The 71,364-nt window shown below is 47.4% G+C and overlaps 1 protein-coding gene across 2 annotated transcripts; it reads left to right on the forward strand.

Moving 5' to 3' along the window:
* Positions 1–1,512: 1,512 nt before the first annotated feature.
* On the forward strand, positions 1,513–35,832 carry NT5M (5',3'-nucleotidase, mitochondrial). 2 transcript variants are annotated; one of them, XR_013762837.1, is made up of 6 exons: positions 1,513–1,962; positions 6,386–6,486; positions 18,833–18,893; positions 32,252–32,366; positions 33,334–33,464; positions 33,816–33,952. XR_013762837.1 is itself a non-coding variant. In XM_079133813.1 (5 exons), exons 1-5 carry the CDS (start codon positions 1,693–1,695, stop codon positions 33,956–33,958), a joined length of 690 nt encoding a protein of 229 aa, XP_078989939.1. In that variant the 5' UTR covers positions 1,513–1,692; the 3' UTR covers positions 33,959–35,832. The 2 variants fall into 2 exon arrangements, 1 of the variants encoding a protein (XP_078989939.1); XM_079133813.1 differs by lacking the exon at positions 33,334–33,464 and having other exon boundaries at positions 33,816–35,832.
* Positions 35,833–71,364: the final 35,532 nt, after the last annotated feature.

Raw genomic sequence — 71,364 nt, forward strand, 5'->3', positions numbered from 1 at the left:
CCCCTGTGTGCTCAATCCTCCTTACTGAGGATTTCTTGCACGCAAACTCCCACCCCGCTTCCCTCAGTGTGGTCTCAGTGTTTCTGAATAGAGTCTCAACACCCGCTTTTGGAGGGTTTTCTTGTACTCCTGTCTTAGTCATACAGTGCCTTTAGGATGCCATGACAACCAAGGAAGTACTTCTCCCCAGAGCTCAAGAATAGATTTTCCTACCTTGGTCCATGCCTGGAGTTACCTGGTCTCCCTTGGACCCTTTTCCCACTTTGCAGATCCACTTTTGATTTGGGGTCCATTGCCAGCCTCAAGGATCACAATTTCCTCTCCCCACTCTGAGGCCACTGCAAGAAGGTAATGGGAAATCTCCTCTAAGGAGGGAGAGCCTCATGACCCCTTGGCGAGGTATGGAGCCCCACACTTGGTGCCAAAATTGTTAGAAACACCTACATGCAGGAAGAAATCAAACCCAGGGCTGGGATTGTAGCTCAGTGGTAGAACGCTTGCCTGGCATGTGTGAGGTATTAGGTTCGAGTCTCAGCACCACATACAAATAAATAAAATAAAGGTCCAACAATTGAAAAATGAAAGAAAAATCAAACATACTCAGAGTGGGTGGGCAAGGCAAACTTTACTTCTGCCAGAAGAGCGTGCTAAAGAACCCACCTAGCAAGTGCACTTGGTCAGGGAGTTCCTCTGCTTTTACCTCTAATGCAATGCTTCCTCTTGCCCTGATTGGAGCAGGTTGGGTTACAATCTATGTTATGGGCTAATTTTAAAATTGGGGTGGGCAAAGGGAAGGGCTATAATTAAAATGGCTACAATTGGATCTTACAACCCAATCAAGGCTAAATACTATATTGTGAAAATGGACCACCAAACTTTCTATTTCTCACACAGCATCACCTCCTAAAAGCCTTCCCTGACCACGTTGCCTAACCCACACTTCTACATCACCCCATCATTGTGCTGTTTTCAAAGTTATTTGATTTTATAAAGAAAAAAATGCAACTTATAAGGAGGTACATACTATTTATTTATATGTTTATTTGAATATACTGGTTCCGCGAAGGTTGTTGACACAGTCTTCTAATGTCAATCTTTCCCCAGACATTCACCAAAAAGCAGTGAGGCTTCCAGGGAGAGCATCAGCCTGTTTTGGTTCTTTCACTCTGTCTCCCCTTCTACAGCCTAAGTTCCAGGATGGCTGGAACCTCGTCTGTTTGGTTCACAGTGTGACACAGCAAGTGCTCAATTAATGTCTAGGGATACAGGTCTGGTCCATCTGCATGCACGGCTCCTTCATCCTCTGCGGCTGCAGTGGGAAGAGCAAAGCTCAGGCCGCTGCTGAGATAAGATGCAAGCGGAGGGCCCAGGAATGTGGGCATCCCAGGGGCATCCAGCACCCAGGGGCATCCAGCACCCAGAGCTGTCCTCGAAGCCACGCCCCTCGGGCCCCGCCTCCGCCGGGCGCGCGGCCCTTAAGGGGGCGGGGCCTCGCTGCCTGTTGGGGCGCGCACCGAGGCCTCGCTTTGAGGCCGGAGTCTGCGCGCTCGCGCCCCGCGCCCCGCGCCCCAAGTGCCCTGTGTACCCAGCGCGCCCGGGGAGGCGGGGCTTCTCCGGGATGTCTAAGGGCCCTCATAGGCAGAGCGGTGCGGCTCGGGCACCGGCTCCCACGGCGGGCGGCCGCAAGGGGCCATGATCCGGCTGGGCGGCTGGTGTGCGCGGCGGCCCCGCGGCGCAGCGGGCCCTGCGGAACGGCGCCGGGCATCCAGCGGGCTGGCGGGCAGGGAAGGCGGCCGCGCCCTGCGGGTCCTGGTGGACATGGACGGCGTGCTGGCCGACTTCGAGGGCGGTTTCCTCAAGAAGTTCCGCGCGCGCTTCCCCGACCTGCCCTTCATCGCTCTGGAGGATCGGCGGGGCTTCTGGGTGTCGGAGCAGTACGGCCTCCTGCGGCCGGGACTGAGCGTGAGCATCTCCTGCCTCCGTCCCTTTTGGTGCCCTCCGCCCCCCGCCCCGGCCGCCCTTCCCGCCCCGGGGCCCCGCGCTCACCGCGGGCAGGGAAATTGAGGCTGCCTTCCCAGCCCTGGGAGTCCAGCAGCCCGAGTGACCTTGCGCGGGTCACCGCCCTAGCCTTGGAGTGGTCTTGTAAAATAAGGTTCTGGGGAGGATGAGGGTGCAGCGCTTGGCGCTGCCCTACGACCATTTATCGTTGGCTGTCATGGGGGCTTCTAACAATGATATATACCTAAACTCTCCATCTTCAGCTGAATTTTTCAATTTTTGGTATATTTGGCTTTAGGTCGTTTGTTAATTTAAAAAAAAAATCTTATAAATTTTACCCATTAATTTGACAGGTGTCTTTACCCTTCTTTTTTTGCCCTATTCCATGAAATCAGAGCTTCTATAATATTGGAGACTCAGAGAGGTTCATTGACTTTCCGAGTGTCACACAGGGAGTCCGGTGGTCAAGGTGGGGTGGAATCCACCTCTGGCTTGCCCCTTTCAATGTCACATACCTGTCTGCTGAATACCAGAGGCCTCCCCATCCCACTGTGTCCTGCCCCCTGAGTCCATCATGGATAGACAGAACTATCCAGACAGGGACCTTTGCAGAGAGCTTGATTTTTAAATTTAAACTGTTTTGTGAAAGGCACAGGGGATTTTGCCATGCACAAACTGAAAGAGGCTGGGAGTTTTATGGCATCCCTTGATTGGCTACTGTAGAGAGTGTGATGGTGATGATAAAGACCCCAAATTCACTCTTCTGTAGGGAAAAATTGTTTTCTCCATTTTGCTGAAATTTGACCAAGTCACCTGATAGGAAGAGACCCTGGCAGGATTCAAACTCCATTCTGTCTGCCTGCCAGGCACAATTAGCTCTTCTTACCCCAAAGTCCTGTTGCCTCTCCTGCTCTCTTTAAGTGACATTTCTCCTGACTTCAACAAGGTACAATAATGTGTTTTGTTCCATAGTAATTTGGGGAAAACAAGCACCAACTTAAGTGGCCAGAACTGCACTCCCCTCATGCTTGGGCCCTCTAGTTTTGGGGAGTAGTGGAAGCATTCCCACCTGCCAAGTATGGGCATCCTGAAAAGGGAAGGACCAAAGGTGGAACAGCACGCCTTCCCAGGATAGACCCAGAGCTAGATAGTGGACACCTTAACCATGGTGAAACACTGAAGGGGAAGCGCCTTCCTGAGGTCCAGGTGTCAAAGGAAGAACTCAATTACCGTTTCTCTTTATTCAAAATGTAGAGGGGTTGGAAGTGGACTTTCTAGAGGCAAGGAGACCTCTACTCATATCTTCCAGGTTCTTGGCATGTTGCAGAAAAGAATTTAAGGATGCATCAGGTTTTAGCAAAGAGCCATATTAGAAAGTGAAAGGTGAAGATATGCATTCTCAGAGTAGCATGTGGTCTGTTTTGTGTGAGAAGCACTTTTTTGAGTCACAGGTTTTCTTCTTTTTTGGTTGTAGAGAATGAACCCAGCAGCACTTTACCACTGAGCTACATTCCAGCCCTTTTTGTGTTTTATTTTAAGGTAGGCCCTCCTAAGTTGCCCAGACTGGCCTCTAACTCATGGTCCTCCTGCCTTAGCCTCTTGAGTCCAGCATTATAGGCATGCACCACTGTGCTTGGCTCACAGCCTCTTTTAAAGAAAACTTTGTGAGGGGTGGGCCTGGGAAAGTATGTAGAAACAACATCTGCCTGGTAATTATAAGATGTTTGAACTGGACTTATCTTCTTTAGAATACTCAGGATGACATCATCTTTTCTTTTGGATAACATTTGGAATGTGTCTATATTGTAGATTTCTTAAAGTACACCTCCTTTTTCTTTATCTAATTGAAAAATACATTATGTAAGCTAATAATACTTTTTAATTTTTTTTTTTTTTTTTGTGGTGCTGGGGATCGAACCAGGGCCTTGTGCTTGCAAGGCAAGCACTCTACCGACTGAGCTATCTCCCCAGCCCCAGCTAATAATACTTAAAAGCATTAAAATGAGGCAATTTTCACAGATGAGTGGACTTATGATAACTTTCAGATTTATAGATTTCTCGGGAATTTGAGGGAGATAGGCCAGGAAAAAGGACAGGAATGGGGAATAAGGTGTAAAGTCCTCTGATCATGGGCTTTTAGATTTAAAGTTGCAGTCTCTTTTTTCCTTCTCTTCTGTCTCCTTTCTGCCTATCTTTTATTTCTTTTCTATCTTACCTCAAAACCAGGACTTCAGAAGTATGCTGATCTCTCCTGGTACTGAGACCTAATTAAAAACTTCAACCCAAAGGACATACCCATGTTATTTCTTTAGCCTCAGTGATGTTGAATGTTCATTTGTACATAAGTGACCAGCATTGGAATTCAGGACACCTTATTTCCTCCTAAGAGTATATGATCAGATGAACTAAGTTTATCCCCAACTCCGAAAAGCACAGTGGTTTTCTGCCCTTTGCATAGAGTTCCAGGCTCTGGTCTAAGGAGACAAATTCCTGTTTTCCAAGTACTGGGTGAAGAAGCAGAGCTCATAAGCAAGTAGGAGGTGCTCTGGGAGGGAACTGTGTTATGGATGAGGCACTTCTACTTTATAAAATAAAGTCCCTTGGTATCCAGAATGGACTGTTCCAGGATCCTCCTTGGATATTGAAATCCACAGATGTTCAAGTCCCTTACATAAAATGGTGTAGTATTTACATGTAACCTATCCACTTTCCATATACTTTAAGTCCTATTTAGATGCCTTTGATGCAGTGTTTTGTTTTTTTTTTCCCAAATATTTTCTATCTGTGGTTGGTTGAATCTGTGTAGGCAGAACCTGTCTATATGGAGGGCTGATTGCACTGTGTTCCCTTTGAGCTTCACTTACTCAGGTAGGTAAGCAGGGCAGAGATGGAAAGAAAAGCTCATTTTAACTGACTTAGAATATTAGACTGTTAGGACAGATGCACTGAGTCCAGAGAGGGTGATCATGTTGACCAGTATTTCACAGCAAGTTAGTGTCAGGGGAGGGATACTGAGACACTATCATCACATGTGAAACTTGGGTGCTGAAGGCTATGTATGTATTTGTCACATCCTCATAAGGACCCTGTAAGAAAGGGATAGGCCCTTGTCTTCATTCTGTGGATAGGAGAGAGGCTCACTGAGTGGAGGTGGTCAACCCAGGTCACAGGGCAAGGGCCAGGGCTTTGGACTTCATCCATCTAGACTGCTTTCACATGAGTTCAAGTCCTGATAATGTCACCCCTGAGGGTCCTTAAACAAAACTCGCTTATTCGTAAATTAGGGATAGCAATCCTTGGTCCTTGGGGATTGTGAGGATCAGACAAGAGGACATATCTCAGCAATAAGTGCGCATTTGCTTAACCCTGTGTAGTTCACAAGAGTGTTGCTTATATGATCTCTTACAGGCAGAGGCACTTCTGAACTGCACACCTAGATTTAGGTTCTTGATTCTCAGAGGCTGAGATTTGTTACTTTCCCCTTGCCTAGCATCAGAAAGGGTGCTGTCTTTTGAAAATTGGGTTTCGGCCTTGCAGTGGAAAATTACTGACCTGGGAGTGAAGGGATGAGTGTCTATTCCCGGCTAGGTCACCGATTTGCTATGTGACATCAGGTAGATATTTTCCCCTTTCTGAGCCTTGGTTTTCTCATGTAAAATGAAGACCTGCATTTTTGCTTTTGAACTTTAAAAGCAGCAGAATATTTTTTTAAAAATTATTATCAAGAACTGAGGATATAACTCAGCTCGTAGAGTGCTTGCCTGTCAAGCACAAGGCCCTGAGTTCAATCCCCAACACTGAAAAAAAAAAAAAAAAAAAAAAAAAGAAAGAAAGAAAGAAAGAAAGGAAAAGAAAAGCTATTATTGGCACCTCAACACATAAAGAACACAAAAGTAGAATTGTTCTGGTTGGCACAAGGAACCTGGAGCTCTCCCAGTTGTCCTTTCACACTGCCTCCCCTCCTCTTGTCCCTCCTGGCTCAGCTTTGCACTTCAGGATCTCTGAGATTGTTCAGCTCTCAAATCTGTTGACTGTCCTGCCATGAGAAGGCCTGGTCCACCCTTCAGCCTCCACTGTGCTTCGGCCGTTCAAATCAAGTGTGTGGTTTGGGAAGGTTGACTGTAGGTCCCAGAAGGCACCAAGTACCTTCCCTAATAGCTAACATGGGAATCCATGGCCCTGACCCCTTAACTGGTACCTGCTGGATCCTAACAGAAGCCACATCCTCCCTGGAAAGGGGCCAGAGCTGAGCTACATCCCCTGTGCTTCCCCCAGAAAATATGTCCTTGGGGGTGTTTAGGGGCAAGGGGGAAGTGGAACCCTTCCCAGGCGAGGGCAGCAAGATGCGGAGTAGCCTCGAGGTAACCTGCTTCTCTTGACTTTTTAGGAAAAGGCCATCAGCATTTGGGAGTCTAAGAATTTCTTCTTTGAACTTGAGCCTCTGCCAGGGGCTGTGGAAGCTGTGAAGCAGATGGCCAGTCTACACAAGTAAGTTTATCTTCCCACCTGGTGGGACCCCACGGCTTGGTTCTGCTTCTCCCCAGCCCCATGCAGGGCCCTGCCGGTTTGCTGTTGCAGAACCTGGTAGAAAGTGTTCAGGGTGGATGCTGCCCGGCACCAGGGATCAATAACAGCAGAGCCTGGTCCTGGCCCTCCCAGGGCTTCTCTCCCAGTGAGAGCAGGTTGAGCACAGAATCACACAGGAAGATGACTGTCACTGTGCTGTGTGCCACAGGGAAAAGGTTAAAGAGGACCTCACTTGGAAAGAAAGGGTGGTTCAGGAAGAAGGAGAAATTCGTTTTATTCTAGTGAAATGAGAGGTTTTGTAGGCTGAAGCCTCACTCAGTAACCATCACACACGGTCCATTGAAACCTGTTAGCAACTACATAATGATGTGCTTCCCTGAGAACTTCTAAAAACACAACCTCATAGACATATAATTCACATCCCATAAACAATAGACCCATTTAAAGAGTTCAGTGGGTTTTAGTACATACACACTGTCACTGTCACTATCAATATCAGAACTTTTCCATCTCCCCCAAAGAGAAACCCTACGCCCATCACCAGTCATTACCCATTCCTGCTTTCCTCCTGCAGCCCCTGGCAACCACTAATTTATTTTCTGTCTTTGTAGATTCATCTGTTCTGTACATTTCATTTAAGTAGCATCATATAATGTGTGGTGTTTTGGGTCTGACTTCTTTCACCTGGCATGTTTTCAAGATACATCCGTGTTGTATCATATATTAATACTGATTAACTTTTATGACTGAGTAATATTTCATTGTATGGATAGATCACATTTTATTTATCCATTCATCAGTTCATGGATATTTGGGCTGTTTCCACCTTTTGGCTGTGGATTAGTGATGCTGAGAATATTCACATAAGAATTTGTGTGAAAAACTGTTTTCAATTCTTTTGGGAATATACCTAAGAGCAGAATTGTTGGGTTATAGGATAATTCTGTGGATTAACCACAGAATTTGAGGAACTGCCAAACTGTTTCAAAGCAGCTGTGCCTTTTGCATTTCCACTAGTAATGTAAAACGGTTCCAGTTTGTCCACTTCTGTAAGCATGTGTTATTGTCTTTTTTATTTTAGTCATCTCAGTAGGTGTGAAGTGATACTGTACTTTTGATTCGCATTTCCATGAAGGCTAATAATATTGAATATCTTCTCATGAGCTTATTGCCCATTTTTATATTTTCTTTGAAGAAATGTTTATTCATATCCTTTGCTCTTTATTTTCAATTGGGTAATTAGTCTTTTTGTGTGAGTGTGGTCCTGGGGATTGAACCCAGGTCCCTGCATGTGCAAGGCAAGCACCTACCTCTGAGCTATATCCCCAGACCCCTTTTTTTTGGTGGGGGTTTACTAGAGATTGAACTCTGTGGCATTCGACCACTGAGCCACATCCCCAGCCTTATTTTGTATTTTATTTAGAGACAGGGTCTCACTGAATTGTTTAGTGCCTTGCTTTTGCTGAGGCTGGCTTTGAACTCGTGATCCTCCTGCCTCAACTTCCTGAGCCACCGTGATTACAGGTGTGCGTCACCATACCCAGCTCCTCAGTCCTTTAGAAAACAATTTTTAAAAAAATTTTTGAAACAGGTTACCCAGACTGGCCTCAAACGTGCAGTCTTCCTTCGTCAGCCTCCCTAGTAGCTGTTTGTCACCACACCCAGCTTAATTACTCTCTTTTTTTATTGTTTCACTTGTAAGAGTTCTCTATATTCTAGATACAAGTCCCTTATAAGATATATGACTTACAGGTATATCCTCTTATTCTGTGGATTGTTGTTTAACTTTATTAACTGTGTCCTTTAAAACAGAAAGTTTTTCATTTCAAAGTGATCCGATTTATCAATTGGTTTTCTTGTCACTTGTGTCTTGGGGTCTTATCTCAGAAGCCATTGCCTAATCCAGGGTTACAAAGATTTGCCGCTATGTTTTCTTTAAGACTTTTAGTTTCTGCTCTTAAAGTTTTGGTTTGTGATCCATTTTAAGTTTTGTGTATGATATAAGGCAGAGATCCAGCTTCATTCTTTTCAGTGTGGATATCCAGTTGTCCCAGAATCATTTGTTGAAGACTATTATTTCAGTTATTTCAATGTCTTAAGGAAAAGCTATTGAGTTTTCTTGGCACCCTTGTTTAAAATTTGAGCTTGGGTTATAGCTCCATGGTAGAGCATTTACCTCTCATATGCAAGGCCCTGAGTTCATTTCCCAGAACTGCCCCCCTTCCATACACACACGAAAGAATAAAGAAAAAGAAAGAAAATCAATCGACCATAAGTGTAAAGATCTACTTCTAGACACAGATAATTTTTACTAGCCATAATTTTGTTTGGATTCAGCAACCTGAATGATGAATCAAACATGTGGTATGATTTAGCCTTCATTGTGCTAATACAAGTGCCTCCAGAAATTGCCAATTTAAAAAATTGTACTGTGATACACAGGCATTAGAGAACCACAAAGTTTTTAAAGTTTGAGTTGAATTGTAGACCTTATTTGTTCAGTAATTTATCTTTGGACTTAAGTCCAGATCCTGCAGAGTAGGTTATTTGATTGTGTTTTATAAGATGATTGGTTATAGTGGATCTGTGGCAAGAGCTTGGAAAAGCAAAGAATGCATATGCAGTTGGCTCTCCATATCTATGGGTTCATTGTTGCTAAACAGGTACTAGGCCTCTGTGTTAGCTTTGCATTACTTTAACAAATTACTTGAGGTAATCAGCTTAATAAGGGAAGAGGTTTATTTTGGTTCACAGTTTCAGAGGCTTTAGCCCATGATCAATTGGCCTTGTTGCTTTGGGCCTATGCTGGCTCAATACATGATGTTAGGAGCAGGTAGCAGAGGAGACATGTTCCACCTCTGGTCAGGAAGCAAAGAGAGAGACCAGAAGGGGCTGGGGTTCCAATATCCCCTTCAAGGACCTGCCCCCAATGAGCTTACTTCCTTTCACTTTCATAGTGTCAGGGGCTGGGGACGAAGCCTTTAATACATGGGCCTTTGGGGGACATTTAAGGTCTAAACTATAATACCTATGATGGTTGCGTCTGTTCTGAATATATACAGATTTTTTCTTTGTGTCGTTATTCTCTAAATAGTAACAACTATTTCTGTAGCATTTGCATTGTATTAGGTGTCAGAAGTGATCTAGAGATGATTGAAAGTATTTATAAAGATGTGCCTAAGTTACATGTAAATACTATGCCATTTTATATGAGAAACTTGAACATTCCTGGATTTTGGTACCTGCAGTGGACAGGGGCCTGGAACCAATCCCCTGCAGATGCTGAGGGATGACTATATTAGCACCTTATCTCTTCAAAACTCTCCTCATTGCCTGGATCTGTTGTGTCCTGGATACAGTCACACAGCTGTATTCTGGGGCACTGTGTAGCACAGAGTTTTAGAGCAAGGTACAGCAGCAGGATTGCCCAGATCCTGGCCTCTAGAGAATATCTCTCAGACATTGGGCAAGTTATTGGTGTTTCCTGGGTCTGTTTCTTCATCTGTAAAGTGAAGGCAGTGAGAAGTGCTCAGTGTAGTATGTGGTACTCAGTAGGTACTCAGGAAAAGTTAGTTGTTACTTTAATTATTCTGTGAGAATTAGTGGGTATGCCAATATGGTATTCTTGAGCCATTATGGTATGGGGAACAGTGGCTTGAGTAGGCTTCATGCTTCACCATAGAACTTTCCAGAGTGTTTAATTGCCCAGGTGCATGGCAGCACCACATTTGGACAGGCAATAACAACTTTTATCAAATGTAATGTAGTTTAGAATACTTTTTATCACAGCTTACCTATTTTCACTTTCACAGAAACTGGGAAATGCAAAACTAGACCATACCCAGTGAGTGGTCTTTCACCTCCATCTGGGCTCTTAAATTGATGGAAGAGTCCCATGGTCAGTCAGTGCCTACAGTGTAGACGGATTGAGGGGTCTGGTCAAAAACTGAGTGGGTCATGCTTGTCAGGTGCCAAAAGCAGGCACAGTGAAGAACAAGAGGTGTGTGAGGCCAAGGAACAGAGGCCAAGGTTTAACTGTAGACATTGTGGATATTTATCAAGCACTTGCCACGTGAGTGGCCTTGAACCAGGTGCTTCATATACACAAATAAATGAGCAAAATCTTGCCTTTGGAGGGTCACTGGTTAACAAGTTATTAGGAGGTAGATCTAAAAACCCAGTAATGGACATGTGAAAGGAGTGTAGGAGTATAGGCAGATCAGAGCTAGTGCTCACCAAGAGAAGTCATGACTTTGGAGCTGCTATCTTGAAGAATGAGAAGGGACCTGCCAGGTGAAGTCGTGGCAGGGAATTTATGATAGGAGGGACCATGAGAGACCTGACTTCCAACCTGAGAAGCTCCCGCAAAACAGCTTCCTTGGCATGTTGACTATTAATTATTCAGGAATCTGCAAGTCTAGTTTTGTTTTGTGGTTCTGGGAATAGAACCCAGGGCCTCTTGCCTACCGGGCTCTACCACTGAGTTACAGCCCTAGCCTAACACATGTCTTAAAAAAAGAACTCAGATAGTGTGGACATACAGGAAGTGCCCTTTTGCTCTCCCTCCCGACATACAGCCCTCTTGGTTCCACTGATTTTGTCCTAGTTAAGATTGTGGGGTGGGGGTACTGAATTGAACCCAGCATCTTGCACATGATAGGCAAGTGCTCTACTGCTGAGTTGCATCCCCAGCCCTTTCTGTTTTATTTTGAGACAGGTTCTTGCTAAATTGCCCAGGTTGGCCTCCAACTTGCAATCCTCCTGCCTCAGCCTCCATAGTTGCTGGAATTATAGGCATCTGCCATCACACACCGGCAATGATTTGGAGTGTACACTCCCAGGCCTTTTAAAATGCACCTATATACAAATTTGTATAGAGATGTATAAATTTATGTGGTCCACCAGCAGTCAGAGTGACCTGTTTTTTAAAACAAATTCTGGTGATTTAATTCCCAGCTGAAAACTCTGCTGGCTTCACATTGCACTAAAATCTAACCCCTTTAACCCCACCTCTGTCAGGCCAGGAGGCTCTTCTCCTCCGACCTCTGTTTTCATGTTTTCCAGTCATACTTGGTCTTTTCTGTCCCTCAAATGTGCTATGCTGCAGCCTCCTGGAATGTGTCCCTCTAGTTCTTTGCATAGCCAAATCCTTCAGCTCTGAGCACCTTGAATGTCACCTCTTCAAAGATGCCTTTCCCAACCACTGTGGCTGGGGAGCTACCCTCCCCTTCTGGTCATTCTATCCCTTTACCCTGGGGACACACTCCAGTCTGAAACAGTTATGTTATGTCTGTGTTTGTCCCTTCCTCTTCCTGGTGACAGCTCCTCGAGGTCAGGTCTTATCTTGGTTCTAGCTCTAGTCTTAGTCCACAGAATATCCGGCACTTAGCATGTACCCAAATGTTAACTCTAGTGTACATATTCACAAAGTTCTTAGACTTTTTTAGAAAAACACTGATGGAGGGGCTATACTTGGCATGTGTAAGGCCCTGGGTTCAATTCCTAGCACCAGTAATATGAAATAAATATAGATGGAACTGGGCATGGTAGTGTATGCGTGTAGTCCCAGCTACTTGGGAGACTGAGGCAGGAGGATTGCTTGAGCTTAGGGGTTGTGACCCAGACTCAACAACATAGTGAGGCCCTATTTAAAAAAAAAGTGGATAAGGACTCATTTCTGTAAGCTTTCTCCTTTTTAGTTAACAATGTCTTAGAAATGTTTTCATGTCATATTATATAGAACTAGCTTATTTTTTTTAAGTTTCTTTTTCCTTTTTCTTTTTAATAGAGACAGGGGTCTCACTATGTTGCCCAGGCGGCCTCAGATTCCTGGGCTAAAATAATCCTCTTGCCTCAGTCTTCTGAGTAGCTGGGACTACAGGTGTGTGCCACTGCACACAGGATCTTGATTCTCTATGACTGCCATCTGGTATTCTACAGAATAGGTGTAACATAATTTATGTAATGGTTACCATGTGGATGTTTCTCATTCATTCATTCATTCATCAGGGCTGCAGTGAGTCTGGTGTACACATGCAAGTGTTTCTCTGTGGTTGTGGACTAGTTGGATCAAAGCCATGTGTTTTTGAATCTTAATAAGTATTTCATGGTACTTGTTATCTTTTTGTAGCAGATGTTCTTCCATAAAATCTAGTGTAGAATATATGCTATACTACCTCTGTTTCTCACCTGGAAAGACCCTCACCAGATATGGTGTGCATGCCTGTCATCTCAGCAGCTCAGGAGGCTGAGGCAGGAGGGTAGCAAGTTCAAAGCCAGTCCCAGCAACTTAGTGAGGCCCTCAGCAGAGGGCCTGTCTCAAAATAAAAAACAAAAAGGACCAAGAATATGACTCAGTGGTTAAGTACCCCTGGGTTCGATTCCTGATTCCAAAAAAAAAAGAACCTCCATCAGTATTGTCCCTTAAAAGGAGCATTTGACATGTAAAAATAGCTGAAAATTATTGAGTCAGTGTTGGTAAATATGATCCATATTTGAATCTCCCTAGTGTTCATGGATTTCAGTGTATGTTAAATAAAAGCAACTTAGGATGCGTAAAGCAGTGTCTATCTTTGGAGGAAACTGTAACTGGCTTCTGAGGTCATTCTTAAGGGAAGGCTGAAAATGGTTTTTAAAGAAAAAATACAGCTTACTGTTAATTTGCAAAATTAAAACACAGAATAAAAAGTCACTTATGATCTTACCACTTTAAAACAAGCACTTTTTTTATGTTTTGGTGTTTTTGTTTGAATATTCTATTTATTTTCCTTATTGTATGATACACACTGCAAACATGTTTTCAGCAGTACAGGTGGTCTCTAACTTCTGATGGTTTGACTTTGGATTTCAGACTTTACAATGGTAAAACTGAAATACTTGGTCAGTGGAAACAACACATGAATTTTAATGTGGCTGGCTATATGCTGTCCAATCCTGTCTCTTGATGCTTGGCAGCAGCAGTGAACCATAGCAACATCAGCCCAATCACAAGGGGAATTGACCCGCACTCCATGATGAACTGTGTTGCTGAGCTAGGTTGTTCAGGAAGCTAGATAGATTCAGGGCATTTTTAACTTTATGATATTTTCAATTTATAATGGGTATATTGTGACATAACTACATTACAATCAAGAAGCATTTGTATTTGTCAAAACTAGAGTTTGACTTCATAGGGGACTTCTAAAAGACATACCACTCATTAGAAGAGATATGTGTTTAAACCCTCATTTGAGCATGACACCTGTTACTCCATTGTGGAGCCTGGAATAAGAGGCAGTGTGACAGACACATTTTTAATAACTTAGTATCTACCTTAGTATGTGGCATTGTGCCAGCACTGGGGATATATTAGTGGAGAAGACACCTAAGGTCTCAGGTGTCAAGGGGTTTAAGGTAGGGAGATGGCCACATGAACAACTGCAATTGCAATTTCAGATTACCAGAAGCTTTGTGGAGGAAATAAACAAGGCCATGTGCTGGAGAGTAAATGGGGAAGGGGCTGCTTCTGGTGGTATGGAAAGATTTCTCTAAGGAGCTGACATTTGACCTCAGACCTAAAGGGTAAGAATGAACAGGCCAGTGAAGGGTCAGGGCCAGCACTCCAGGCCAAGAGGAGAGCAGGTATGAATGCCCTGAGATGGGCAAGGATTTTGCTTGTTTGAGTGATTTGAGTAACATAAAGGAAGCCAGTGCAGCTAGAATTTAGTGAGTGTGATATGGGGTGGGATGACAGAATGGCAGAGGATACATTTGAGGAAAGATTGCTGTGATCTAACTTAGGTTTTAAAATTGTGGGTTTGGGGCAATAAATATGGATAGATATTTCTCCAAAGAGAATATACAAATAGCCACTAAGTATACACAATGGTGCTTAGTGTCATTCATTATTAGAAGAATGCAAGTTAAAACCATAATGACTCTGAGGATGTAGCTCAGTGGTAGAGCACTTGCCTAGTGTGCACAAAGCACACTAGGTTTGGTGCCCAGCACTGCAAAAACAAAGAACAAACCCCACAATGAGAGATCACTTCACAACCACTGAGATGACTGTAATGAGAGATGATGGTAACAATTTTTGGAGAGGATGTGGAAAATTTGGAATCCTCATATGTTGTGCGTGGGAATGTAAAATGGTACAGCCACTGTGCAAAAGAGTTTGACAAACATTCTTTTAAAACATTAAGCATAGAATTATCATGTGAGCCCATAATTCCACTCCTGGGTAAATGCCCAAGAGAAATGAAAATGTTACTGCAAAATTGTACACAAATGTTCACAGTAGCACTCTTCATAATAACAAAAAGATACAACCCATGTGCCCATTAGTGGGTGAATAGATTTAACTAAAGATGGTATATCCATACAATGGAATATTATTCAGTTATAAAAAGAAATGAAATTCTAATTTATGCTGTAACATGAAGGGACCTTAGAAACATAAGAGAAGGAAGAACACATAGCATATGATTCTACTTATATGAAATGTCCCAAATTGGCAAATCCTTAGAGACAAAGCAGATTGGTTGCTACCAGGGGCTGGGAAGAGGAGGAGGGAACGGGTAGTGACTATTTAATGAACATAAGGTTTCTCTGTGGGATAATCAAAATATCCTAAAAATTAGACTGTGGTGAAATTCATTTAGCTATATACTCAAAGTAGGTATATGTTATGAAATAGGAATTATATCTTAATAAAACTTTAAAAATTAGTTTGCTTAATTTTGAAAAAGCTACAAACTTTGACACATTTTTAACAAACATGGATGAATATCAGAACAATTGTATTGGATGAAAGAAGACAGATGAAAAAAAAAAGAATGATACTCTCTGTTTTCACTTATATAAAATTCTAGAAAATTCTATCTGATCTGCAACTATAGAAAGCCCATGGTGGTTGCATGGACCTAGGGATGGGAGTGGCAGGTGAGAGAGATGACTAAGGAAAATTGCTCAGGGTGCAGGTTGTGTTTATTACCCTGATAGTGGTGTTTCATGGGTGTGTATATGTGCCACAACTTATCAAATTTGTGCCCTTTTAATATATGCAGTTTACTGCATGTCAATTATACCTCAATAAAACTGTTTAAAAATAATCAGTCAAATCAGGTGTGGCGAGGTGTGCCCATAGTCACAGGAGGTCAAGGAGTGATCACTTGAGCCCCAGAATTCAAGGACAGCCTAGGCAGTGTAGTGAGTCCATCCCCAAAAATAAAAAGGAAAACAAAAGGTCATTCTGTGCGTGGAGTGGAGAATGGTTTGGAGGAGTCAGAATTGGAAATAGAGGAACCTAGTGGGTGGTTGTAGCAGCTCAGGGAGAATGGGGGTGCTTTGACCTTGGTGGTTGACAACCATGGAGAGAAATTGATGGACTGAAATGCATTTTGGTAAAGCCCAGAGGACCTGATGATGGTTATAATATTGGGGGTGGAAGAAAGGTAAGAAAAAGATGATTTTTAGGGTTTTTCTTTAGTTTATGTGTGTACTGATACAGTGCCATATATTTTAATGCTGTTAACTAAAAGAAGACCAGGGAAGGAACAGATTTTGGAACAATTTACTTTGAAACTGCTAATTTTGAGATGCGTGGTGTCCAGGTGGGGTTGTTTAATAGTCCAGACGGACTTAAACCTAGTACTGGGAGAGACTGAGAGGTGTCAGCCTACAGGTGGTATTAAAACCCCAGGCCTGGATGATACTGGGAGCTGGTAGTGCAGGTGGAGAGCCCCTGAGGGAGGTCCCAGGGGCCAGGAGGGGAGGAGACAGCAGGAGACCAGTCTGGGCAGCTGGAGAGGAGCCAGTGTGGCAGGAGCACTACGGAGAGCTGGCGGAGGTGGGGTAGCATGCTGGTGAGGAAGGCGAGAGCCATGCAGTGTGCAGTGCATGTGGGACTCAAGGGTCCTTGGTGGCAGCGAGCACTTTCTGTGGGTAGAGGGATCTAGTTAAGGGGGAGTGGGTTGCAGCAGGGGCAGGAGGTGAGGACGTGGAGGCTGCAGTGAAAGCAGTGTGCCAGGTCTGTCATGCTGCAAAAGGAGCAGATGCAGTAACTGGAGGGAGTTTGCAGGCCAAGGTTATGTGTTACACAGATGATCCTTGACTTTGGATGGTTCAACTTACAACTTTTTGACTTGACAATGGTGTGAAAGCAAGATTTATTCAGTAGAAACCATACCACAATGGGTGTATTAAATGTAGGGTGTGGTAGTGTGGGCGTACTAAATGCATTTTCTACTATGTTTTCAACTTGTAACGGGCCTATCGGGATGCAACCTCATGGTAAGTCAAGAAGCATCTATAGATGGTTAAGGATAGGAGGTACCAGAATATGTTTGATGGAGAAGGAGTAATTGAAGAGGAGGAGAGAAAGGGGGAATGTTGCAGGGACAAAGTCTTCGTGAAGGTGAGGCTGGAGCGCAGGGTTGAGAGTGGGCTGGTGAGAGGAGGGAGGGTGGGTGTGGACAACTTCTGATGAAAGTAAGGAGGGGGGTCTCCTCGGTGAGGAGGTCGAGAACAGGGAAAGTGTATTCTAGCCTCACTGGGAGTCTTGCTCCCATGAAGGCTCCCGAGAAAGACTGCTCTGCAGCTGGAATGCTTGGTCCTCATGGCATGTTTCAGGGCGAAGCTGATCCAACAGTTTGTTTTTTCCTCCAACCTTCAGCTACTTGCATGCAGGTAGTAGAAGTTGGATTTGGCAAAACAGACATCAACAGAGCAGGAGCAATGCAATAGAGTGATCATGGAGATGGGCCACAGATGCAAGCTGGAGAGAGGAGAGGACACTCAGTGAGGGATTATGCAAAAATGGTGGGCCCCAGCGGGTTGTCTGTCTTGTTGAGTCTGAAGAGTTGGTCTTAGGCTGTAATTTTCCAGAAGCATTGTGAGTGGTAGCCAGAGGGGCAAAGTGTGAAACTCAGATGTTGTCTGTGGTGAGTCTGAGCTGCAGGCCATGATGGGGAGGAGAGCTGTTGGGCGGGGGAGGTATTTGTCTGTGAGAAGGGTTAGGAACCCAGAGGCGAGCTGTTGGATCCGTACCTATGTATGTGTGTGCATGCACAGAGTCACTGAAGATGAATGCAGAGTAGGGTAGAGGGGATGGAGAGGAATGGGAAGGACAGTACCTGGCAAGTGGCAGGTGACAGGGATAGGCAGGACCACAGGGGTATGAAGGCCATATGACAGAAGTCAGGAATTTGGAAAAATCGATGCAAAAGAGGGAAGACACTGTCCTCACCTCCCTGCTATGAAGTTAAGGAAAAGCCAGCCCTCACTCAGGCCTGCAGGAGAGGCGGGATAGTGAGAACCAAAGGGCAGAGACAGTGTTTGGGTTGCAGCAGGTATAAGGGACAGTCAGGTTGGCAGAGGGAGTGTCAAGAATCAAGAAGTCTTCAGGTAATGAGAGGGCCCAGGGACCTGGCAGGCTAACAGAGGACCCCAGGGGACTAATTTGCCAAAGAGAGAGTTGAGAAAACATCCCCATGGCTCTGTCTGAAGAACCAGCAGGTGCAGTTGCCAGAGATGAATGCCAGCTTTATGAGGATTTTGGGAATCAGATGGTTCAGGTGGTGAGGGACTGGGCCCTTTGGGGTGTGGGGAGGATCAGGAATCTGGGAAGCCCTTCTGGGTCAGAGTCAGCTCTGGAGTGAATTCAGCTCAGAACAATGACCATAGAAAGGGTGTTCCCTTGTGTAACGCCCATGTCTGTCTTGAGGGGCTCATGCTGATAGCTCAGTGCACGTAGAGCTGGGCTCCCTGCCTATGTGATCAAGAACCAGAGTCCTTGCAGGTGCTATTGGAGTTCTTCCTGGTAGATTGCTTATTCCTTTGCATTGCATGAGCTCCTGATTCTCCCTCAAACAAGGTTCTATATCTTTGTGTGGGTATGTGCACACATATGCGGTGATGGATATTGAATCCAAAGTGCATGCTAAGCACACACTTTACCACCAAGCTACACTCCCAGCTCGCTCCATCCTTTTAATGCTGTCCTTGCTGCTAAATGCTTCTCTTTCTGTTTTTCCCTATTCAAATTTTAGAGATGGTGCCTGATTAGTGTGACTCAGCTTTTGAGTTCAGTCCTGCAAAATTGCCAGGAGTCAGATGCTTGTCCCTGAGCTTGTTGCTTGTGACTAGAGTGGGGTCACTGGTGGATTCCTGGAGCCATCAGGTGGGACCAGAAACGCAAGCTGATGTCTCTTTTATGGAGACAATGCAGAGCAGTGGGTTTTCCCATAACAGATGCAGGATTCAGAGCTGACAGCTCAGTCCAGCAGAAGTGGGGCCATGGGCTCACTGTCCTTTCTCTTCCTGGCAGCACTGATGTCTTCATCTGCACAAGCCCCATCAAGATGTTCAAGTACTGTCCCTATGAGAAGGTAAGATGTGCATCTCACTGTGGATGGGCCCTGTCCAGTCAGGCAGGACTGCCAGCTGGGCATGTCCCATAGGAAGGGCACAGACTCTCATGGTGCCATGTTCCCAGCCTGTGTTCCCTCCCTCTGTGCCAGTGACTCCTACTCCCCAAAGCCTTCCCCAGTGAAAGCCTGAGATTCCATCCCATGCTCTGGATGGGGCTTCATTAACACCTGGAGTGGGTGGGAAGAGTGTCTAGCAAATGGGGTAACATCATGTGGCAGGCCAATGAAGGAAGCCATGTAGGAGAACCACATCTGGGGAGGGTTGGAGGCTAGGGGACATCGATCAGTACATACAGAGTCTGACAGGGGAAATGGTTAAAGTTTGTTTTGCTACACACTCACTCTTTTATCCTTATTGAAGAGAAAATTAAATGAAAAGGAGATTTTTCTGGAAATTGGGAAGCTGCAGGTGCTGAGCCCTGAGGAAAGCTCTGTTGCCCAGGAGGAGGGTGCTTATGCCAGGGTGGGGTACATGGGGAGATGCAGGGCCTGATCCTGCCCTGGTTTCTAAACAGCTCCTCCCCACAAGGAGGCTGGATTTCCAACCCACGACTCCCCTGTCTAGGGCCCTCAGACCTTTGGGCATGAGTTCTGAGCATCTCCTCTCTCCCACTCCATATCAGAAGCTATCTTTGCACAATCAGGCAGCATTAAGCTCCTTGTGTTCCTCTGTGGGAAGGGGCTCAGGCTTGCTGAATAGTTACTCCTACATCATGTGAGCACTCGGTGCCCACTTCCTATCAACACTCCATCTGGTTTTTACCCTGACCACCCTTTGAACATCCTGGGGGCAGGATGAGAGCCCAGGAGAGAGGTGTCCCACAGTTCATGGTCATAGAGTGTGAGGTGAAGGCTGGGGCCACTCTTTTGAGTAGAATAAAAATCTCCACTGTATAGAGGGAAAAGAGGGGTGGGAGGGGTGGGGGGGAAGGAAAAAATAACAATGAATCAAACATCATTACCCTATGTAAATGTATGATGTATGATTAACGCAAATGGTATGCTGTTACTCCATGTACAAACAGAAATAAGATGTATCCCATTTGTTTATAATAAAAATAAATTTAAAAATAAATAAAAAAAATAAGCAACTTAAAAAAAAAATCTCCAAGTGAGGTACTTGCACCCGTGACTTCATAGCAGTTGACATTTTTTTTAGCCCCATACCAGACCTTCTGAATCAGAAACCCTGGAAGTGGCATTGTGGTCAGTGTGCCCAGCCTGCTGGTGGCTCTGATCCCCTCCTAATCTTGAGAAACAGGGCTGAATGCTTCCACTATTGTAGCACTGGGTGGCTGGGCTTGTTGCCAGGGCAGCCAGTCATCCCTTGGTAGCCACGGGAGTCTGACTCTGGGCGTTCCCCACCATGAAAATCTGTACGAGTTCAAATCCCTTGTGTAAAGTGGCTTCATTGCATATAACCTGTGCACATCCTCCTGCACACCTTTAATCATACTTTCAGTACCTAGTGCAGTTAAATGCTGTGTGAATGCTTGTTGAGACTCAGTTGTTTAGGGAGGAATGACAAGGAAAATTCGGTACTTGTTCATTACAAACAGTCTTTTTTCTGAATATTTTTGATCTGTGGTTGCATGAATCAACAGATATGAAATAACATGGAGGACATATTGTATTTATTGGAGTAATATTGATAAATGGCTTTCAGTTATCCATTCCTGTGGATTTATAACTCATTTTTGTGCCAACCATCCATGTCCCTTCTTCCATCTTCCCCCTGTAGCCTCAGCTCAGGACTCCAGCCCCACAGCACTGGTTTCTGTGTGTGTTTGCCCTTCCCTCATGGGGAATACAGTACTGCCTGCCTGCCTCAGGCCAGAAGTGGTGTCCTTCTGATTCCTTCCTTTGGCCCATGTGGTGTTCTGTGTCCTGTGAATTCTGTTCCCAAAACAGCTGACATCTGTCTGTTGCTCTCTTCCCATTGCCGCCACCTTAGAATTTCTTCCCAGGACTCCTAGTGTCACCTCCTAACCTTCTGGCTTATTTCAGTTCTACTTAGAGCTGATGAGGCCTTTCATAAGATGGACTGCATCAGCCCCATCTTAATGGTTTGCCTTTAAAAAATACATACACAAACTCCTGACCCTGGACTTCCAACCTGCCTGCGTCTCCATCCACAGCGCTCCCCCTCTCCTTCCCTTGAGCTGCCCTGGGCTTGGAATGTTGGCCGCCTCTCCACCTTGCTTCTGCTCAGTGTCTCCCCACATTTCCCACCGTGTCTGAAGCATATCCTTTCTCCATCTGTTCTGTTTCTCAGCCCTTGTTTCCTATAGCACCATTTGGAATGGTTTTAGTCCTTGTCTCTGGCTTGTTATTTATTGTCTCTGGCTTGTTATTCGTCTGAGATCCACAAGGGCAGTGGCTGTGACTGTTGATGCCAGCACCCAGTGCAGGGCCAGGCACTCTGTGAGCACTCGGCATTTGTGGTTGAATGAATAGATCCATTTGTTCAGTGGAGAGATATCAGACACCTTTTTGTAAGAAGGTTTGCCATTTCCTCCATGCCTTTAATCTGACAGGTGCTATCCTTTCATTATCACTTCTAAGGCTTATAGCTGCTCCCTATAAAACAGGAATACCTTTCGATTTGAAGAGATTGAGGCTCAGAGAGGTGAGGCAGGTCATTTCCTGGTCCTAACAATCACACAGCCAGTGGGGCCTGTTCCACATCTGTCCATCTCCCCAGCTGTGCCCTTAGCATCTGTCTCCTCCTGCAGAGAGCACATACTCCCTAGAGAGGAGCCATTGCACATTGGAGAAGAACAGGTGTTGGTTAAGACTTTTGAGTCTCAAGCAACATCACAGACTGAACCTGAACAAAAGGATTGATAAGAAGGATGTGGTTTGCTCAGAGAATCAAAGAGAAGCCTCAAGAAGCAGGTCTTAGGCAGCAGGGGCCCAAACCTGCAGACAGGCTATCCAGGAAAGATGCTTCTAGACACTAGAGTACCTATGAATATTGGGGAGCAAAACCTGATAGAGGAGACAATGGAGTTGGAAGGTCTTGGGAGCATCCTGATTGTCCTGTACAGTTGCTGCTGATGGCAGAGGGACAGCTTCTCAGAGAAAAACAGAGGTTTCAGTGCCAGAAGAAGGGGTGCAGCAATGGCAAATATCCTGTCCCAAATAAATAAAATAAAAAAGCTCCAAAGACCCACATTCACAGTTCTGCCACCTGGAGATAAGGACACTGTTACCATTTTAATGTTTTTTTTTTCTGGTTTTGCTTTGATGCCTATTAAATATAATTGTATATTTTAATAAAACTTAAATCTCTTTTGACTTAACATTCCTTTTCTGCCTAGCATACACTTTTCGCCTTTTTAATGTCATCAAACACTATTCTTCAGGAACATAATTGTTCATATCTAAAGATGTCTTGCAAACAAGTCTTTGTATTATTGGGTTCTTAGGGTAAATTCCAAGAAGCAGGATTAGTGCATCACACAAGGAGGGGTAGGGGTAGGACTCTGGTGTGTCTTACATAGGAGTTATATCTGTTTCCACTGTACCAGCAGCAGGCAGAGCCCTAACCTCCCACCAGGGACCAGGCTGTGCCACACAGGGTGAAGTCGATAGAGGAAGTGGGATGATGAACAGAGATGAAAAGATGGGAAAATGTGCAACATATCTGAGGAACCCTCAGTGAATTTTGTTAGCCAGCGATTACAGGGACTGGTTAGCAAGTGGGTTGGGGCCAGGCTAAGTGCATTAACTTACCCAGCCTCTAACCATCTGAGATGAAAATAGTTCTACCAACCTACTTGTTCCCCCTCCCCCTAGATAGACACTTCTCCTTGGGACTGGCTGTGGCTGAAGGTCATGGGAGTTGGCAATTCCTCTGCACCTTGCCTGGGGCTGGCATAGAAGAGTTACAGGCTGGTGTCAGGACAGATGTAGCATCTTCATAGCAGCCCTGGGCTGGGCTCAGACCCCAGCCAGTTATAGACAGTGTTCCTGGAGCAGGATCAACTTTAGCATCTTTGTGTGAATGTTTCCCCATGATTGATTTCCTTTGGAGACACAGTCACAAGGGGGGAAACTAATTGCCATGAGCTCACTGGGAGTCACACATAGGCTACATTCAGATCACCAGAAACTTCTTTTGTCTGGAGCACAATGACATTTAACTTTCAACAGGATAATAGCAGAGGTGTGCTGAGTGGGCAGTATGTGCAGGTGTGTGAAGGCACTGGCTTTCCCTGTAACGATCAGTTTCACCTTCATAATTTCTCCGTAGAGTAGGGGCTGTTCTTATCCCTGTCTTGATGAGGAACCTGAGGCACATGGCAGTTAAGGCCTGTGACTAAGGTCAGCTGCATGAAGGCAGCAAGTTGGGTGCCAGAGCCCACGCTCTGCCCACCTGCATCACCTGCCTTCTCCTTGAGCTCCACTGGACTGGAATTTAAGTAGCATAATTTTTGCCCCCGCTCCCAAAAGAGAGAGTTTGAAAAAATCCACGGCAAGTTCTTTGTGCACAGGCATGACATTTTACTTTGACTTCTTCTAGTTCAACAAGGGAAGTAATCACACGCCAAATTAAGTGAGGTGCTGGGATGTGAAGTAGAGCGTGTTCTTGTAATTTGAAGGTTGGTTTCCAGATGATGTGTCTGCTGGAATCTACAATGTTTGGTGGAGTGCTTGCCTTGCACATGCAAAGCCATGGCTTTGAGCCCTAGCACTGCAAAAAAAAAAAAAAATTAATTAATTAAATATTCCACATAATTGAATCTCTTCATTTAACCTCAAATAGAAATATAGGTCACTTTTTGAACTTAAGGAGATAATGAATTGGGCCCGGGATGTTCTAGAACATTTGATGAGTGTATATGAGGCCCTGGGTTCCATCTCTAGCACCACATATACTGAAAGACAATAAATTAAGTTTGCACATTTTAAACCATATTGTCCAGTTGCTCCCAATACATGGACCTCTGATAAGACTTATGCTCTTGCCATGGTGTGAGAGCCACATTGCCTGCATTTCAGAAGGTTCGCCTGGTGGGGCTGTCCCACCCTCCACCCCAGTAGCCTCACGTGGGAGTTCATGGTATGTTTTGAGTCCACCCTAGCTATCTTGTCCGTTTTCTCTTGATATAACAAAAAACCTGAAACCGAGTGCTTTATGAAGAAAGAGGTTTATTTTGACTCCTATTTCTGAAGGCCAGGGAGCCCAAGATCACGGTGCTGGCATCTGCTCAGCATCTGGTGAGGGCCTTGTTCTTCAACTCATAGAGGAAAATGGAAGAGCAAACAGATACCTGTAGAAGAGGCAGAACATGAGGGGTGGCCTCAATTTATACAATCCACTCACAAGGTATCTATTCCAGTTCCATGAGATCAAGAACGTACTGACCCAGTGAAACAGCATTACTGGTTCATGAGACCTCTACCCCATAAACCAAACCTCCCACCAGGAGGCGGGCCCCACTTCCAACACTGCTGCACTGAGGTAGTGAACCTCACCATGAGTTTCAGTGGAGTCAACCCATATCCAGACCATTAGCACCAGTATTCATACTAATAGGAATGAGGTTTTTTTGGGGGGTAAAAAGATGTTGGTAATGGGGGCATAACACTGTATATATCCTAAAATCCCCTCAATTGTACACTATAAAATGGGTGAATTTTATGGTATGTGACATATCTCAAAAATGACTTTTCAAGGTGGAATAAAAAGAAACGGCTTTTTTTCTGATATAAAAGATTAAAAGAACTGCAAGGAAAAATAGACAAATTCTCAATTATTTCCAGTTGTTTTAACATCTCTGCTAATAACAGGTAGAACAAGTAGACAATTCAGTAAGGATATAGAAGCTTTGAATAGCACCTACCACCTACCAGCTTAACCTAACTAACATTTATAGGCTATTCCATGGCAGAACATATGCTTTTATAGAGTGACATTGAACCTGTATCAAGATAGGCCATGTTTTGATATGACGGATACACTGAAATCATTGAATTGTATACTTTAAGTGTATGGGCTTTATGGCATGTGAATTACATATAAAAAAAATGTTCAGATGGCCTAAGTTTTTAAAACTAACCCTGTTCTTCTGGTTGGATCTTGTCATTTTATCATGGACTGGGGACAAAAGTATATGATACCTTTATAGGGCCCTAGGTCAAGCCAGCTATCTTGAAAACCTTTTGACTTTATGATGTTCTCTACATCATGTCAGCCGCCTGCCCTCCCTGACCTGAGGCCTGCCCTGGAGTGTGCTCATCTGAGTGAGGCAGGACTCTGTGAGGGTTCAGCAAGGACCAGGCCTAGCTTGGAGATGTGTTTCTGAACTTTGGTTTTGCTCCTGAGCCTGGAAGCCACATGGCTTGTGAAGTGTGGGGATAGAGGGACAGGAGCTGTCTGTCTGTCCCTCACCCTTCCTCAGCACCTTCTTCTTTGGCATCTCCCCACCCCTGCCCCACCCCCGATTCGTCCCTGTCTTCATAATCACTGAACTCTTGGCTCTGAAGGTGGATGTCCTGGCTTGTACCCCAGGACTGGGAGAGAAGGCCTCCCCCATGACCCCTTCCAGCAATTCTTCAGCCACAAATAGTTTTATATTCTGCTTCTGACATTTGTTCCTGATTCTGGTTTAGAAATGAAGATGCCATTTTATTTTTTATTCTTGGGTTATCTTCAGCCGGACTGAACTGTTTTATCCCCTTTTTTCAGGAACTAAAATGATGATTTAGATCAACAGTGAGAAGCCCTTCTATTCTCAAGCAGCAGCTAACAGACCTAATGGTGAACTCCTGACCCAGTGCTCAGAGGTGCCTTGTGTGTGAGGTGCATGTGTTGAGCCAACACACCACGCTTGACACCTCATTATTCCCCAGCATTTGTAGTCAACATTGGGATTTATTCTTGCTGTTTGTTATGATTTGGATTTTAAATGGCCCCCAAAGACATGGTCCCCATCCTATAGCACTATTGGGAGGTGGGGCCTCCTGGGAGGAAGCTAGGTCACCGGGCACAATATTCCTTGAAGGGAATATCAAGACCTTGGCTCCTTCCTTCTTTTCTTTGCTTCCTGGCTACCATGAGATGACAGTTTTGCTCCATCCTGTGCTTCCTGCTGTGATGTTCTGCCTCACCACAGGCCCACAGCAATGGGTCCAAGCCACCATGGACTGAAACCTCTGAAACCATGAGCCAAAATAAATCTTTCCTCTTTTTAAGCTGATTTCTCAGACATCTTGTCACAGTGACAGGTGACACACAGTGTTGTACATTTTGTGGGGTTGAGAGTGGGGGATGCGGTGCATGTGTGAGGGTAGATGTATTTGGGGAAGTCTCTGTACCTTCTGCTGTGAACTTAAGACCTCTCTAAAAAATAAAATCTAAGGGCTGGGATGGAGCTCAGTGGTAGGTCGTGTTTTAGCATGCACCAAGTTGGACCCAGCACTAAAACAAACCCACACACAATGAGTGAGTCACTTTGGCTTGTCATTCTCATTTGCGTTTAATGTTATCAGAGTTTGGACATTGGTTGTTGAGATAGGTGGGTAGTGGTATCTCTTTGTTGTTTTAATTTGTATTTCCCGATGGCTATTGATGTTAAGCAACCCTTTAAGCAAATAGCTCTGTATTTATTCTGTATGAAGTGTTCAAATCTTTTGTCCAGTTTTTCACAGAGTTATTATGCATTGAGTTGAGAGAGTCCTTTATGTATTCTAGAAACAAGGCTTTTATCAGGTGATATGTCTTGCAAACATTCTCTGTGCCCTGTCTTTGCTTAAAAGTGTCTTCTGAAGAATAAAAGTTTTGTACTTTCAGCTTTTAAACGGTTTTGATCCATTTTTAATTAATTTTTCTCTTTTATCTACAGATAAAAGTTGAGTTTATTTTTTGTTTACTTTTGTGGTACTGAGGATCGAACCTGGGGTTGCTTTCCCACTGAACTACATCCCCAGCCTTTTTTATTTTTTCTTTCAAGACCGGGTCTTGCTAAGTTGCTGAGGCTGTCCTTGAACTTGAATCCTCCTGCCTCAGCCTCCTGAGTCACTGGGATTAGAGGCATGCACCACTGTTCTTGTTGGAAAGGTCATTTTGATTGAAATGTCTTGGTACCTTGGGGTCCATTTGTGAAGCATGTCTGTATAGATCCTTTAATGGAAAGGCCTCTCCTAGTTTAAGTACTTTAATATAAAAACTACATTACTATAGTTTCATAGTAACTCTTGAAACCATTGAGTTTTCCAATATTATCCTTCATTTAAAAACTTATTTGGGGGCCTGGGGTTGTAGCTCAGTGGTAGAGTGCTTTCCTTGCATGTGTGAGGCACTGGGTTTGATCCTCAGCACCACATAAAACTAAATACATAAATAAAGAGATTATGTCCATTTACCACTAAAAAAAATATTTAAAAAAAAACTTATTTTGGGCCTGGGGCTATACCTCAGTGGCAGAGTGCTTGCCTGGCATCTGTGAGGCATTAGGTTTGATCCTTAGCACCACATAATAAACAAACAATAGCTAAACTATGGAAACAACCTAGGTGTCCTTCAACAGATGAATTTGTAAAGAAAATGTGGTATATATATAATGATGGAACATTACTCAGCCTTAAAGAAGAATGAAATTATGGCATTTGCTGGTAAATAGATATAGTTGGAGAATATCATGCTAAGCAAAATAAGCCAATCTCAAAAAACCAAAGGCCAAATGTTTTATCTGATATGCGGATGCTAATTCACAATAAGGTGGGGGGGTCACTAGGGAAGAATAGAGTTACTTTAGGTAGAGGAGAGTGAAGGAAGGGAAAGGAGAATGGGGGTAGGAAGGATAGTAGAGTGAAACAGACATTATTACCTCATGTACATATATGACTACATGACCGATGTGACCCTACAACATGTACAATCAGAAAAATGAGAAATTATATGCCACTTGTGTATGATTTATCAAAATATATAAATGCATTCTACTGTCATGTATAACTAATTAGAACAAATTTTTAAAAAACAAAGATGCTGTTCATCTACAACTAAAAAAATTTTTTTAAACCTATTTTGGCTATTTTAGATTCTTTATATTTCTGTATAAATTTTAGAACTGATTTGTTCATTTCTGTAGACAGCTTGGTGGGAATTTGATTGCAGTAGCATTGTAGCTATATAGCTTAAAATCTGATCTGTGAAGGAACACACATAGTACTTCATTAATTAAGATTATAATTTCTCTTAGCAATATTTTGTAGTTTTCATTGTACAGGTATTGCACATATTTTGCTCATTTTGTCTTTATTTTACATTGGGGATTTTTGGCATAAAGTCTATCTTTATTTTTTTACTTAGAAAATTTTATTGTGATAAATACATATAACCTAAAGGTTACCATCTTTACCAGTTTTAAATATATAAATTTAGCCTATGTGATTTATGCTATTGTAAATGGCATTTTTTGTTTTTGCAATCTCCAAATGATTAGAAATGTAAGTGATTTTTGTGTATCAACCTTGTATTCTTCCATGTTGCTAACTTGATAGTCTGGTTATTTCTTTGTAAATTATTTGAGGCTATTGAAGTTCAGATACAATAATAACATTTGTTTATTTCTTTCTATGTACCAAGCTTTACTCTAAATGTTTGCCTAGGTCAGGTTTCTATCATTATAATAAATGCCTGAGATAAACCAAATTATTAAAAGGAAAGTGTTACTTTGACTCATAGTTTTGGAGGTTTCAGTCTATGACTGGTTGGCCTGTTGCTTTTGGCCTGTGTTGAGGTAGCATGTCATGGAAGAAGTGCGTGGTGGGACAAAACCTCTTACCAGGGAGCAAAAGAAAGCAAGTGGACCCATGTCCCTTTCAAGGACCTCTAGTCACCCAAAGGCCTCCTCCTGGAACCCACCTCTTAAAGTTTCCAAGTGTCACCCTGGAGACTAAGCCTTTACCCACATGGCCATTTGGATGATACCTCAGATACAAACTCTAGCAGTGTCCTTCATAGATTTACTTTGATTTAATCACATCAACAACATTCTGAAGCAACTGAGTCTTTAAGGTTCAACAGTTTTCCCATGGTCCCCTGACTCAAGTGTCCTCAGAACTGTGGAATGGTAAGGGCACTAGGGACCTCAGATTTGGAGTAAGACCAAAAGCTAGAGTCCTTTCCTGAGCATGTGCTGTGTGCCAGGCACAGTGCTAGGACTTGCATGCACATTTTTCCTTTGAATGCCCAAAGGAACCAGTGAGGTTCGTCCTTCTCCCCATTACTGTGCATGGACTGCACAGCCTGCTGAGGAAGAGACTCACTGACAGATGCAGCCTTGTTTCTTTAGAAGCAGCAGCTCTGGTGGTCACAGCATGATCCTTGAGGCTTAGGTAGAAACCTGAACTCTCTTCTAGTCTCAAGGCAGGAGAGCGTGGTGGTGAGGGCTCCAGAGCCACAGACCTGGTGTCACACTGGGCTCTGCCACTCACATGACCCTCAGCAAGTCACTGGCCCTCTCTGAGCCTCAGTTCCTTTATCTGTACAGAATCTGTCCACCATTGTGGTACGTCATTTTTATTTTTTAAGTAAACCTTTTATGCAGAGTGGCTCTACTTATGGCCTGCAGATGGGCTCTGGCCCAAGATGAGAGAAGCAGAGGATGGGTGTGTGTGACTGGAAACTTTGATGACAATTTGACATTCACAATGCATCCAAGCACATGATTTGATTTCATATCTTACGAAAGTAATGGCCATGATGAAGAGGAAATTAACAAAACAAAATAAAACTGACCATCTCCATAGATAGTTTGTGAAACATGGCTCTTACTGCATTAGTCAGCTTTTTGTTACTGTGACCAAAATACCTGGCGAGAACAACTTAGAGGAAAAAGATTTATTTTGGTTCATGGTTTCAGAGGATTGGTTGATGGTTGTCTAGCTCCATCCCTGTGGGCCTGAGATGAGGCAGAACATCATGATGATAGGGCTTGGCAGAGGAAAGCTTCTCAGCTCATGGCATCCAGAAGCAGAGAAAGAGAGGATGGGGCCAGGGAGAGGATAAATCTTTCCAGGGCATTTCCCCAGCGACCCACCTTCTTCCTCCAACTGGGTGCCACCTCCCAGTGTCCATTCAGCCATCAGTGGATTATCATGTGATTGCTGCACATCAGATTGGTATGTACATAGCTGCAGGAATAAGGAAAAGATGCCCGCTTTATAGGTGGTAATGGGATTTAGACAAGATGGTGGACAGTAGGCACTCTTCTTGTGTGGGCCCTAGGTTCCCACCTCCTCCACCCCTGCCTCCATGCCTACCTAGGTGTCTTCTCCCTGGTATGGTACCTGGAAGAATCCTGGCCAGGTGGACTGCCCATGGGGTTAGCCCAGCCACAATCACTCTGCCCGTGACCCTGTGACTTAACTCTCTCTAAGCCATCTGTTCACTCTGGTGGCATCCTGTGACTTTGGCCATGAGGACTTCAGAATTAAAACACCCTTTCTTTTGGGCAAGGCTAACCAAAAATGATCCGCTCCTTGTTTTTGTAAAATTGTTAATTGGTCATTTGAGCAAGTGCCCATTGACACGTGGTACTTGTCCTCAAGGAAATTGCAGTTTAGTGGGGCAGGTGGATATGCATCAGGTAATGATGCAGTTGTATTGTTATAATTATGGTCGTTACCAGGAAGGACGATGGAGTGTGAAGGTCAGGGAAGCGGAAGAGGTTTTAGGAGAAGAGCTGACTAGACTGGGGAAAGGAGGTGGTGTGTGCAAATTTGTCTACATGTGCACACATCGGTGCGCATGGTGTATACACATGCGTAGGTGTGTGGATGTATGAAGGAGTGTCCCAGTCTGTGGAAATGGCACATGGGAAGACGCTGAGGCAGGAAAAAGCCTAATTGTGAAGAAATCAAGAAGGCCATTGTGAGGGGGTCCTGGGAGCACACACAGAAAGGCAAAGCTGGGCCAGTGTGAGGCTGGTGCCAGCCTCCATCTCTGCAGAGCCTGCCCTGATCCCTGCATGTGCCTGTGTACTGGCAGATCACAGAGCACCAGTGCAGCTGGGGTGGAGGGTCAGCGGCTGCCTCTGTCAAGGCCCAGATGTGCTGAATTTCTAGGGCTCTGGGGAGGCCTAGTATACTCTTTTTCCAACCAAAGGACAGCCACCCTCATTTTACTCAGGGAAATGAGGTCCCTGAGAGGGCGGGGATCAGCCTGAGACTCTGCAGCAGGATGGCAGCCAGCCACACTGCACTGCCTTTGCAGCCTGGGGTTCACTTGGCCCAAGCCAGTGGTGCCATGTAGCTGTGTTTCAACATCTGGTATCTGTTCCCCAGGCAGAAGCCAAAGCAGCTTTGGGAGAAGGCATGCCTATGCCTGCCTCTCCTCTGCTTAGACCTTCCATGGCCAAAACCCATAGTTTGTGATGGGTTTGTGACCTGAGGTGCAGAAATCTAGAAGGATATAGAAAGATATCCAGGTGGCTAGACTGAGTGTGAAACTGGGCAGAGCTGGGCCGCTGTCCTGGAATTGCTCACTCAGTATGTTCCCACGGAGCCCAGCAGCTGTGCTTGGGCTGCACTGGGTGTGTGGGTGATGAGAAGGCACGCCCTGTGGGAAATCGAGGTGTATTAGGAAAGGGAAAAGCATGCGCAGAGCTCAATGGCAGCAAAGGTGCACGTGGCTTGCCAGGCCTGAATCTGTCCCTGCCGCCTCAATGTGACAGTCACCACACTCCAGCACTGCCGCACTTCAGCCCTGCAGACTCCTGCCCCATCTTCCTCAGCTCCCAGAATGCCAGCTGCTTGAAGCACTCACCCTTTGCACTTATGTGGAGGTCAGGTTTCCCTGTGGCCTCTCGCAGCCCCTCAGCCTGCTTTTCTGTGACCCGGTCAGTTGTCTTCCACCAATGGTTTGAATGCACTTGTGACAGAAGATCCCACCCCCAGCACCGGCTCTAAGCTACACGTGGGTGGAGCTGCTTTTTGTCTTGCTTAGGCATGTCAGGGAGCCACCAACTTCCACTGGGGAGGAAGGGGCATGGCATTGGCCTACATGGCTGTCCTTTCTGGGGGCACCAAGGGCATACGTGTAGCCCTGGAGACACTGGGTCTGGGTTTGTCACAGTCCTGCTGCATTCTGGCTACAGAACGTGGACAAGGGATTCATGGCCCCTGAGTGCCAGCATACTGCGTTATCTAGTCTCCTGCAGAGAGCTTCTTGGAACTGGCTCCTGGTGTCAGTTCCTTTTCGTCTTAGTGCTGAGTTCCTAGGCTGGCCCATTGGGAAGGGCCTGACTACCCCAGAGGTGCCTGATGTCACTTTCCTCTCCTCCCTGTCTGTTCACTTCCAGTATGCCTGGGTAGAGAAGCACTTAGGCCCCGACTTTCTGGAGCAGATTGTGCTGACCAGGGACAAGACCGTGATCTCCGCTGACCTTCTCATAGACGACCGACCGGACATCACAGGCAAGTGGCCTATGGCAGGGGGGTGCAGGTGAATCAGCCTTGGGTCTCATGTCTCTCTTCTCCCCACTGGTCACCCCTCAGCTAGTTCCTTGTCCCTGCCTGCCTACACTGTCACCAAGTGTGTGTCAGGTGTCCACTGTGCAGTCAACACTGAGCTGCCTCCTTTTGGGAACACCGGGTCCTCTTAGCAAGTAGCCTGAGACACAGAACTACTGGGAGTCTGGAAATTCAATCTCTAGTTTAGACTTAATTTGCTGGGTGGTCTTGGGGAGTCACTTCACACCGCTGAAGCCTTACCTGCCTTACATAAAATGAGGTCCTAGCTCTAATTTTCAAGCCTTTTTTTAGTACCCCCCACACACTTATTTTTTCTCTCTCAGAAACAATTTGAACTGAGGCTAACATGCGCAGGCAAGCAGAGCGTAGTTTCTCTGGTGAAAGGTATTTTGGAATTACATTTATCCCTTTTACTTATAGATGACTCCCTCCCCCAAATCAAGTGAATCAATAAACCTGATTTCGAAAGGAGAGAACAAATTATTGGTTTACTTAGCTCAAAAGGTGGGATAGGAGAACTTTAGGCACAGCTGAATCAGGATTCAGTGTCAGTCCACATTCAGCGTCCTTGTCTCCTGGCTGTGCTCTGCCCTGGCCTTGCCAGCATCTCCAAGCAGGTGGTCTCTTGGTTTTAGTCTTCAGTAGTTGCAGGGTCGTAGCCTGATCTTTTGGACACCCCAGTGGAAAGAGACTTTTTCTTTCCTAATGGCTTTTGGAACTGGTTTGGGAAACATGCCCATCTTTTCACCAGTCCCTGTGTCCAGAGGTCCATGGGTGCACTCACCTCGACCTCATGGGTGGGGCCAGCCCCTCCCAACCATGTGGTTTCCCAGGGAGACACAGGGTCACAATTGCCTATGGGGGCTGTGACCTCCAGGAGCCCAGAGGCCAACCAGTCTTCTGTCTCTAGCCACAGGGAGCAGGAGGAGGCCTGTGTGAAGGAGCTGGTGGGGGACATAACCTGAAGGGGCGCATCCACCAGCAGCACCAGTGTGGACAGAGGGATTGAAGCTCAAGGGGCCCATGGCCAACAGCTGCATGGTTGGTGCCTGTTCTTCCCCTAGGCCAGCTCTGGGTGGCTGGGCACAGAGAGGGCAGGGCAGGCTGGGCACATAGCTCAGCTCAGACCCTCTGGCAGTGGGGGTGGTGCTGCAGAACACTGTTGTCACTGCCTGTTGAGTGCTTATTATGTGCTGCACCAAGTTCTAGCGTGTGTTGCCTTGCTAAATCCTCAAGCCTCCTGTGGCAGGCTCTAGTGTAAGCACTACTTTACAGATGAGGAAACCGAGTCATCGAGGCACACTGCCTACCTAAGGATGCTCAGGATTTGGTCCCAGGCTGTACCCTGGGGTCCCCAACCTCTGAACTGAGGTGCTGCTTTCTCGCCCACAGGGGCTGAGCCACACCCCAGCTGGGAGCACATTCTCTTCACATCCTGCCACAACCAGCATCTGCAGCTACGACCCCCCAGCCGCAGACTGCACTCGTGGGCAGACGACTGGAAGGCCATTCTGGACAGCAAGCGGCCTCACTGAGCTGGACTATGCTTTGGGCTCCTCCACGGAGCCCTGATCTCAGGGCTCCCAGCTCAGGGCCAGTGGGATCCATGGGGACAATGCTCTGTGCTGGGGCTCCCTCCCAGATGTCTCAGCTATGATGACCTCCTGCTGCATGTCCCTTCCCTTCCCTGGCCCTGCCAGGCCTTAACCTGATCTTGGGGCAGGGCTGAGCCCCCGGACCCTTGGACGAGGCAGTTTGGGCTGACCTCAGGCAGTGGCCCTCAGCTGCTAGGTGAGGAGTCAAAGCTACTATTCAGAGGCCCTCTCTACCCTCTAGGTAAGTTCCTTGAGGCATCGGAGGTACCCTGGTTCCAGGGTCTGCAGCCATCAGCAAAGAGTACCAGGAACGTCACAGCCAAGGTGCTTCCCGGGGCACAAGCCCCTCACCACCTCAACCATGGCACCCCTTGTCCCATCTGGCCTCTCCAAATGACCCGCCATGTATTTAGCAAACACTCAGTGGGTTCCAGGGGCCGCCAGGCTCTGTGCTCAGAGACAGCACTGACTATGCCTGTGACCAGCTCTGAAGTGTCTCACTCCTCTGTCCCTGGGTCCCAATCAGAGCCCAGCAGAGTTGGCAGACTTGAATGTTTGCTGAACAAAAGAGAAATAAATGCTGTACACATGTAGCCTGAGCTGTGGCCTCCTCTAGCCCCTGCCCCAGGATCCTCTGGCATTCGGCCCCCGAGGGAACTCTGCTGCATGCCTTGTGTCAGGGGTCCCACATACTGGCCAGAGGGGCAAAGGAGGGGTGCGGCTTCCCTTTCTGGGCCTCCTGCAGGCTGCCCATGGGGTTCGAGGTAGGACGACCCTGATGGTGGCAGAGCTGACAGCCTTGGGGGTGTCCTTGGTCTACCCACCCTGGCCTGACCAGGCCCATCTCCCTCTCCAGGACCTCCCTCCACACCTGCCCAGGGCCCATCCTGGCTTGCACAGTGAGGTATAGGGTTCCCTGCCCTACTCTTCTCCCAATGCCAAGTTCCTGCAAGCCTCTAGCAGCTGATGTTAGAGCCTTGACTTTTGTTCCTTTTGAGCCCCTGGGAAATGACAACCTGAACCAGGCACCTCATCATTGTTCTAAAGGATTGAGGGCCATTGCCCTTACAGAGAACATGGATTGTTCACACTCCTAATTTGTCCCACCTTTGGAATCCTCCTAGTGGGCCTTTCTGCCTCTTATAACAGGCACTTTGGGGGCTACTCTGGGGGTAAGCTCAGGTAGGAAGGCAGTGAGGGAAAGGCACCCCGGGCCAGGGTTGGCCGAGTTTTTTGTCTTTCTGGCTCTCAGGGTATCATAGCTTAGGCTCCATCTCCCCAGTTGAGGGAGCAAGGGTCCCTCTGCACTTGGCCAGTCACAGCTCTCCATAGTGCCACATGGCATCTTGCTCCTGCCTCTGCCGCCACCTGGGCTTTAGCCCTCAGACTGAGGGAAGGGCTCAGCAGGACATTGACTAGTAACATGTTGGGGCTATATCGCATGCTCCAGAAGCCACCAGGCCTCAGGGCCATGTCCAGTGGAGTCCTGGCCACTCTGACCTGGGGCTCTGGGAGGAACCAGGCCCCAGAAGCCCAGCTCCCCAGCTGCTCCCAAGACCCAAGGAAACGGCACCATCTGAGCTCACCTCTGTGAGGCCCTCCTTGCTGAGGGCCAGGAGAACATGTGACATGTGAGATAAGTGAGTCACTTGTGTTTCCTGGTGGCTGGACTTAGCTGTCTTCCTCCCCACCTGCCCATTACCTCTCCACACTGCTTAGAGCCAAGTCCCCATTTGGGGGAGCCCTCCAGTGCTACAGGGCCTAGGACCTTGCAACCTCCAGCCATGTCAGTGACAGCACCTTCCCCTGGATTTGACCCTCAGGGATTTGGTATGGGGACAGTCTGTTATGCCATTGTGCACCTACTGTGTGCTAAACCCAAGGATATAGCAGTGAATGAGTTGCACCTAGTTCTGCCCTGAAAACCCTGTGACCATAACTTGGGGAGCAAAAAGCAACATGCCTTGTTTCTATCTGCCGATGACAGAAACAAACCTATGGCTTCCTCAGCCCTGTCTGGTGTTTTTCCCTTGCTTCTCCTGCCCAGGGAGCATCTGGGCCCAGGGTGGACTTCATGCAGGGAAGTCCACAGGTCCTGCATCCAGAAGCCCTCATCCTTGTTCTGGGGACACCCAAAGCAGTGTCCACTGACCCCTGAGTGAGCTTGGAGGAACAGAGGCCCCTTCTGTTCATACATGTTGGAAAACATTTAAGGCAAGAGCAAAGCGGGGCGCCCTGATCCCCACTTGGGGACGATCCCTGCTCGCCTGCAACCCTGTTTCTCGGCCTTTCTCAGCCATCTCTCGAAACCCAGGAGTCTTTTTTGGGTGCTGGGCTGGCCCAGCTCTTCTGTCTCTTCCTGCAAAGCTACAGCAGGAAAGTTATGCTGAGCCTTTCTGGACACTGACTCCTTGGAAACCCATTCTTTTGAAAGTGAACGTGGCCATGAGTTTTAAAGCCAGTTTTGAAACTCAACCCCATGGCTGCTGCATTTGTTCTTTGCTCAGCTTGAATCACTCAATTTAAAGGAGGAGAAATCATTGCAGGGGCAAAGATGCTTTGAATGTGTTCCCACCAACTGAGCGATCTCAAGGTGGCTGCTTATAATGAAGACAAATGGTCGGTGGAAGCCCAGGTGCTCAGGAGCTCAGGAGCTCAGGAGCAGGTAGCTGCACAGTTCAGCTCCAGGGTTGGCTCCTGCACAGGCTGTGCCACTGAGCTCCAGGTGGGAGTGAGGGGAGAGCCCCTGGCTGCAGTGACATGTCACTGGAGCAGGATTGCAGGAGAGACTGGGGCAGGAGGCGCAGCCTGCCCAGAAATGTAGGGCATCTCCCGAGTGAGGCACTGCCTGCTCTGGACACTCTTTCCTGGTGCTGCTGCCCTCAGTGTGTGAGGGAGGACAGGGTGCCCACAACTGCCGAGACCCATGCCAGGACCCCAAAGCTTCACTGTCTTGTCAGATTTTACCTTGTTGAAAGAAAATTTCATTTTCCCTGGCACTCAGGACACTTGTGTTTTGCTTCATACCCGGTTTGTGAATCTACTTCCCCACAGGAGAACTGAGCTTGGGTCTGCCTTGAGACTGGGTCAACTGGGTCCCTTGTCTTATGACACCTGGCTGGCCTCTTGATGGCTCAGCTTTTGTCAAACATTGAGATTCACCCCTTTGAATACTGGAAGCCAGGTATAGTGGCACACAACTGTAATCCTAGTTACTCTGGAGGCCAAGACAGGAGGATCACAGTTTGAGGCCAGCCAGGACAACTTAGCAAGACCCTGTCTTAAACTTGAAAAAATTTAAACAAAGGCTGGAGATGTAGCAGAATGGTTAAATGCCCCTGGAATAAATCTCTAGTACTGCGAAAGAAACAGTGGGGAGAAAAGGTCAGAGGTAAGAGTGTTTGCCTAACATGCACAAGGCCCTGGGTTCAATCCCCAGTACTGAAAAAAAGAAAATGGAAGAAAGAAAAAGAAAAGAAAGAAAATGAAAATACTCAGGAACTCTAGGATGGGAGTCCCTAGGAGCCACATCCCCTAGGGGGAAGGAGATGGGTGGTCTGCCGTGATGATGGTGTGGGGGGCAATCGGAAGCTGGGCCATACTCACAGGTGTGTAAGAACCATACCTCTGCTTTCTTGTCCTGTCAGATGACAGAGGCATCCCACAGAGGGTCCTTGTCAGCATCCCCCCACCCTCCCCTTCATCCCTGTCTTTGCAGGGTGTTCTCCCTCCACTGGCTCTGTGAGCTGTGTTCTTGGGGATAAGGCTCTTGTGACAGCCATTGCTACCCACCTTGCTGAGGGACAGGGAGCACCTGACTTCCCAGGGGTGTGTCATCCTTATGCCTGAAGGTCTGGCCAGGGACAGGCAGAGCCCAGGCCACCTCCAGAGGGATCAACGGGCATTTCCCTGTTTGGACTGCATGCAGTCCCTGATCCCAGAGACTCCATCTCTTCTGAGGAGAGGGCAGCCCCATCCTTCTCTGGACCCAGGATCCCAGGTCCTATAGGTTAGACCAGCCCATCCTAGATAGCACTTGTCACCTCTGAAATAGATTGTGAGGACAGTCCTTACCTGTGGGGCAGTCAGATCAAATGCAGCCATGCATGTAAAGGACGAGTTGCTTTGTTCCCATCTGTTCTTCCTCACAGGACCCGGGGCAGGTTGCTTCTGTGGTGTGGAGAAGCAGAGGCACAGTGGCTGTCTCAAGGCCACACTGCTTTTCAGACCCAGGCCAGTCTCACCTGTCAGGTCTCAGAAGGCCTTCCTCTTGGCCATATGGCCCTCTCTTCAGTTAGCCACATGCAAGGGGGATGTGTAAAGAAAGGCCTCCTGCAGGGGGCACAGAGACGACCTGCTGGCAACCTTGTCACCACTCTGCACCAGGGGCCCACGGGCTCCTTGAACTGCTGACGCCCCATTGCTCCGTACAGGTGGAAGCAGTGCCCGTGCGTAAGGAGCGTCGGTGGAGTGTCCTCTCCTCTCAGGAGGCCAGATGGAGTTTCTGGCCAGCTCTGCTAAGCTTTTATGACATCACTTGCCCTTTACTTAAGACTACGAACGTCTTCCAAGGGGTGCACATCCTGTTGGGGGTACCAAATAAAGGCATAAAGCCCCCCCCCCGCCATGGTGGGTGGGTTTCTTTTGTGCTCATGGGGCTCCTTTGTGTAATGACTCAGTGGAGGCTGTGGGAAGCAGCCAACCTGTCCCAGCATCCGGGACTCTTCTGCCAAGTCCCTTCAGCATTAGCCTCTGTGGACAAGTAGCCCAAGTTCCTGACAGAACAGGCAGCGGCTCCCCAGCTCTTCCCTGCCCCATAACAAGCTCTGCCCACTCCTCACCTGGGGCTGGGTCCTCAAGGCCCCTCCCACTCTCCAGGCTCACGCTGCCATCACAGGTCTGCCAATGGTAAGGCCTCCCTGCCAGGTATCAGACTGCCACAAGCACAGGTCAGAAATGCCACTTGGGCCTGCTAGTGAGCAGAGCTTGTGTGGGGGAGCCCAGGCATGCTTTTGTCCAGGGGACCAAGCAACATGTCCAGGGCTTTCTCCACCTTTCTTGTTCATTGGACCCTATCTCGCTTTCCATTGTTTCTCTGTTTCCCCTCGGCTGGCAAACTCTCCCCAGAGCAGAGCAGCTGACGCCAATATCTCTAACCCAGGCTCCATTCCTGGAGCTGCCAGCTGGGCTCCTCTGCCACAGCAGAAGCATCACAGAAAGGGCCAGAAGGATGCGTGGTCATACTAGTTGCAAATGCAGTAGCAGTATCTGTGAAGAGTGCTTTAATCCATGCCTCACAGCCTCTCAGCTTGAGGCTTGTTGAGCCCTGGGACTGGTATAAAGTCAAGACATCCCCACCTGAGCATGTCCAGGTCCTTTGAAGACCCACGAACAGATCAGAGCCAGCACAACAAAGACTCATATTGCAACCCTGGAGGACAGTTTCCAAGTGGGATTGACTTGCAGCATTTGTGGTGCACAGGTGTGGGTGGGATATGGCCCATCTGTGGCAGAATAGCAGCAGGGACAAAGGATGAACACTGTGAGCACCATAGCATTTGGCTGTGTCATGTTGTGTCAGGGCCCGCAGTTGTGGGACATCATCAACAGCACTTTCTATTTCTGCAGGATTGGGGATGGAACCAAGTCCTTGCACATGCTAGGTGAGCTCTCTACCACTGAGCCACCCCCTGGCCCACCACAGCGTTTTTAAGTCCTTGGGTTTTGTGGTTGGAGTCTTTTGTGGGTGGTCACAATCCTTGTGGGTGGTCACAATCCTCTGCAACGGTGTGTCCTTATTCACAAGGGATCCAAATGCTAGGGAGGCAGACCTCAGCACAGTCCAGCTGCACAGTCCAGCACAAGGGGCCGCAGTTTTTTCTGACACACACTCGCAGAGCAGAGGAGGTGGCAGCTTGCCTGTGGGCCGTACCAGGACTACTTACAGGATGTGCAATCAAGGGCACCAAACAAGCAGGCCTCGGGCCCTCCTCCCTTGCCTGAGCCTCCATGGTGTCTTTTGATCGTAAAATGGAAACACCAGGAATCTGTCCCTCAGAGTGCCTGGCATGCAGCAATGGCCTGACACCAGTGGCTGGGATTATAAGGGTGCAGATGAAAGCCTGCTGTGGGACTTGGGGATGGTGTGTGCCCATGCATGTATGCATGCCAGCTATACAAGTTCTCCAGAATAGTCAGGGGTTTTAGGACAGAAAAACAGTGCGGTTTCTTTCTGGGCCACCGTTTGCCTGTTAGTTGAGAACTGTTCCGACATCACTACAGAATAGTCAACTCCTCAGCACTCATTCTGTTCCAGAGGCTGATGAGCTGCTTCCAAGGCCCCCAAACCAGTCTCGAAGCTCTTCCCATTTAACCCAGCGGCTGAGCTATCTCTGCATGACTAAGATGATAGATTAAGGACCTGTGGCTAGTTAGTCATGCAACCAGGACTTTAGCCCAGGCAGCCACGCTCTGGGACTCCTATTGTGACCTTCAATCTGGCACTCTCTTAGGGCTCAGGTGTCCAGGAGGTAGGGCCTGATTCTGGAGCTGGGCCTCCCATTGAAGGTGGGTGCTCAGGTGCTTGGCCTGCAGCAGAAATGGTAGTCCAGGTGGAAGGGATGAGGCCAGAGGGGCCTTACCAAGAAGCCAGGAGGGCAGGGCCCAGCTGGTTGGGTTGACCTCCAATCACCTGGTTGGGGTGACTGGGTCCACGTGACACGGGAGCCACTGAGCACTTCTTGAGCCCAAGGAAGAGCCCCTGAACCCTTTCTCCTTCATGGATAGACAGCAGAAGTCACTGTGAGCCTGTGGGGGGATGCGGAGGATGTTGGTGCTAGCTGGAACCCTGGTGGCCAACCCCCGAGGAGGAGCACGGTGACCTGGGGTAAGGGCTGCAGGGGCCTGCCAAATCTGGGGCAGACCAAGCTGAGGCCTGCCATGGCAGGAGAAAAAATGGATCCTCAGAAGAGCAAAGAGGATGTCAGCCTCCAGGAACAGGGGCTTTGACAGACCTGATGCTTCGCCCAAAGAACCTGAGATAGACCAAAAAAGACCACTTTAAATGGAAGGAAACCAAGTTAGTGTTGGTTTTTTTTTTTTGTTTTTTGTTCTATTACACATTGAACCAGGGGCATTGACCACTGAGCCATGCCCCCTACCCCTTATTTTATTTTTAAAATTTTTGAGACAGGGTCTTGCTAAGTTGCTAAGGCTGGCCTAAAATTTGTTATCCTCCTGCCTTAGCCTCCTGAGTTGCTGGGATTACAGGTGTGTGCCACCATACCTGGCTTCAGTTGCCATTTTTGAGGTAACAATGATTAATTATAGTTGACAAGGGACAGTTATTTGTATATCTGGTTTTTAGTGTGTACATACAGATCCTGTTACACAAACAATACCTCCCTCCGTCCTTCCTACAGCCCTGTAAGCTGGTGTTCGTTCAGGAAACCAGGACTCAGAGGGCCTCACTGGCAAGCTAGAAAGCATAGCTGGGTGACAGAAAGCATTGGGGGATTTGGCTCCCTCCCAAACCTGGGTCAGGTGTCACCAGCTAGCAACTTGCTGTGACTCCTTGTCTGAACCTGTTTCCCCTGCTGGGAAACAAGTTGGTTAGCTTCTGAGGCACTATTGAAAGAAATAGGAGGCTTTATCCCAGAATGATGTTGCTCAGTTGAGAAAACTGACTTACTCTGTGAAGCAAGGTGAGGAAACTGACTCTGTGAAGCAATCTCTCCCAGGGGCATTGTCCTGCTTTGGCCACTAGGTGGCAGCCCAGTCCTCTTCAAAGGGTAGACTGGTTTTGTGTGTGTGTGTGTGTGTGTGTGTGTGTGTGTGTGTGTGTATGTGTGGTGGTGTGGGGGTGGGATCCTGAGAGGGGAACAGGAGCAGGCAGTTGTGGAGAAACAAGGGCAACAGGCCCAATTTCCTAAGTTCTCTTCCCCAGAGTATGGACAAGGGTCCTGCAGGCTGGGGTGTCAGCCAGATTGAGGATCTACCTCTAACCACCTGGGCCGTGGTGGTGGGGTGGGCATATTACTTGCTTGTCCGTCAGGGAATCTTGTCTCTAGCCACAACCTCAGAAACTCATCATCCACAAGACTTGACAGAGATCTGAAAAGAAAAATCATTCTACTTCTGAGTCAGGAGTTGTACAGGTTCCCAAGTCCCACACTTCCCCAGGAGTGCAAGGACTGGTTGGGATCAGCAGCAACATTTATGGGTGTTATATTTATCCAGAGCTGCTCAAGCCTAGGGGTCAAGCTGTGGATGACCTGTGGGCTTCAGAGAGGGAAAGTTTGGCCTGAGACCTTTTCTGAGCTCTCACAGGATTCTAACCCAATGCATGTAATGAAATGACTTTTTTTTTTTTTTTTTTTTTTTTTTTCCTTCAGTAATGGGGCTGGACCCAGGGCCTCGCACATTCTAGGCAAGTGCTCTACCTCTGAGCTACACCCCCACTCTACAAAATAAACTCTTAAGGATAGAAATGCACAGAAATTGCAAGCAAATTGCCTGTCCAGAGACTGTTTCTGTCCTGCTGGCAATTGGGGTGAGGGGGGGGAAAAAAAGTCCTTTATTAGATTTGACAAAAGCTAGAAAAACTAGCTTGGACTCACAGGCTGGAGTCCACAAGAGGCCAGGAATAATTAGGCTACTTAGAATTTAAAGAGAAGCAACACAGAGGAGATGCAGCCTGTAATGCAAAATCCAGGAATATCACCTAATTTTTCTGAGACTGGTTAAATTTTCTTTTGTGAAACAAGTCTTAATGATCAGACCATGGTGTGGGAGCTGCAGTTTACACATATGGCCACTGGAGGGCACCAGAGGACTGACTAACTGCATGGAACCCTTCCTACCCCCACCTCCACCCCCACCCCAGTGGAACAGGGAAAAGGGGAGGTCACCTCTTTGGTTCCCTGCTGTCTGTAGCTATGCCTAGATTAGACCTGCCCAATGTTCTGTCTCCATCCTGTTGTTTCCAACTAACAGCATTCCTTTCAAATCCAATGCACCTTCTGGAAGCTCCCATGGGCAAGGCCTGAGGACCACAGGTACTGTTGTCCCAGCAGATGGATGAATCGCAACTGTTACCTAATCCAAGAACTAAGAGCTATGGGGGCATTTCAACCTCCAGAGACAGATGAGGAGGGAGGCTGAAGTCCTGTTGGGCCCATTAGGGGAGAATGCTCAAAAACCTCACGGGTCCCTGCTGTCACAGCAGAGTCCATCTTCTGTGGGCTGGGCCCCGCGGTGCCTTTATGAGGCTGTCCATACAAATCAGAGATTGCAAACTAGTGGCTCTTAGACATGTCTTATTGGCTTCCAGTGTCTTTTTAATGGTATTTTTATATCCTCCTGCTACAGCCCCTCAGGAGACCGTCCCAGGAACATCTGGTTAGCTGTTCTGGTTGAGCAGTGAGCCAGTGATCAGAGCCTCATCCTCCTCTGGGATTGAATCCCCAGCCCTGTTCACACATTTGTGCCACATCCTAGCCTTCTGGTGGCATTTGAGTCCCTGACCTCTGACTAAACAAAGCACCCTATTGTTTGCTCATCCTGACCACCCAGCCCCCAGCCTGCAACCCCCTTTCTCTCCCTGTTTATTTCAGCTTGTCCTACCTCAAGGCCCTGCCCTCTACCATCTTCCTGCAGGAAGTCCCCACAGGCTGCCCGTGTCCCATCTTCGGACTTCCTACAATATTCTTGACTGGAACCATTAACTTCACACAGACCCTAGGGAAGGAGGTGACCGCTATCTAATTTGAGGGAAAGAAAGTTGAGAGGAGGAGAAAGAACATGACACTGAGCATATGTCAGCTGCATTATGATGTCATTAATCTTCCCAGTGTCTTGGATGCAAGATAAAGAGAGACTCACTTAAATTTGTGAAAACCCAAGTGGAGAACGCGGAGCCCAGGTTCAGCTCAACTCCAAAGCTATAGCACAGAGCCGTTCAGCGTCCTAAGGCCGCAGACATGAGGACGCCCAGAGCGTCCAAGAAACAAAGCAATCAAGTGGCAGAGTGACCCACACTGCAGCCTCCTGCTATTGTCCCACATGCCTCAAAAGGAGAGAAAATACACATTTAAAATTCACAGCCATATTGGAAAGCAGCAATGCTGCCCTTGGTAAAGCAGACGTGGTGCCGAAGACGCACGGAGGAAGGGGCTGGGACCGCCTGAGGTGGGGGAGCCATGAAGCGAGGGTCACTGCTGCAACCATGGGAGTCACCACAGTCCCAAGGGTGGGTGTGGGGAATCCAAAGGACCCTGACAGAACGGCAGTCAGCTTTCTGTTACAGTAACGAAATCCCTGAGATGATCGACTCAAAAAGAAGGAATGTTTGTTTTGGTGCAGTTTCAGGTGTTTCAAATGGTTGATTGGCCACATTACATTTGGGCCTGCAGTGAGGCTCCACCATGGGCTGGGGACCAAGCCTTCAACAGATGGCACTTTGGGGGACGTTCAAGGTCTAAACTAGCACTATTTAAAGTGCCTCAGTAGAAGCCACAGGTGAATTGGACCCTCTTCCCCACTGCCCAAAACACACACGTGGGCCAAACAGAGAACACCAGTATCTGTTTCGAGGGAATGGAAAGGAGTAGGTGTGGGTGCTTGGCCTGAAGAGACAAGCAGTGTCCTAGAAGACTGGTGACACTCAGAACGAGTCCCCCAGCAGAGAAGATGAGGTATTGTCTAGTGGTACACCATGCTACCCCATGAGTGGAGGCAAAGAGAGAGGTGATACTTGTGCTTTTAGTCTGTTTTCTATTGCCATAACAGAATACCTGAGACCAGATAATTTATAAAGAAAAGTGGTTTGCTTAACTTATGGTTCTGGAGGTTGGGAAGTTCAAGATCAGCACTGCGGTTAGTGAGGGGCCTCATGCTGCACCACAGCATGGTGATGGTGTATTGTGTGTGAGGAGGGGACGAAGGGGTAGCCCTGCTTTATAACAACTGGCTCTGGCAAGAAATCATCTATTCCTGCAAGAACTAATTCAGTCTCTTGAGAAAGATGTCATCTTTCTAAGGCTCCCCTCCCAATGGCTACATTGGCAACTAGACTTCAACATGAGTTTTGGGGGTATAAACTGCATCCAAACCATAGTATTTGCAGATGAACCTCAAAAGCCACTGTAACAGACAGCTAACTCCTAAAGAAGAGAATTGACACCCAAGAAAAGGGAGTAAGTACAATCAGAGGAAATCAAAATACCTATAATAAATAGACTTAGGGAGATGGGTAGAGTAGTGGGTTCTCAAAGAATTGAGTAGAGTATTTGGAAAATTAAAACCTGATTATTGGAAAGAAACCTCAAAAAAAGGGAGGGGCGGAGGGCAGCAGTGTAGCAGCCTGAACACAGCTGATGAGCAAATGCGTAAGTTAGAGGATTCAGCTGAGGATTTCTAGAATGCAGAAGACAGCCTAGAGAGGTGGAAAGTGAGGAGGTTTGGAGGAGAGTCAGGCACATGAGTCCAAAGGATACAACAAAAAAGAGGTGAAACTGGCAACACGGGTACAGGTGGAACATGGGAAGAGAGATGCTCTGCTGACAGACACGTTGACATGTTAGACGGCTGGGGATTACGAAATTCTAAACACTTCCAGACAGAAATCAGACTACTTGCAAAAGGAAAGGAATACCAGAAGCTAGGGGGAAAAAAAGAAAGTAATGGGATACTAGAAGGAATGGAATATTACAAGCTAGGGAAAAAAAGAAAGTAATAATCTTCTAAATCTGAAGGAAAATATTTTTCATGTACTTGGGATTGAACCCAGAGGTGCTCTACCACTGAGCCATATCCCTAGGCCTTTTAATTTTTTATTTAAATTTGAGACAGTGTCTCACTAAGTTGCTGAGGCTGGCCTCAAACTTGCAATCCTCCTGCCTCAGTCTGTGGAGTTGCTTGGATTATAAGCATGTGCCAATGCACCTGGCTTGAAGGAAAATAATTTCACACTCAGAAAATAATTTCCACATGGAGCCAAATGTAAGGATAAAGACATTCTGAGACATGCATCGAGCAAAAAAATTAATCTAAGAAATGGAATACCAGAAACAATGGGTGAACAAAGAAACCAATAAACATTAAAACTAAGTAAGTGTTGATTGCTTAAAAATTGCACTAAATTCTTGCCTTTTTGGAGGGTGGAAATAGATTCTGATGAATTCAAGATATTGGTAGAATAAGATCAACTACATGTGTGAAAATGTGAAGGAAAACTCCAGAAAAATAGAAGTAGAGTACATAATTTGTAGACTATCAGAAAACAAATGGAAAAAATGAAATCAGTCCAACAAGTATCAGAATAAAAGAAGAAAAAAAAAGCATAGGAAATAGAAAACAAAAACTAACATATCAGCAGTAAGTTCAAACATTTCAGTATTTGCATGCAATAAATGTGAATGGGTTAAGTTTAGTTATTCAGGAGAAACTATTCCTAGACAAAAAAATGAAATCCTATCTTTAAGAGATACATAAATTGTAACAACTCAGGAAGCATCTAAGTAGAAGACTGGGAAGATAATAAATAAATCTTAATAAAAGAATATAAGTGCATTTGTGTATAATGAATCAAATATTTAAAAAAAACACATCAGTGCCAGACAAAACAGAACTCAAAGCAAAAAATAGTGAAGTTGTTGCTAAGAGACAATCTGCCAGCAAAATAAAACAAAATTTTATGCCTCTAACAACATAGTTCCAATAGGTTTACCAGAGTAATGAACAATTTCACAATTAGGTGGGAGACTTCATGTATTTTTTCAGAAATTGACTGATCTAGGAGGCAAGAAAAGAGCTAATAAAATTTATTTTTTGAACTGTTCAAATTTATACATACTATGTATACAAAAGATGTTATAAATATTTAAACAGTTCAAGTAAATGACAGCATTTCAAATACCCATGGATTGGTCCTATCTTGACATGTTGAAAAAGAAGAGATGAAGGTAGTTTGTATACGGACAATGTAACGATCTCACTGGAAAAAGAAGAGAGAACTGATGGGGGAGCTTGGCTCACTTGTCAGATCATAAGTTCAAGGTGCAAAGAACAGTGCTCCCCGAGGAGAAGAAACAAGGAGACGAGGACAAATATGAGAGAGGATCCTGAGGAGGCAGGGCCACGTGGCTGGGAGAGGACTGGGTCACAAAGGGCCACCTTTCTGGCCCAAGCAGGTGAGGGCTGGGCCTGCCAGGCCTCCTGAGAGCCGAGCATCTCCGAGGTGGTATATGCAAATCACCTCATCTCACCCTCCAGGTGGGTGCTGTCAACACACCCATTTCACAGAGGGAAAGGCAGAGATGCACACAGTGGGGCCAGCTCATCCACCACAGCAGCTGCTCTTCTCCCCACTGTGAACAGGTGCTAGAGCCCAGGGCTCACGTGGCAAGAGCCCAAATGGTCGCTGCCAACTTCCTGCCTCCTCCAGGCCACCTTTGGATCGTGCTGTCCACCCACCACCCACTTGGACGCCCCAGGCTACCACAGCCTTTGGTGTGCTCCGCTGCTCCCAGCGGCTGTTCTGGAAGTGCATGCACCTCCCTCCAGCAGCGTCCTCAGGTTCAGCTTTCTCAAATGACGTCCTTCTCTGTTACCTGGGCCCCTCCATCCTGCCGTTCTGCCGGCTCTTCTGGTCACCAGCGGTCACACTGTGCACTTCACTGCTCTCCCTTGCCTCGGGCTAGAGCTTCATCTGCTTTGCCTTCTGCTGTCTCCCAACCCTAAAATTCCAAAGGCACAGGAAGGAGGGGGAAGAAAGGAGGCAGGGACATTTCAATAGGACAGGAAGGAGCAGGAATTAGCCAGACCCTGGAGATGAAGTGAGTGGGGTGAAGGGTTGCCAGCTGGCGGCCTTGGAGGGACAGAGACAAGGCCCATGTAGCTGTGTCTGGAGACAGGGATGGCAACAGGTGGGGAGGGGTCAGTGGTGGGGATCCACCCTGCCTGTGGCCCTGCTTGGTCCTACACCTCTGTCCATCAACCTCCTGCTACAGTGACCTGTGCACACCCAGTTTCCCTGGGTGACTGTAAATACCCTCAAGGTGATGCCTGTCTTCAGTTTGCATGGCACAGGCTGATAACTGCAGGATGACAAATAAATAGCTGTGGGATTAAATCAACCAATCTCACAGGGCGGAAAAGCCCAGGGCCACATAAAGTTCAGGGACCTGTACCCCTACTTTCACCCTGAATCCCAGAGAAGGATGTGCCAGCCCCTTGGACGGGCGAGGTTTGCAGAAGGCAAAAGTTGTATTTAAAGGAGCCATGCAGGGAGAAAGGATGTAGGTTATCTATCCACAGCTGCCCCAGGAGATGAAGCTTCTTGAATACTTGGAGGGCTTCCTAGAAGACACAAATCCAAGGTGTCTGGTAGGTCCCACCCCAGTGGAAGCTTCTGACCCCTCTTCTTGGCACCTAGAGGCCTAGCCCTGGTAACTACAGCCCTGGGATGCTAGAACCTGCTTCCCAGGTTCCTCTCCTTGACTCCCAGGGCTGAGGGGAGCCACAGGAAGTGGCCCAGGCAACTGCCTCTGCTTGGGGACAGGGGGTAATTTATCTGGCTTTGCCCTTTCCCCGACTTTACGCCCTCGTGCTGAATATTCAAGTCGGCTCCCTCACTTAACCCCTGTCTGCGTCTGAGCAACTCTATTTATAAAGCCCTGAGGATAGCTGACGAAAATGGTGAAAAAGAAACAAAAATTTCAAAATGTAAGAGATCAAGGCTGGCTGTTTAGTTTGGAAAACATGATGACACCTTTGTTCTGTCCTCTGCCCCCAGGAGAACAATGCATATTGCAGAGAGAGCCAGGGACTTGGGGAACCTGGATCAGACCCCAGCTTTGCCACTTAGTCACTGTGCGAACTTGGCCAAGCCTCTCCCCTCCTGCCCCTGCTCCTCAGTTTCCACCAGGTGAAGGGAGAAGCTGGGAGGAGCTGGTTCGCCCTGGTTGGACTTGGGGCTCAAGAACTTTTTCCCTCCAGGACACGGGGAAGGTCCCCACCTCTCTCTCACCATCCACCCCTTCTCCATCCCTTTGAGTAATTCCCCTAAGAAAGCTCCACTTTTTAACCTGGAGAAAGTGTCCCTGCCAAGCCCCTTAAGGTGGGCTGAGGAGGTCTTGAGGACAGGAACTCAAGACTCCAAGTTTCAGTCATGAACCTGTAGCACACATGCAGTGTGGCGTTGTGCAGGGCAGAACCTTTTGAGTTCTGAGTTTGCACATCCGTTAAAATATGGTGTGTGTGTGTGTGTGTGTGTGTGTGTGTGTGTGTGTGTGAATGCCCTTCTGGCTCCCTCTCCTTGTGTGTCGGTAATTCAATGTCTTTCTCTCTCTCCATCTCCCCTCCTCCCCACTGGGGCACTTCACCACCGAGCTGCATCCTCAACCCTTTATATTTTTTAATTTTAAGATGGGGTCTTGCTAAACTGTTGAGGCTAGCCTCAAACTTTTACTCCTTCTGCCTCAGCCTCCTGAGACACTGGGAGGAATCCAATGTTGTTTAAGTGTGATTGATGACATTTAGAGTCCCCTCAGTGCCTTCCATGTTCATGTCTGCAATCTAGATACTAACTGAACACATGAAAGTATCATAAAACACATAATTACATGCGGAACATAGCTACCCGGATGAGGCGATTCCTGAGCTAATTCTGGCAAAGAGCAGTGGTCTGAATCATGCTGGGACCTGGTGCCTCTCAGTTGTCCATCACAGGGCAGAGTTGGCTCCTCCAGGATGTAATAGTCATCCTGTGACTTCCTCCTTTGCAGAGTGTGGCAGCTGCAGTAATATCTCTGTCTCATAGATTCTTTTTTTTTTTAAATATTTTTAGTTGTAGATGGACATAATGCCTTCATTTTATTCACTTATTTTTATGTGGTGCTGAAAATCGAGCCCAGTGCCTCACACGTGCTAGGCAGGCACTCTACCACTGAGCTACAACCCCAGCCCCCCATTCATTCTTACTTTTGGCTTTGTCATTGCTCCTGGATCTGAATGAACATGTAACTCACTTAGGAGCCCTTCAATGTGCAAAGTAATGTTGGGGATAGGACAGAAAGGGCCTGGCTTTTTTTTATTTGCTGGAACATTATGAGAACAGTGCAGCCGTTGGTTACCATGCTGTGAGGAAGCCCAACTAGTCCACATGGATAAACATCAAGGTGTCCAGCCTGCCCAAAAGACAGTCCAGGTGAGCTCTCCTGAAATTGTTTATCCAGAGGAATTCTGAGAATCAACAAAGTGTTGTTGGGTCCTGGGTCATGCAGCTGACTCAGAGATGGTCAGTGCAGGGCAGAGAGCGGGTTCTCCTTTGAAAGCCTTGGCGGTGCTCCAGGGTTGGAGTGGGTCTTGGAGTGTAGAAGTGACAACTGCTGCCCTCGGGTGGAGACGCTGGTGTGCGACTCTCTCCCTTGCAAACACTAAAGCCTCTTTCTCCCTTCCCTTTCTTCCTCTCCCCTGCCCCCACCCCCCACCTTAGTACTGGGGACTGAACCCAGGTGCACTTTACCACTGAGCTGTATCCCCAACCCTTTTATTTTTTATTTGGAGACAGGATCTTGCTGAGTTGCCCAGGCTGGCCTAGAACTGGAAATTGTCCTGTCTCAGCCTCCTGAGTAGCTGGGATTATGGGTGTGTGCCACCATGCCCTGCTCCTTAAGCCTCATGTTGATACAGGGGTGTCATAAGACAGTGGAATATCTGTTAGTCTGAGTGAATTCCTGAAGATCTGCAAAGAGGGAGACCCCTCCCATCAAGTCAAACCTCTGTGGTATTAAGACTTGGAGATGTGGGGGTTATTACTGTAGCATAAAATAACCTCACCTCACGGATACACGATAAAACAAATAAGAGCTAAAAGTTCTCCATTTTATTGTTGAGGGATATCCTGAGCATTCACTTAACTGCTAGCTCTTATTGTAATATTGTAGCATGGAGTGGGGTTAGGTGGGTTCTTTGTCTCACAAATTTGAAGAATGAAATCCACAGACATTGGTGAGAACAAAATAACAGGATTTATTAGAATAATGGAGAGAAAGAAGGCAGAGCTCCCAAAGGGAGAGGGGTCCAAGAGAGGGTTGCCGGAAGTGCCTGTCATCCAGGGGGTTACATGGATCTAGAAGACTAGGGGCTAGCCCCGGCCCAGCCGCAGGGAAGGCACTCGGTGTCTGCGAGCTCTTCACAGGCCTTTTGGTCCAATCTGGTTATGATGCCTTTTTTTGGTGAGGTTCTGGGTACCAGGCAACAGATGTCTCATGATCAGTTGGTTTTTCTGCTTAGACACAGGAATCAGCCTGACCTTGGTGAGGCCTGGCTTTTTGTGTCTGTATTTCCTCAGTCCTGATACATGGAGACCTGGTCTCAAAGGGGCCCAAATCTCCTTTCTGCCTATTTTAACCCTTTCTCCCACTTTCATACTGATTCCTGTGTCCCCAGAGCAGGGCCAGGCAAGGACTTGGATGCAAGTTTATTTGGAATGAGATTCTAGGAGGCATCAATAGGGAAGCGTGGAGGTGAGATGGGGAAAAAGAAGGATCCAATTACAGGGTGCAGGCTGAGCACCCTGCCCACTGCTGGGGGCTCAGCTCCTCTGGGGACCTCTGGGAGGCTCTGGACCATGTGCTTCTTGTTCTCCGGTTCCAGAGGGTGTGGAAGTTGAGGTTCTTCCATCAGCTGCTCTTAGTCATGAGTTGAGGGCTGCCCCTGGTGGGGGTGGGTCAGCTGCCAGGTCCTTGGGCTCACTCTGGGCATGAGAGAGTCAGCTCCAGAGCCAGGCAGGAAGTCCTCAGCAGAGGTGGGGTTTTCAGTAAGGAACTGTTGGAGAGAAGGGGACAGGGCAGCATCTACCACATAGAGGAGGAAGTGAGGTTCTTGGAAGGGAGTCAAGTCCAGGCTTGGTCCCTGGCCCATCCGACTTCAGGTTCATGTTGTGGATTGCTGAGACTCTTGGGGAAAATACACAACCCCAGGACGGGAACTCCAGTCTTACATCCAGGATCTTGGTGGGAAGGGACTATGTCTCTTTAGCTGTGACCAGCTGCTCTGCATCTGTGGAAATGGCCCACAGGGAACAACCCAAGACCCAGGCAGGCAATCAGGGAGCCATGTGGCTGCCAGCTGGACCTCAGCCGGGGGATTTGACGTGGGGAGCCGGGCACATGGCCGAGTCCCTCCTCCTCCAGCCCTGCACTGACGGCAGAGGAGCCTCAGGGAGAGGCTGGGCAGCACCCCACCCTTCCCCACTGCAGACATGTCCCACTGACAGCAGTCTCTTTTATCCTCAGGACACTGAGGAGGCTTCTGGGAGGCATGTAACAAATCCTCTAACCCTGGCTCTGCCTTCCTTAGTTGTGTGACTCTGGGCAAGATGCTTTGCCTCTCTGGTTTTCAAATTCTCATCTTTAAAAAGAAAGGTTTAGGTTATACCACACAGGACGGTCTTGAGCTAATGGACTGGTATCTAGGTTAACCAGACCCAGGTTTAAGTCCCAGAACTACTGCTTCCTGGCCGAATGATCTTGGGTGGGCGGCTTTCCCTCAAGCTCGTTTCCCCATCAGAGGAGTAAATCATGATCTGTTGTAAAGAGAAATGAAATCATGCTTGGTAGTGACCTGTAGTCATCCAGCATCCGTGATGTCTTGGTGACTTTGGATGTCTTGGCTCTTCTACCCTGGCTGTGTGACCCAAGGGGAAATGTAGGACTTCTCTGAGCCCTGATTGTAATATCTGCCCTTACTTTGTCCAGGGTTTTTACACAGAGCAGGTAAGATGCTGGTCAAGATATGAAGCATCAGGCCAGGAAAGAGCAGCGATCAGACTCAGCATTCTCTCTCTCTCTCTCTCTCTCTCTCTCTCTCTTTTTTTTTTTTGGTTCCAGAGACTAAACCCGGGGGCACTTTACCACTGAGCTACATTCCTGGCTCAGACACAGCATTCGAATCCATAGTTTGTTTGATTCTGGGTCTCATACACACTAAACTTGCACTTCACCACTGAGCTACACCTCCAGCCTCTCAATCTGCCTGTTTGGTGGGCAAAGCTGCCAAGTCTCAGTGAGAGGTCTCCAGATGGACCATGTGGCCCCTTCCAGTGCAAAGGGCATACTTTTGTCTGTCTTTGGTGGTATGTGCCCTTTCCTTACCTCCCCTACCTCTGAGTTTGTCACCACCTCCAGGGAATCCACCCATGCATCCAATACTCTTTAGCATCTTTGGTACCACACATATTTAGTATTTGGGACCCCTGTAGAGGAGAATTCAAGTCAAGACTTTATAGACACATATAGTTGAATTGGGGCAAAAAGTACATAAACAAGTAACTTAAGACCCAGAGATGTGTTTTAATGTATGGAGCATGGAGTCACCCTCAAGGGAGGGACTGTGCCTGGCTAGAAATGAGAATCTGGGTCCTCCAGATCTAAAGTTTTTGCATAAAAAAGCAAGAACTGGAAGAGAGATTTGCACTCATGTTCATAGCAGCATTATTCACAATAGCTAAGATGTGGGGATGCAGCACAAATGTCCATCGACAGATGTGCAGAGAAAGAAAATGTAATATATACATATGTATAGCAGAATATTATTCAGCCTTCAAGAAGGAAATTCGGACACAGGCTACAATACAGATGAACCTTGAGGACATTGTGCTAAGTGAAATAAGCCAGTCACAGAAAGAAATACTGCATGATCCCTACAGCAGTGAAAGTCATAGAGACAGAAAGAATGGCGGCGCTCTGGGGCTGGGGGGAAAGGAGCGAGGGACTTCAGGCTGGGAAGGTAAAAGAGTTCCGGTGGATGGCGGAGGCTGTGCGACACTGTGACACACTTAATGTCACAGCACCGCAGCCTTGAGAAGGTGAAGATGGTAAATTTTAGATCATGTCTATTATATAATTATCATACATATAATAAGAATATATATTGTACATATAAAATAAAAGTAAAGAGGCATGGCATCTGGGCCCACAGTTGTGAGCACCTTAGACCCGAGACACATTCGAAATGTACCGTGTGGGTGAAGGAGAGCTTGGGGAAGGGTGAACAGAGCCTGGGGTGGGAGGCCCCGGAGTGCAGTGGGTTGGCATGGTGGAGGAGCTGAGGGCCATCCTGCTCTGTGCTGGAGTGACTGGGGCACCAGAGACAAGGTCATCAGGAAAGTAGGACCATCTCAAACTTCTACAGAGGACTGAACAAGGCCCTGGAGGGTCTGGGCAGGGTGCCAGCAACTCGGGACCTAAGAGGCTGGCTGTTGGTCCCTGGAACAGAGCAAACCCTGGGAGGAGGCAGCCCCCAGATGGGGCGATCCCAGGCGAAGACAGGCAGGCCATCTCTGCAGTGCCTCACCTCCTCCAGTCACCACTCCCAGCCCAGGCCTCCCTTCCCTCTCTACTCCTATAGGAACCTTGACTTGGCCCTTCCAGCCAGGCCTGGGGCCTCGGTGAGCCTCCGCAAGCTGCTTTTGAGGACCTGACTCCTGCAAGGTTGTTTCTAGAAAGACTCTGAGTCTCAAAGTGCAGGTCTCTGTTTTGCATGGGAGGAAATGAGAGTCCAAGTAGGTGGTGGCTCAGTAAGGAGAAGTGATTGACAGGACTTCATAATGTGGTCGAAGCAAGGTACCGTCACCGCTCTATCTGTGGGGGTTGCCGGGATCCCCAAGTCCCAGGGTGCCCAAGTCTTTTGCATAACATGGTGTAGTATCTGCATACGGCCACACACAACCTCCCATATGTTTATGATCATCTCTGGGTTACTTAAAACACATAATACAATGCAGATGCTACTTAAGTAGTTGTTACACTATGTTGTTTAGGGAATAATGACAAGAAAAAAACATGTCCACACATGCTCAGTATGGATGAGGTTTTTTTTTCCTCCAAATATCTTTAAATCTGCGGTTGATTCAATCCCTGATGTGGGGCCAACTGTATAAAGTAGTGCCCCCTTATCCATGGTTCTATTTTCCAAAGTTTCAGTTACCTGCAGTCAGGGTGGTCCAAAATATTAAGTGGCAAATTCCAGTCCATGAGTTGTAGGTTGCTTGCTGTTTGAGTAACAGGATGAAATCTCAAAACACTGTGCTCCATCCCAGGCAGGATATGAATTGTCCCTTTGTTCAACGTGTCCACACTGTATATGCTCCCTTCCTATTAGTTACCTGGAAGCTGTTTCAGTTATCAGATTACTGTCAAGTATCACAGGGCTGTGTCTGACCCGGGTGTAGTCACCTAATCAATGCCTATGTCACTCACCATACTTTATCTCAGCACATAGGCATTGTATCATCTCATCACAAGAAGAGTGAAAATAACACAGTAAGAAATCTTGAGAGAGTGCATTCCTATAACTTTTTTAAAATGATATATCTTATAATTCTATTTCCTTATTGTTTTTGATCTCTTACTTGCATAATTTATGAAATAAACTTTATCCTAGATATGTATATATAGGAAAAATGCAATATACAGAGGATTTGGTACTATCTGTGATTTCAGACATCTACTGGGGGTCTTGGAACATACCCCCCATGGATAAGGAGAGTCTACTGTAAAAGGTATTTTTCAATATTTCAAAATTGAAGAGATTGATGGAGTTGTGTGTGATGTTATTCGCAAATATCAAGAAAAGGAATTTACTGGCACAAGCTGCTGGAAAGAATTCAAACAGTTCTTTTAGACAGGACTTGATCCAGGCTCAAAGATGTCCCTGACTCTGTGCTCTGCCTTCTGCAGGGGAGGCTTCATCTTAAGATCCCTTATCAGTCTCCAAAAGAGGAAGCAGTGGCTTTATCCAGTGTTCTCAGAAAAGCATGACTAAGTGGACCTACCTGGAGCCAGGGCCAGCGGAATGGAATTAGCTAATTTGCTTAGGCTGAGTCATGGACTCTCCACCAGAATCCAGGTGTTTCTAGAATTCGAGTCCCGAGAACCCAGGCAGTCCCAAGCGGAAACAGGAATTGTTGAGAAGGAAGAGGAGGGATACAGGGGCTGAGCTCAATGCTGAGTGCTGAGTTTTAAGAGAGAGCACAATAAATGAGAAATAATAATGTTGATGTTAGAAATGTTGACAGAAAATGCAGTCAAGATTGAATGAAGCAAACAGAATCCTGCATGCAGTTGCTGGCATGATTTTGCTGCTCCATGGTGTCCCCAGGGGCCAGCCTCTGTTGGTACTCTTGCTTCCCTACTCCTAGCATGTTCCCTATTATTCTTTTAATTGCATAATTACTTCCATAGCCCCAAGACCAATAAGTCAGGGAGAGTATTCAAGTCAAGGAGAGCAGGGAACACAATCAAGTTGAACCTGTGGACTTCCTTCCTGTGCTGTACTGTCCTCCACAGAAGGAAGCTGGGGAAGGGAGTCTGGGGTTCCCTGTGGGGAGGGGTGGTGGTGGGTTTGAGGGCAGCCATTAGCATTGTCTTCTCCCAACCAATCAGGGTGGCAAATCAAGAAGTATCAGGGAGGAAGGAAGTGCGGGGAGGGATATTGGCCAAATTGTATTGCTATATAGTGTGCATGTCTGAATATGTAACAACAAATCTCATCAATATGTACAACTTTAATGCAGCAATTTAAAAAAAAGCAGGGGAAAAAGGTATCAGGAGCTGGGCACAGTGGTGCACGCCTGTAATCCCAGCAACTGCAGCGCCTGAGGCAGGAGAGTTCTAAGTTCAGCAATTTAGCAAGGCCCTAAACAACTAGCAAGACCCTGTCTCAAAATAAAAAATAAAAAAGGCTGGGGATGTGACTCGGTGGTTAAGTGCCTATGAGTTCACTCCCTGGTAGCAAAAAAATAAAAAATAAATAAATCACCTAGTCCATTGAACTTAAGAAAGAGGGTACTCGTTTCATATTCTGAATATGTTATCGCAGATCTCCTCTGACTCTAGGGGTGGCTTTGTACTCTCTAAATGGGGTCTTTCATGAACACACATTCTTAATTTAACAGTCTAATTTGCCATTTGCCATTTTTCTCTTTACAGTGGTTTTTTTTTTTTTTTTTTTGCCATGCTGGGGATGAAACCCAGGGCCTAGAACATGCTGGGAGAGCTCTCTACCACTAAGCCACATCCGCAGCTCCATGGGTAGCAATTTCAGTGTCCTAAGAAATCATGTGTGTTCCCCAAGGTCAACGAGATTGTCTCTCACCTTTCTACACACAGTTTTATGAAAATAAAATTAACATATTTTACAGTTTACCCATCCAAAATGCGCAGTCCATTAATTTTCAGGATATTCAGAGTTGGGTGTTGTGCGTTGGCTCTGGAATGGACCCTAAGGGCTAGGCTGAAGGCTTGGGCCTCAGTACAGCAGTGTTCAGAGGTGGATCAGGAGCGCGCTGACTACATAGTGGAATGACTAGATCATTCCACTGAGGGATTGGTGATGGTATTACTGAGAGAGGTGGTGGAAACTGCAAGAGATGAGCAAGGTTGGAGGGCGTGGGTCAAGGGGGTGTGCCCTGAGGGAGGGGAATGTCCTGTCCCTGGCCTCTCCCTCTCTGTCTGCTTCCTGGCTGCCAGTGAGCTGAGCAGCTTTCTTCCACCAAACCCTCCTGCAGTGACGTTTCTACCTTGCAGCTGATTGATCACACACTGAAACCTCTGAAACCATGAGTCAAAATAAACCTTTGCGCCCCTAAATTGTTTTTCTCAGGTATTTGTCACCGTGGCGAAAAGGGGACTAATATACAGGCAAGCGTCACCCCAGCCCATTTTAGAACATTTTCGTTACTGCACGAAGAAATTCCATATCCTTGAGCTATCAAGCCTTGTCCCCATCCCTCCCCAACTTCCAACTCTGACAACGACTGATCTGTGTTCAATCTCTAGGTTTCCTTATTCTGCACCTTTCCTATGAATGGAAATATACACTGTGTGGTTTTTACATCTGACTTCTTTCCTTTAACATGTTTGTGTGGTCCATACGTGTTATAGATGTATTGAAACTTTGTTCACTTTTGTGACTGATTAATATTCCATTTGAATGGACTTGCCACATTTTGTTTACCCATTCATGTGTCCGAGGGCGTGTGAGTTGCTCCCATCTTTCGGTTATTGTGAGTAATGCTGTTGGGAACGTCCTTGCACACATATCTTTGTGGACATGTGTTTCTCGTTTTACCTTCACATGTAGATCTCTGTCCATCTGGAAGCCGTTTTGCATATGGTGTGAGGCTGGGGTCAAAATATGTATTTTCCGTATGGATAACCAGTTGATTCAGCCCCATTTGTTGAAAATACCATCCTTTCCCACTGTACTTTATCATAAACTAGGCAGCCCATGTATGTACCTCTATGTCTGAATTTGATTCTGTTCTCTTGGTGCTTTTTCTTCTACCTGGACTTTATTCTGTCTTTCCTTCCTATCACCTCTTTGTGGTCTTAACTCTCAGCTTCTGGGAAAGGTCATTCCCAACCTTTCTTCTCAGAGGCAGGCATTTCTCAGTCCTGTTGCTTCTGGGAGCTGCTCCTATCTGTTATCTACTCAGCCTTTACCACACAGAAGCTGTGTGGCCTTAGGCAAATTACTGCACCTCTCTGGGCCTTCATTTCTTCATCTATTAAGAAAAGGTTAATGGTGCTATAGCACAGTAGGATGATTATAGATGATGATAATGTACTATGCATTTCAAAAAACTAAAAAGGAAGGAATTGAATGTTTTCATCTCAATGAGATGATGAATGTTTGAAGAGAGAGATATGTTTAATCTGATTTAAGCTTTGTGCAAGATGGCTACTGTGGCTCAGGCCTATGATTATAGGTAATCAGAAGGCTGAGACAAGAGGATCCCAAGTTTGAAACTAGCCTGGGCAATTTAGCAAGGCCCCAATTCAAAATAAAAAACAAAAACCAGGTGTTATGGTTTAGATGTGGTGTCCCCCAAAAGCTCATGCGTGAGACAATGCAAGAAGGTTTGAAGGAGAAATGATTAATTCACCTAATCCGTGAATTAATCCCTGAGGGGGTTAACTGGGTGTGGCTGGAGGAAGTGGTTCACTGGGGACATGGCTTTGGGGTATATATTTGTATCTGGCAAGTGGAATCTCTCTCTCTGCTTCCTGATCATCATGTGAGCTGCTTCCCTCTGCCACGCTCTTCCTCCGTGATGTCCTGCCTCACCTTGAGCCCTGAGGAATGGAGTCTGTGTCTATAGATTGATACCTTTGAAACTCTGGGCCCCTAAATAAACCTTTCCTCCTCTACAGTTGTCCTGGTGGGGTCCTTTAGTGACAGCAGTGAAAAACTGACTGAACACAGGGCTGGTGTGTAGCTCAGCGGGTAGAGCACTCTGGTGCAGCAAAACAAACACGTCCTACAGAACACCACCGGGCTCCGTAAACGCACAGTTCTTATATTCTTATGTATCAGTTTTAAATCAACTTAAATTTTAAAAGTTGGATTATGTTTACCTTTTTAAATTCAGCATTTATCTGCTCTCTTCTTGAGCCTGCACAGTGACCCCACAGGGAGGCACCATTGCAGATCAGAGGTTGGGGACCAAGATGGAGCTAGCGGGGTGTCTCTTCCCTGCCCTGCCCTGCTCTGGGTCACACCTGTCATTGTGGGGCAGCCTGAGCAGGATGGGGTGGGGGCTGACCCAGGCCTCACGCATGCCAGGCAAGAGCGCTACCACTGAGCACATCCCCAGCCCTTTTCATTTTATTTGTAGATGGTCTCGCTAAGTTGCTGAGGCTGGGTTTGAACTTGCAATCCTCTTGCCTCAGCCTCCAAGTTGCTGGGATTGCAGGGGTGCATGGGCACTATCATGCCCCATGATTGCCCCTTACCTCTGCCTATGGCAGTGGGAATAGTCACTGTTACTGTGACTCCTTGGAGCCATCTGGGTGATCCTGTTTCTCCATCCCGGGATTCCTTTTTGAGAGGATTCAGTGAGAGCGCTAACTCTGAGCTCAGCACCTGGCTCCTAACGTCTTTCTTCCAGCATGGTACTGTCTCCGTGTTTTACAAGGGTAATTTTCTCATATCTTTCTGCCAACAGACCAGATCTGCAATGAGAAACCTTTCTCTGCTCCATCCCTGGGGCGTATCATGGAACTCAAGGTTGACAAGAGCATTTGCTAAGTTAATGGTTTCATTTGTCTGTGTGCCAGGAGCCAGAAAGAGAAGAAAGAGTGCCCTTGGTCCTCTTGAACAGTAGTCCAGGTTGCTCACTGCAAAATTGCCTGATCTAAGGGGGAAGGGGAGCCAAGATCAGCCTATAATCTTCCCACCAAGCTTCTCTCCTAAGGAAGAGGAGTCTTTTCCTAATTTGCTCAAAAGGATTGCATGAACTAATGGTTTCTGGGGTCTCTCTATTCCCTGAACGAAATGCTTGTGACACCCAAACACAATTTTTTATTCATCTACACAGAAAATTTCATCCTCTTCCCTGAGTTCTACCTCCCCCAGTTCCTGAGTGCCTTCCCTTACAGAAGCTGCTCTCCATCTTCCAGGAAGCCAGCAGCTCCCCATGGAAGTGCTTGGGCTTGAGAGAGGCCAGCAGAAACTAGCAGGGACAGGATCTCGAGAGGGTCTCCCTCTTCCTGAACATCAGAGCCACTGATCTTCCAGATAAACAGGGGCAGACAAAGGCAAGTGAGCAGTCAGGCCCAGGAGAAACCAGTCGTGGGTGGCTGCAGAATAATGACCTTGACTGCAAAGTGGGCTTAAAATGGACTAATAGGCAATTAGCACCAGAGCGCCCCCCCCCACCTCAGCTTGAAGCCCATTAGACACAGGATGGCTTTAACCAAATCCTGTCTTAAAGAGCTCTATTTAGTCTGCTTAATATAAACTGTTCCTTAGAGAGAAAAAATATCCCAACGATCCAGGCAAAGAGAACAGTTCTTAGCAGGAGTTTTCAGTCCCCAGGCAAGGGGCAGGCTTTGTAGGTGGAGCCCTGGAGGCCTCAGGTCTCAGTCTGCTCTGCTTCACTCGGCCCCAGGGCCTCTGCTCAGCCCCCAGTCTCTTTCATGTTTGAAACCTGGAAGGGTACTGCCATGGGGTGACGCGAGTCTCTGCTTTGGCCCAAGGTGGTCAGACCTGGTGGTCTTGGGGATGAGACCCTTGGGTTCTAGGTCTGGATCCCACGTGCCTCTGTAATGCTGTCCTCGGCCCTGAGCTTGGCTTCCTTTCACTTGACTCTGCTGAGAAGAGAGTGTGGCTGACGTGGCCTTCCCTTAGGGTCTCAGCTCTGGCTGAGAGCAAATGCTAATGCCTCAACCTCACCTGAGATGCCAAGCAGTAGTTCTGGAGAGGGGTCCCAACCAGAAACTGCCAAAAGTCTCCATGTGGCTCTATAAGAAGCCAGGATTTGAGACCCACTGGTCTCCAAGGCCTGTCCTGTGCATGTTCTCCCTTGGGGATAGCCAGCCCTGTGGTCCCAAGAGAAAGTAGGGGTACCTCATTAGGCCGATACTTGGATAAGATGTCTGGCAAGCTGCTCAGGCCCTTGAGCAGGAATTCTCAGAGTGGGCTCCTGGGCCTGTGGCATCAGGGTGGCCAGGAAATATGTTAGAAATGTAGCGTTCCAGGCTCAGCCCCAGCCACAGGGGATCAGAAACCCTGGGGATGGGGCCCTTTGCTGTGTTTTAACAAGGGGCTTCCAATGTGCCTTCAACTTTGAGAATCACTACCCTAGAATACTGATAAAATTATCCCTGCAGTTTGGTGCCTTTCAAACTTTAGGGTGGACGAAGCTCCTCTGGCGGTTGCAGATTCTGAAGCAATTAGGTTGGGCCCAAGATTCTGCCTTTACACAAGGTCCCAGATATTGCCCAGCTGGTCTCAGGACCACACTCTGAGCAGTGAAATTGTAGACAGCACTGGCTAAGCCCTTGCTTCTATCGCCTTTCCACTTTCCTGGATGATCTTTCCAGAATGACTTTGACTTTCATTCACTGCTGCTAGGAAGTAGGTGTTATTGTTAGAATTTCTATTTCTTAGCAGATTTACTGAGGAATAATTGACACACCATACAATTCACTCGCAGTGTGGGGTGCAACGCCTCTTAGCACATTGGCAACATCATGCAACCATTACCACTATGGGTTTGACATTTTTCTCACTCCAAAAAGAAATCCCCTCCTCTTAGCACAACTGTTTCCACCCTTCATCTCCCCAGACCCTTCCTCTCGCTGTGGGTTTGCCTTCTCCGGATGGTTCGAATCGGTGGGATCATATGCCGAGTGCCCCTTGGCCTCTTTGACTCACCATCGTGTTTTTCAGGTTCATCCAGCTGTGGAATTGATCCCTACTTCATTCCTCTCTACGGCTGGATAACAGCCTGTCGTCTGGACATGCCATGGTTTGCTCGTCCATTCATCCACTGATGGACACTTGGGTTGTTTCTGGTTTGGGGATATCATGGACAGTGCTGCTGCGACCGTTGGTTTGGGATGGGGCCACCAAGGCTGAGGCTGGGCACCTGGATGGCTCTCCATCTGGACACGCTGCCCTCCTGCCGTCAGGCATGCTCACGGCCTCCTCATGGCCCAGGTGGTGGTGTCAGGTGGTGAGGGCGCATTTGTTCCTGGGGAAGGAGAGTGGGACCAGGGCTCCCGGGTGTGACTTTTGACTGGACTCCTTCTGGGGGGATGCTGGGCAACACAGCCCCAGCCTCAGTGTCCCCAGGGGGCCCACAATGAGTCCATCAGGACTTTCCTGTGGAGGAGGGGATGAGGGTGGGAAAAGCCAGAGGGGCCATGAGACTGATCAGCACAGAGAAAGAGTCCTGCCTCACCCCTGCCACCTGCGTGTCAAGACCTGAAGTTTTTCACCGCCTCCCACAGCCATTTATCCAGCCCCGGGGGTAATTGCCATCATTTCAAGGCTGGGTAATGCCAGGCAGATTAGAGCGGGAAAGGCTCCCTCGGGTTCAGCGGGAACATTAGGCACAGTTATAAATGTCAGCGGCTGATGGCTTGTCAAGGGCTCCAGGAGGAGGGCGCAGGCTCCAGCGGCCCCGTCCAGCCCTCCTCCCTCCTCTGGGTTGGGCAGGGCTATTGCACCCCATGCTTCACCCAGACCTCTTCCATTCACCTCCATGCTGGGGTCCCACCCTGCCTCTCCAGTTTATGTGTGCCCTAGACAAGTGCTTCTCTCTCTGAGCCTCATCTATGAAATGGACAGTGACATACTCAATCTGGTGGCCGTGAACATCTCTTCCTGTCAGTCCCTACTTAATCCTCCCAGTGACTCTGAGATAGATGTCCCTATTCTTTCCATTTATCAGAAGAGAACACTGAGGTTCATAGAGATGAGGCCCCTCTGCCTAGTTCTCCCATTTGCAAAGTGTGGAAGTTGGGTAAGAAGAGGCTTTTGAGGGAGACTGCAACCCTTATAGGCTCCCACCCCATGGTGAGGGATGGGTGGAGATTTGGCCGTGAGCAGGGTAGGGGGAGGCATCAGGGAGCAAGGCTGGAGGAAGGAGCAGGACAGGAAGCGGGCCTCTGTATTGCAATGGATGTCCTAGATGCCCAGGGATGGAGGGAAATGCCAGGTGCCTAGCAGCCAGGGAAGCCAGGCTGGAGCCCGGGAGCCTGGGGTGGGGTGGGGTCTCCCGAGCTATGGCTCCTTGTCTAAGAGAGGCCAGCCAAGCTCTGCCCAGAGCGGTCAGGCCTGTTCCTGGGCACCAGGGTGCCGGCGTGGCCCAGCGTGTCTACTGTCAGTGGCTGGCAGATATCAGGCCCCAAAAGGTCACATTCAAAGAGGGAGAGACAAATGAAGAGGCAGAGACAGGGCTGGATTTGCTGGGGACATTTTTCTCCCTTCCAATGTGGTCCCTTCCTTGGGGCCTTTGCCAAGCTCAGGGGATGTGCAGTTGGTCTCACCTGAGTTCTAGGGCCTCTGGGACCCAGAGAGCATGGAGGTGTGAGGAAAGAGCTCTGGGTCTCTAGGGAGGAGGACAGACACCAGGAACCTTGTCCTTCCCATCCTCGGTCCCTTCCTTCATTTCCCTTCACTTCATTATGAACATTTTCAAACACACGATGAAAGGATGGTACAGAGAGCGCTAGGTAGCCACCGCCTACTCCCCTTAGTGCCGCCCTGCGCTCTCGACTGCACACCCTTGCGGCTCCCCGCCCCTCCACCCTCCATTGATCCATTGGTCCATCTTATTATTTGATGCACAAACAGTCCCATGGTTTGACTGGGGATTTTTCAACTTTACAATGGCGTGAGAGCGATATGTATTCAGTTGAAAACCAGGCTTGAATTGTGAGTTTGGATCTTTTCCCGGGCTAGCAATTTGTGACGCGATCTTCTTTCACAATGCTGAGCAGCAGCGGCTCCCAGGCAGCCATGCGAACAGGAGGGCGAACAAGCGTCAATGTGCCACCAGCATTTTCTGAACGTCAGGTTTTGTGTTTTTGCACAGCATTGCGTCCGTGAGACGCCCCTCTGTGTCTCCTGTACCCATTTGGCCACTCTGTCTTTGATTCCCAGTATAGAATTCAATAAATGACATGCATGGCCCATCACTGTGGCCTGGAATGGGCTTGTGTCAGATGGTTTTGCTAGGAGGGCTGGGTAAGCCATGGCGGTGGGAGGGTGGGTGTATTCAGTGCATTTTCTAATTGAAAATATATTCAGCTCACCATGGGTTAGTCAGGACGTAACCGTGTCAAGAGTTGAGGCACACATGTCTGTCTTTCCTTCCTTCCTTCCTTCCTTCCTTCCTTCCTTCCTTCCTTCCTTCCTTCCTTGTACTGGGGAGTGAACCCAGGGTCACACTCTACCACTGAGTCACATCCTCAGCCTTTTTTATTTTTCATTTTGAGACAGGGTCTTGCTAAGTTGCTGAGGCTGGCCTTCAACTTGCAATCCTCCTCCCTCAGCCTCCCCAGCCACTGGGATTACAGGTGTGAGCCGCTGCCTCAGTGCCCTGTGAGTATTTTAAAGTAAATTGCAGATGAATACTTTACCTCTAGACACTCCAGCATGCATTTCATTAACTGGAGTTGAATATTTGTTAACAGTTTTCTTCTTTCAGATGAAATTCACACATAATGAAATGGACACATTGTAAGGGGAGTGATCAGTGAGTAAGGATGAATGCCTGCTGGGGAAGATCAGACCCCTTGGACAGAAAGTTCACCCCAGCTGCTGCAGGTCTTACCCTTTCCCAAAGCAGCTGCCATCTGACCTTTCCCACTGTGGCTTGGTTCTGTCTGTTCTAGAACTTTGCATGAATGGAGTCACACAGCACACGTTCCCTTTGTTTTTGGCTGGCTTCTTTGGCCATATTTATTTTGAGCTCTATCCACATCATTGCATGTATTAATAGTCCATTCCCACTTTTGCCGAAGAGTGTGCCAGTCTGGATAGATCCCACTTGTTTATCTGGTCATCTGTTGATTCTTTGAGTTATTCTGTTTGAGACTTCAATGAATCAAACTGTTGTGAACATCTGTGTGTGTCCTTGTGTGCATGTATGTTTGAATTTCTCTTGCTTAAATGCCTAGGAGGAGAATTATTTGCCTTACTTCTTTTATAAGTTTTTTAAAAAGATGAAGAAAGAGCTAGAGCAAACAAAAAACAAAGGTAAACAGATTGCACACTTTGAACGATCACAATCTCCTTCCTGTGGAGGGAGACTTGGCATTAAGACACACCTGGTTCAAATCCTGGCTCTGCCCCTTGTAAACTGTGTGACTCTGGGAAAGTTGCTTAACCGCTCTGAGACTTAGTTCCTCTACTGCAAACTGGGAACAATTTTAGCAGATGATTTACAGTTGCTGGGGGTGAGGGGAATCTCCAAGAGAAAGACTATAGAAGGCGCAGCCCAGGACGTGGGTGATGACTAATATGAACCCTTGTTCCCTGTTTAATTCTACTTATCATTAAGGTCCAAGGTTCGGTGACTTTTTGGTGAAGACTCCTAAAAACTAGGTAAAAATGGAAAATACTCATTGACTATTTTCCATGAATCAGCATGTCTGTGAGTGCTTTTTAGGTATTAACTCATTCAGTTCTCCCAACAACCCCATAAAGTGAATTGCTTATTGCCATAGCTATTTTATAGGCACAGAGAGATCCCAGGATTTGCTAAAGTCACACAGCAACCAAGTGGTGAAACCATGGTTTGGACTCACTCGGGGCAATGAAACTTGATGGATCTGCCCATCCTAGATACTCCATAAAATGGAATCTTACAACATGTGGCCTTTGGGATCTGGCTTCTTTCATCTAGCATCATTTTCTAGACTGATCCACACTGTGCCCCATTGTACCCCGAATCAGAACTTCATTCCTTTTCGTGATTGCATAATATTCCTCTGCCCAGGCATACCACATGTGCTTCTCCATTCTTCCTTTGACAGACATGTGGGTGGTTTCCACTTTTTGGTGATTATAATTTGTTCTGCTATGAATATCTGTACAAATGATTTGATTTGAATACCTGTTTTTAATTCTTAAATGAAGCATAGACCTAGGAATGGAACTGAGGACTATAATGGCAATCTGTGCTTAACTTAAAAAACCACCTCACTCTGAGCTGTTTTTGAGCCCTTTGGGGTTGTAGCTGAAGAAGAAGATGATGGAGTGGAAGATGGTTTTGAAAAGCCCACGGGTAGCTTACTGAAACAAGACAGCAAAGACAACATCACTAAACTTTCAGGGTGCCTCCCTCCTGGGCCTGCTCATCTTCTTGACCACCCCGGCCCTTTCCCAAGCAGCCTTCCCTCTACCCCAGCCTCCTGAGGCATCATCCACCTTGCAGGGCAGTCTTCTGAGGACTGACCCCACAGGGGTCCCTTCTGGGTGGGAATGAGGGTGTCACAACCCCTCTGGCAGAGTCCCTCATGCAGCCAAACCAGGGGTGTTTGCAAGAGGCAAGAGATGTCTGGGTGCCTTCCCTAGGGCCCTGCCTTTCCTTCCAAGCCAAGGGCCTCCAGGGCTGCTGGACAACATCCTCACCTCAGTCCACTTCCCTTCTACAGTCACAGGGCTCAGCAGGAAGGCCAGACCTTGGCAGGCAGTCGAATGTGCACCATTGCACTTGTCAGAGCCGGAGGAGAGAGGGCAGGGAGCCTGAGAGGTCCATCAGTCACTCAACAAACACCCAAGTCTTGCTGTGGGCAAGGGGCCGTCCACATGGGGATAGACTGCTCATCCTCAGAGAGGTTCCTAGATGCCTGGTAGTATGATTTGTGGAGTCAGTGCAGAATGAAATTGTGGGGACTTTGTTGAAAAATTATGAAGAACTTCAAAATGGGGACAGCCCTTCTGCCTGCACAGGCTGCTGGCCCATGGAGCCGGCCAGTCCCTGCCCTCATGAAGTAGACACTGCTGCTTCCTGCAGGGGAGCAGGGTGTGAGGCCTGAGCTGGGGCTGCCCAAGGGCTCCGGCGACTCCATCCTGGAGATGACAGCAAGGTGATGGGGACACAAGGAGACGGTGGATGACCTCTCAGCATTCCTCACTTTGGCAGTGGGAAGACGGCAGTTGAGAGAGTGCCGGGGTCACTGGGCAGTGCTGCTTCCATGCTGGGGGCTGTGTCACACTGCCCAGATTCAGGTCACCCACTTCAGATGCGAGCAGAGCAGATGGGATTCTAGACGAACCCAGGTGGACACGGCACTGGGGAGAAACCAGGCCTGGCCCTGCTGCAAAGTAGAAAGCAATGGAGGAGCTCATTCCTTCCACCCCCGCCCCCGCCTCCAACAGCAGCCAGCTTGCTTCTCACACAGTGACTCTCACATTTTAAGAAATGACATTCTGACAGTGGCAGGAAGAATAGCTTCTAATGTTCTGTGGCACAGTAGGGTTTAAGTTTGGCGGACAACAATTAATTGCATATTTCAAAATAGTTAGTGAAGAGGATTTTGAATGTTTCCAACACAAAGAAATAATGTCTTTGTTACCTGATCTGATCATTACTCCTTGTAGACATGTATTGAGATATCACACTGTACCCTACAGACATGTACAATTATATGTCAATTTAAAAATTTTATAATAGATATTAAAAGGAATTGATACTCTGACCAGTCAGTATCTTTAGGTACAGAAATGGGTTCATTGAGATCCCTCAGTTCTAGCTAGGTTTTGTGTGTGTGTGTGTGTGTGTGTGTGTGTGTGTGTGTGTGTGTGTTATTTTGTTTTTTTACTTAATAAAGGTAAAATAGACATTAATGTGTGTCGGTCAGCTTTTCCTTACCATCACAAATATCTGAGAAAATAAGTTTATAAAGCAAAAGGGTTTATTTTGGTTCACAGTTTCAGAAGTTCTAGTCCACGATCAACAATTGGCCTGGTTACCTTTGGACCCATGATTACGTAGTACATCATGGTGGGAGCATGTGGCAGAGTAAAATCACTTACCTCTCCTTTATCAAAAAAGAGAGAGGACAGGTATAGCGGTGCCTGTCAGTAATCCCAGCAATTTGGGAGACTGAGGCAGGAGGATCACAAATGTGAGGCTAGCCTGGGCAACTCAAAATAAAAAATAAAGAGGACCAGAGATGTAGCTCAGTGGTAGAGCACCCAGGGGTTCAATCCCGTACCTCCAACAAGAGAGAAAAAGTGGGAAAGGGGTCAGGATCCCACACTGCCCTTTCACACCATGTCCCCAATGACTAAAGCCTTCCACATGCCACCTCTTAAAGTGTCCACTACCTTCCTCTGGCACCAAGCTGAAAACCAAGCCCTAACACGCGGGCTTTTGGGCGACATCCCAGGACCAACCTACAGCAAGCCATTGCCATCCTGAAGTGAGCACGCCAGGGACACCGAGTGCACGTCAGCCCTGTGCAGCCTCCACCTCCACCTAGTTCCTCAACACTGTCATCACCCCAGCAGGAAAACCTCACTCCCCATTCCCTCCCCAGACCCTGGCAATCTCCAAACTGCTTTCTGTCCCTGTGGATTTGCCTGTTCTGGACGTTTTGTCCAAATGGGATCCTGCATGCCTGGCTGGGTTTCGCATGATCCTGACTTCCAGCTGTTGGACACTGATACTCCCTACGTCAACCCCACTCTGGGCACTCTTACCTGCATTATCTCATCTGAGCCTCATGACAACCCAATGGCAGGTGTGTCTTGCAGAGGAGATGCTAGGCACCCAAGAAGAAATTTGGATGGCAAGTGGTGGACCTGGAGCCCAAAGCCAGGCCTGTCACATGGGGAAGCCCAGCGCCCACATGAGGGGGTAAGGGCAGGGCCTGAAGAAAGGGATCAGCTTCCTTGTCTACAAAACTGGACCCGTGACCTTTCCTAGGGATCCCCAGGGACCTCCTAGGAATCAAATTTCCTGTAGATGACAGAAATCGTCACTGCGGTGGCCCCAGTGCCTCCGCCCCAGTGTGGGTCAAGGCCCTGCAGGGAACAGATGCTGCCATTAACCCCCAGAGAGGCTGAGCTCATTGAGAACCAATTCCAGCAGGAAGGTGCTAGGGGACAGCCTCTGCGGTGACATCAGGGCTGGCCTGAGGAAGGGAGCCCAGGGAGGGACACAGGATGAGGCTCCCAGAGAGGAGGGATGAGCAGGGAAAGGGCAGGCCTTCCTCACCCAGGACCAGGGTCCCCTTGAGTTGCCACTGTGGATTTTGTGTAGACTGCATGCATCATCTGTTGCACAGTGAACTATTTAAACACACACACACACACACACACACACACACACTAAATGTTCACAGCTATTCACAGTAGCTCAAAGGTGGAAACAACTCAACTGTCCATATTCTCCATGATTACAAAGGTAGATTTTGACCCACACTCCAACATGGGCAAGGACATGGCGCTCAGTGAAATAAACCAGTCAGGAAAGGGCAGCTGTCGTACGATTCATTCATACAAATCACCCAGCGCAGGCAAAATCCACAGAGACAGAAAGCAGATAGGCTGTCACCTGGAGCTGGGGATGGGGTGACCAAGGGGTGCAGGGTTTTTTCTAAGGTAATGAAAAGGCAATAAACAAAACAAAACAAAACAAAACAGCAACAAGAACAAAACAAAAAAACAAACATTACAAACAAACAAGAACAAAACAAAAAGTATGACAGTGGTCACACAACTGTGAACATAAGGAAAATCATCCGGGTGTGCACTTCATGTATCTATTTATTTTTTGGTGCTGGGGATGGAACCCAGGGCCTCTTGCATTCTAGGCAAGCGCTCTGCCACTGAGCCACACCCCCAGCCTGAAATGAATGCTTTAAAGGGTCAATTGTATGGTCTGTGAATTATGTTACAATGAAAGCATTTAAAACATAAATCAGGGCTGGGCTCATTGGGAGAGAACTTACCTGGCATGCTGGAGGCCCTGGGTTCCAACCTCAGCACCGCCAAACAAATAAAATCAACAAATAAACAAACCAAAAATCCCTTTCTTTTCCCTCTCCTTGCCCACTTGTTCTAATAGTGGTCCCTGTTCCTGTCCCTGTCTCCCCTTCCCTCCCTTGCTTATTACCCACTCCGTTTATTTGCCAACACAGATATTGTTAGGTGCTGAACCTGGGTTAAAGAATCTCCTTGCTGGGGTCCTGAGGCCGGCCCCCCTCCAGCTGGTACACCTGCACAGGATCAGCCCTCACAGGCCAGCGTGGCAGCCCTCAAGGACCTTGCTCCCAAGGGCCCTCCCTGTGTGTAGGCTAGCCTAGTGGAGTTGGTCCTGGCCAGTTACAGAAATGGCCTGACTCATCTTTGAGTCCCAGATAATTTAAAGAGATCACATCAGAACTCCAAGGGGCATGGCATCCCCACTTTACAGATCAGAGAGGCCAAAGGGTGGTCACACCCAAGGTCTCAGATAAGGCAGTAGCAGGGCAGGCAAGTGGGCAAACTGTCCTGCAGCCAGCACCCACCCCACTCCACATCCCCATCTGCAGCTCCCAGCAGACCTCTCCTCTGAGGGACTCAGTTTAGAGTGAACTATCAGCCCCCGCCCAAGGCGAAAGGGTATGGGGCCTCCATGTTTCCTCTCCTTATTTAATGAATTATGTCTTTAGGTTCCTGGAGAGAGAGGTTGAGAGAGAGAGAGAGAGAGAGGTTGAGAGAGAGAGAGAGAGAGAGAGAGAGAGAGAGACTGGAGACTCATCTGCCCAGGTTGTGTATCCTAAGAACAGAAAATTTCATTAAAGATTTTTGATCCCAATAAACAGCCTTGTTTGGTCAGGAAGGTGGGGATGATGCCTATGATCTGCTGCTATCTGTCTAGAACCTAAAAGTCACCGCCTAGAGCCAACTTCCCTGAGCTACCCCCAGGGATCTTTTGTTGCTATTCCCAGAACTGGAGCAGTTGGAGAAAAGGAATATGACGTTCTCATTCAGGGACCCCAGACAAGTACCTCTAGCAGTTTCAGACCAAACGTGAAGGAGGTTCAAGG

Source organism: Sciurus vulgaris (assembly GCF_902686455.1).
Source record: "Sciurus vulgaris genome assembly, chromosome: 3".
NCBI lineage: Eukaryota > Metazoa > Chordata > Mammalia > Rodentia > Sciuridae > Sciurus > Sciurus vulgaris.

Coding starts and splice junctions, on each gene's coding strand:
- NT5M (XM_079133813.1), top strand. CDS start 1,693: ATGATCCGGCTGGGCGGCTGGTGTGCGCGGCGGCCCCGCGGCGCAGCG. Junction 6,487..18,832: donor CAGATGGCCAGTCTACACAA/GTAAGTTTATCT, acceptor TCTTCCTGGCAG/CACTGATGTCTTCATCTGCA. Junction 32,367..33,815: donor CGACCGACCGGACATCACAG/GCAAGTGGCCTA, acceptor TCTCGCCCACAG/GGGCTGAGCCACACCCCAGC.